The sequence below is a fragment of the Falco cherrug genome, chromosome 12 (assembly GCF_023634085.1).
Source record: "Falco cherrug isolate bFalChe1 chromosome 12, bFalChe1.pri, whole genome shotgun sequence".
Classification (NCBI taxonomy): Eukaryota; Metazoa; Chordata; class Aves; order Falconiformes; family Falconidae; genus Falco; species Falco cherrug.
Window position 1 is genome coordinate 15,824,553 of NC_073708.1, and position 72,089 is coordinate 15,896,641.

The 72,089-nt window shown below is 40.2% G+C and overlaps 1 protein-coding gene across 2 annotated transcripts; it reads right to left on the reverse strand.

Moving 5' to 3' along the window:
• Nucleotides 1-2,741: 2,741 nt before the first annotated feature.
• SLC44A3 (solute carrier family 44 member 3) lies at nt 2,742-43,412 on the reverse strand. Of its 2 annotated transcripts, none has more exons than XM_055725007.1 (16): nt 43,144-43,409; nt 42,799-42,906; nt 40,181-40,323; nt 39,442-39,578; nt 37,983-38,076; nt 36,363-36,532; nt 35,742-35,831; nt 34,947-35,071; nt 33,153-33,339; nt 25,109-25,274; nt 18,991-19,147; nt 16,403-16,486; nt 6,713-6,850; nt 6,002-6,238; nt 4,085-4,183; nt 2,742-2,998 (listed from the first exon to the last, which is right to left on the reverse strand). In XM_055725007.1, the coding sequence occupies exons 1-16, from the start codon at nt 43,168-43,170 to the stop codon at nt 2,993-2,995; spliced, it is 1,968 nt and encodes a 655-aa protein (XP_055580982.1). In that variant the 5' UTR covers nt 43,171-43,409; the 3' UTR covers nt 2,742-2,992. The 2 variants fall into 2 exon arrangements, with proteins under 2 accessions (XP_055580982.1, XP_055580981.1); XM_055725006.1 differs by lacking the exon at nt 2,742-2,998 and adding an exon at nt 3,011-3,920 and having other exon boundaries at nt 43,144-43,412.
• Between the last annotated feature and the right edge of the window lie 28,677 nt (nt 43,413-72,089).

A 72,089-nucleotide genomic window follows, 5' to 3' on the forward strand; every position in this document is an offset into this window, starting at 1 on the left:
ATCTTTGTGCTTTCATAGTTTGTGAGAAAGAAGGGTTTCTTTTTGAAAGCCTGAACCATGCCCTCCTGCTCCTTCTGAACCCAAAACCTGTTCTTTAAACTGCTCTCACACTTTAATTATATATGTACTTCAAGAGACGAAACAACACACGGACTGTTCTCAGTATGCCTGTTTTCTTTCATCCACAGAGTTATCCAGTGGAATCATAACTGAATTAGGTGAGAGTTTGAAGTAGACACCAAGGAAGACCAAATGCAATGTGCCTTGCTTCAAACAATAAGCTGCGATACCGAGCCATTTTCTGGTGTAGAGACATCAGTAGTCCCCATCTCCTATTTTTAAGGAATATAATTAGAAAAGTACCTTTCATTCCTCTGAATCCAATCTTCCATAGCTGCAGGAAAGAAGAGTCCGCACAGTGTTGGGCTGCTTTGCAGGGCAGACACCGAAATGCCAGAAGTGGCTTGGGCAAGAACACCAGTACCTGAACTAGCACTCACTCTGTATCTGTATGAGCTGTGCCTACATCCAACCCCGCCGCCGCCTTCCAACCTGCTTTGTAGTTTGCCTGGCCACAGTATCCTGCAGGAGAGGACAGCAATGAGAAACGAGCACTAAGTAGCATCAGCTTCTGTAGGTGTAGGTCACCTCTTCGTTCAGGTGATGACCCCTGCCACACAGGAGTGCTACAGCTGGAGGTTGTTGACACAATTGCTAGTGGAATGTATGTAAGGCTGGGAGGTCCTGAGTTGCACCTGAAAGCTATAAAGCTATCCTTTGTGTACAAAAGTTAATTAAAAGGTATATATTTGTAACTCTTCTGTAAACATATACGTGATTCTCAAAACGTATTGTCACAGTTGCAATTTCCGGACTATGGGCAGTACAGCAGTGCTTAAATGAAATGCAATCAAATACAGCTTAATTGGGATTTTGGTACCTTCCTTCTTTAAAAAGCAAACCAAAATGTTTAGTATGTCTAGAGTCCTTTCTCCACTCGGGAGCTACAGTGAAGGCAATGACGCTACATCATAATGGCAATGAATGGAATCACAGAATCATTGCGATTGGAAGGGACCTCTGGAGATCATCTAGGGGTTGTCTGAAAATGAGGATATACTTACATAAAAATTTCCCTCCCTTTCTTCCACCAGAGAGCTCCTGAGTCAAGGGCCAAAACATGCAGTGCGAGTATCAAATACAAACAGGAAAAACCCCAGTGTGCAACAAGAAAAGAATTTCTTTAACTTCCAAGTGAACCTACTATGCTTTAAAAACTTGTAAACATAATTTTTACACTGTGGAGACACCACTGCTTGGAAGCAATCTTAGTGGGACCTGTGGCAGAGGAAAAGTTTTGCCCCTCTGCAAGTAGCATATCAGCACATTTTCTCATGGTTAGAGCTACTGCTTACTTGGTGTGATCGTCAGCTCCCACAGCATCCCCAAACCAAACACCGTAAGCACCCAAGCGTAGTTTTAAATAATGAGAGGTAGCGAGTCACAGCCAGTAGGTGATCAGCTTCACCTACTAAACAGAAAGTAATTAATCTATTTCTTTCTCCGTCATCTATCCCATATTCCTCAACTTCTTCAAGTGGCTCATACTGAAATAGACAAAAGTTAATTAAATGAAGAATAAAAAGCTAGTATTTCTTGGCATTCCCGAGCAAATAACTAGTCTCAACAGTGGGAGATCAGATACAGTACTTGGCTGAAACAGATTTGTCATTCAGGCCATCAGTGAGCTTTTCTGCATGTCACTTCCAAGCTGTGACTAATCAAGGGTTTATCAATTTATTCATTATGGCAGCTTAGGAGTCACTTACCTGCAGTGACGTCCCACTTCCTATGCTGATGTGGACTTTACCAAAATCCCTGGTCAAAGTCATCTTCCCACCTCAAACAAAATGTTAAAGGAGCTTTTGAACAAAGAGAATAAAATCATGTGCCACTGAGTAAAATCTAAAACTACCTCATACTCAGAGTGAGGTGGAGCCCTTGCGAGTGTATTGTAACCGGGGTCCAGGCACAAAGTTTAAACAAGCCTCAAAACTGCTCACACGAAAATGCCGACAGACTTGTTTTCTTTAAAGATGTCTACACTTACCATGTCCCTCTGCTGACTAGAGCCTTAGAGTACTACATTCCTCCATAATATTTGGTTTCACATCCATGTTACTGCTAACATTTCTATAAAGTATTATTCATAACATCCTTTAATCTCATTTCTGTCCAGCTACTGCTCATTTGCTACTTCTTTGTCAAGCTTTAAATCCAGATACAAATTTTTCTGTGCTCTGTCTTTTCAATTGCAAAGGGAAAGTCGTTTATTTTTAAAAAAAGACTATTCCTCATCTGCCATTTGGAGATGAGCCAGTGGATAGTTTATGATACTAACTTGTAACCATTTTCAAAAGAACATAATTAAAAGACAGACACTTACCTCAAAACCATTAATTATCTTGACTCAGAGAATTTCTATCAATGGTAATTTCCATCAATGAGCTCAGTGCTGTTCCTTAATTGGTTGCACTGGCTGTTCAGATGTACAGAATACATCAGGAAACAGTAATCTCAGAGTGCCTCTGCAAATGTTTCTGCATTTACTGGTCCAGGGATGACTGGCCCAGTGTTCCCAGAGAAGCATGAAAAAGCCCCATATTAGCTGATACACCAAAAAGCTAAAAAGGACAGCTCAACAATCTTGTCGACTTTGTATTTTTACTCTGACAACATAGAAATTTACAAGGAGTTTGTTTATTAACTTTCAGACAATCAAAACAAGTATATTAATAAAAATCAGATGTGCTGACACACAAAATACTTTATTCATACAAACAAATTGTGTGTCATTTTATCAGTGCAGAAGGTACAACAGAGATTTAGAGAAGTAATACTTTCTCCTGGGGTATTGGGAACCTTTACTTTTTTTCTAGGACTGTTTTTGCTATTGCTGGTCTGCCTTCATACTTCCTGGTGCACTTCACATTCAAGCCTACAAAGAGAGAAAAAAGGAGTCAAATAATGTGTAGCACTAGTCCTGTTACTGCATTTAAATGCTGTAAGAGCAAACAGGGAAAATAATTAAGGTTCTCTTGTGTCTCAAATCCACAATCCTCTTGCAGGGAATAATCCCCCACATCCCCCCAGTTTCTGGGCTCAGCAAAAAATTCCTGAAGAATGCAATAACAGACCCAAACAATGAAAAAAACCCAAGCACAACTATCCCTCGCTGTAGCAATAAACTGAAGCAGTGCTCTGCCAATTAGCAGAACGCCCACAAGATTGCGTGACAGTTCACTAGAGCCTGGTACCTCTTGAAAGCAGACCAAGAAAAATCACAGACGTGTAAGCAGCAGCTCGGAGGGCACAAGACACGAGTAGCAGTGTCCAGCAAGCGTAGGAGCCAGAATAGCTGTTGCTGCAGAATCTCTTCGGCAGCCCTGGCCTGGCCCCCCCGTGCTGGGGGAAAATCTGCCCCATTGCTGAACTCGCTGGTGCAGCTTCTCAGGTTGGGCAATTTGCAATATTTTTTTCAGATGTCAGTGAGCATTTTCTCTCAGGACTTTCCCAAGCCTGGGTGTGGCACCTCAGCTTTTCTACCCCAGCATAAAACAGAGTAAATAAACATATACACTGATAGAAAAGAAAGAGAAAAAAAGAAAAAAGGGGTGAGGGGGGAAAGGGAAGGCCTCTAAGCTCTGATCTTGCAGCTCTGGAACCTCAGCAGCTCCAGCATGAAATCAAACAGCGACCACTCTTCTGACTTTGCTACAGTGGGCATGTGCAGGACTATCTGAATAATATTTATCTCCCACCCCCTTGCCTTTGTCCAATCCTTCTCTTCCTCTGCTGGGCACGCTGTGGAATGGGAAGAAGGATGAGAACACATCCATGTCGCATCAGCAGAGGGTTTCCTGAGGAGGGAAAGCAATAGAAGGAAAAACGGGATACTGGGTACAGCATATTGGTTGCTGTGCGACAACTGGAGATACAAGACAGCCTACGTCCATGCTTCCTGGGATGTAAAGGCAAACACATTAGCTGGCAGAGAAATACGTATCTCACATTCCAGTCTCACCATAGGTTGGAGCTCCATCCCATCTTCATTATCCTGGAAAGGTCTCATGCTTCTGTGTTTTTGCCCTTCTGTTAACTTGTTACTCTGACTCACAAAGGTCTACAAGCAAAAAACAGAGTGAGATCATTCGGGAATGCAAACCATTACGTAAATAAAAATACCTAGTAAAGGAAGATAATTAGCCCGGGGCTAAGAAACTGCAGCTGGTTCCTAGCTGGATGACACTGAGTGATACCAGGAGGGCCTCTGCAGAGGCAGCAAGGGCGATAACTGCAACTGAGCAGGGTGAACCAGGAATCTGTTACATCTCCTACTACAGGAATGAGGACTCGGCTGCCTGAAATCCCTCACCCAGCTCTCCGCCCACTGCCACATATTGTCCTGAGGGCCACGGAGCCTCCCTTCCACCCCCAGATGTTTGTAACCCAACAGTAACACAGACGTACCAAGTCAAATGCCTTCATGTGTTGGGAAACTCCAAGTTCTTGGCTATGTAAGCAAACTTACTCTTGATCATGCAACGAGGAGGAGTTTGGATATGCTAGCCCCGGTTTTTCCATACAAGGTTACACAGCCTGCCCTGCTTGGAAGACTTCTTACCCCTGTGGGAAATCCTCTCTTCACCCGAGGCCCTAGGGCATGGCTAATTACAAGAAACTAAGACCAGAGTTAAAAAGAAACTACCACAAATTTTGGAAGTGGAGAAAGGAAAGCCTGTTTCATGAAGGAGAATTGGCTTTAGACGTATTTTAGCATTTGGCAAAACAGAGGGAGAACAGAGGTCAAGGCTTCAGAGTTTTCCATTTAGTAACATATTCCTATTCGGGACATGTGCTTAAGTACTGTTTTGAATCAAAGCCAAAGAATATCTATCTGCTTTCTTCTGTACAAAGGGTTAAGCCTGTCTTTAGGCTGCCTTTTTGTTGGGTTTTGTTTTCAACAAAATTCTATGAACATTATAGGGAATCTAACAGCAGCATTAAAAAAAACCAACAAAGCAGTTCTTCTGATACTGTCCTGAAGAAACGCATCCAGAACATTCGTATCATATGAGCTATTCTGGCTGCTGAGTTTGTTTTTCATGATTCACTAAAATCTTCTTTGTTGCGTGGTTTATGAAGGAAAAGACTGAACTAGTAAAAATAGCACAAAAGGAAAAAAACATCTGCATCTTCAGATATTCTCTTAATATGAAAGGGATGGCGTATATATACACATATATATCAGTACAGCTATTAACTAAAGCTCTCCATCACTATTAGCTATATAATGATTCTCTATGGAAATGCTTGTAACACAATACAGTAACTATGAGGGTAAAGACACAGAATCAGTCCAGAGGCAGAAGAATTTAATCAAGAGCCAGAAGACAGTATTCTGGCAAAAGAATCTGTGTAAGTATGAAGCAGAACAACTTGGGTTTGCATGAAGTTTGTTCAGAACTACAGCATCCATAGGATGTGGATGGATCCCTGACCTGCTGCTGGCAACAAGAAGCTCCTTATTGTTTATCCTTGCTCGTCACTGTACAGCAGGTCACAACAAATATAAAAATCTAATCTTAGGGCACCCCATGGATCAATCTTTGCAGCTATCTCATCTATCAATTTATATTTTTAATTACCAACAATATATTGAACATATATCTAATAAAGCCTAAAAATTCAGCCATTACTGACAGGGCATGGTCTAAGAGAAAGCAGCAGGTCATAGCTAGCACACAGGAGTCAGAAGGAGCCATTTACTTCAGTTCATAAATTCACTTATGATTTGTATCCCTGAGCCCAGCCTGTTCCAAGGTGTTGGAAAGGAAATAGCATGGGCTGGGGGTTCAAACTTCTAGGTCTTGGGGAAAGAAAAAGTCCCCCAAAAGCTTAGAATGGCTCAGATATCTTTGCTGTTATTATTGGGGTTTACCAGCAGTTCCTGATCCACGAAGTATGGCTTCTCTGCAGAGCCATCATTTGTTTCCATATCAATAGCAAAGCAAAGGAACATGGCATCCGCTGTCACTTCAAACACAGACAGAAAGCTATGGGACATCACGTAGGCAAAAAATCCAACCAGCAACAGGGGGACTACCCAAGCCTGCAACTCCCGATGGTAGTTAAATGCCATTAATCCTCCAAAAACAGTAAAACATACAACAAACACCTGTAAAGGGCAGCGAGAGAGAAATGCAGCCTCATTAATCATGTAGAAATGTTTCTTAAAAAAAACAACCCCCCCCAAACCCTAAGGCAAATCCATTACAGCCGATATTTTAACAGCACATCTCGTCTGGGAGATAGCTATGCAGTTTCTGGCATCACACAGTTTCACACTTTGTGTTCAGTTCAATGAGTAAATTCTGTAGGGCAGAGGCAATCCTTTACTATGTATTTACCAAAGACTGACTGCAATGGGTACTGTCAAAGTGGCCAAGGACACTGCTGTAATACAACAAAATAACTCTGTAAAGACTATGAAAAGAATTAAATTCCTCAAACATTATCTTCTCTCCTGGACTCTGTTTACACCATTAACAACACTGAGTTTAACAGAGAGAAACCTTATTTGCTTTAGGTAGAAGAGAATTGAACCCTGTTTTTTCACTTCTTTCTTACAGAATACTCTTCTTACTCATACCTTTCCTAGAAATAGGATAAAATCTCCAAAACAGCTAATGGATGTAAGTTTAGCAGAATTCTTCGCCAAAATAAAGACAGCATCCTTTGCTGATGTACAAAAATTTGTCCCATTTATGGCTGTAGTTGTGTATGCATGCTGAAATGAAAGAAGATAATAATGCAGTGAGAAAGGAAAGACTCTTATAATCTTGATTTTACTTCAGCAAAATTCAAAGCCTTACATTCTATTCGGAAATATTGACTTCATGAATATAAAGAGTTATTTTGCATAATATGGCAATTTTAATTTAAGTGACTATAACAACTACGCTTCTAACTTCAAATGGGTTTTTTACATAATTTCCACCATTAGCAAATGCCAGAACAGTGACTAAATAAATTTCTGAACCCACCTTTACAGAATTTATTTTAAAACACCAAAGTTCTCCACCCTGATTTTTGTTAATGAATATGACACAATTACCAGAAAACACTTACTTACCTGGAGTCACGCTATACAAACTTACTTCCTTATTTTCTATGAATCTATCTCCAAGACTGCTGGCAAACTACGTAAGTAAGTAAGATTGTAAGAACAATCAAGTTATGTAATTATCAAGTCAATTAGGAGTTGATGATTAAAAAGCTTTTATACACGGCCTTTTCAAACTATTCCTATGCTACTGAAGTCAAGCTTTTGTCTATAGTCATAAAATAAACCCTTTAATGGATGATGACACCTATTGTGAAAATAAATGGAAAAGAGCAGCTAAAGGACCCTGGACTAGACCAGCGCATGTTATGTTACAAAAAAACCCCTCAGAATTTCAGGCAATAAGGGCACTCACATTTTTTTTGATGTACTGAGAATTTTAGACTATTTCTTTTTGTGGAAATTTGCTAAGACAGATGGGGAGGATGCAATATTTACCTTCATGGATTGGATTATTTTAGCACTTGTTGTGCATAACCTGACATATATGTCCCATTTATGGAACTTCTCAACAAGGTTTTTAAACTGTGTCCAAAAGATCAGCTATGAAAACCATCACTCAACACCTGAAATGTATGCTTTGTGCTTTACCAGCAAGTTTTCTGAGTAGTTTCCCTTTACTCAAAATATTAGAAAGTGGATTATGCCACAAAACAGTAGTCACGTCTGGTACGGTCAGTAAGAACCACGATATGCAAGGGATTACTGTTCTGAAGGAATTTATACACCCCAACATGTACTTGGTGCTTAGATTACTTTCTACTTCACCTGGAAGTGAAAAAAGCCCGTAACTGGTTTGCTGAAAGTGAATTATACTGGCCTACTGCAAAACAGCTCCTGCTGAAAAATCTGTGTTTTCTTACTTACAAATCAAAATATCAAATAGCCTCAGATATCTGAAGGCAGAGAAAATGTATTTCTGCAGAGTCGTTTTACCCCATAGCCATTTCTGTCACATACTGTTGTGTAGTAAAGCTATAGAGATCCTATCTTAAAACATTACAGAGAAAGAAAGAAATTAAATGCAAAGATCCTTTGTCTCTTTATTGTGGATATTATTTATTTTTTACATGACTATTTTTTTTTCTCTGATAACAAGCAAAAAAACCAAGAGTAGAAGTAAACAGTGACACTCTGTAAATACTGTACTTACGTAGTAGCAAACACATGCATAGATGGAAAAAGTATAAACACAGACCATGGATTTATTTTCTAAGAAAAATCAAAGACTCCACTGAACACTACAGAAACATGTAGAGTATCTGCATAAAATTCTATTTAAACAAGCAAATTTGCTTCATTCCTAAGCAGGAAAAAATGCTTTCTGTGATGACTTTCCTTTATTCTGACGCTGGCCCTTTCCCCCAGGAGAACAGCACCGGCAGAGGTGTACTCTTTGCCTCGGTCAGGTGTTGGCTACAATACCTTTGCCTACACTTCTGAAAAAGAAGCATCCTTGTCCCACCTGCCTCACTCAACCTGGCAGGTCTGCAAGGTGCCTGCAGCCATCCCGCGCCTGCCGTGGGGCAGCAGGAGAGCAGGCACGCCAGTAGGGCCAGTGCCAGCCTTGTGGCCACCATCTCCCCGGGGCACAGGTGTAGGGTAGACGGCCTCAAATCAAGCTCCCTCTCTGTCCTCCGCCTGTAGCTGTCACTGCATATTTCAAACGTGGATAGACCTATCTATAACATGCCAGAAGTTACATCTGTTTCATCACTCCCATTAACAGCCAGGAAAAGGAGACACAAAGTGGAAAGGGGTTTTCTAAGTTTGTTTCTGTCCCTTAAAAACTCAATTCACAGAGCAGATCCTGATCTGGTGAGGTCAGTATAAATTTTGCCAATAAACTAAACAGAGATTATGTACTCATTATAAATAGAAAAAAATGTCCTGTTTTAAAAATGAAAAAGAATGTTGAAAATGCATATGCACTTGCACAAACATTGTTTCCAAACTTAAAATAAATAACCATTTGTTTGGACTCTTGAATTAGCCACTTTGGTATCTGAGGAATGCACAATGAAAAGAATTTCTGATATTTATTAACTAGAACAGTTATCTTGGAAAGACTGAAAATAATGCTGGGCACCGAATAGTACCTGCATAGGGATTTGACATGTTACAAACCAGTTAATAAAGAATGGCTTTTATAACAGTTACAACTTCAACAAATCATGTAAGTATCAACTAGTCATAACATCCAAGCAAGAAAGGCAGCCAGGTAATAACCCAACCTTACAGAAGGAATGAGAGAGACACAAACAAATGAACTGGTGAAGGCTACAGAACTAGTCATTGGCCTAAGTGAAGCAAGAATGTTACTAGTACCAGCTAAGGACTCTGCCAAGTGATCTCTACCTTTCAGCAAAAAATACATTTCTAAGAAAAAAAAATAATATTTGGAGGGTTTCTTGTTCAGCCTAGACTGTGGCTCCATGCACTTCTCTCGTAATTCCCATGTTTCCCATACGGACCCCATACCCTGATCCCATCCAGCCACATAGAAATCTACACGCTCCAACTAAATACTAAAAATGCATGTCTAATATTTAAGCAGATTTATGCTTCCATGAAACTCAGAATGGCACAGAAATGAACTCAAGGGATTTCTCATCCTTATCCTAACACACAAGCGATTACCAGTATTTGCAAATAATTTTGGACTTTGGACTAAAAAGCTTAGATATCCCATTCATTTTGCAGTTGCAACAACCCAATCCCTTTCAAAGAGGAAACAGTTGTGAAGGCCAAGATGGTAGACCATGGTCAGTTAAGAACCTGCCATCATTTACAAACAGGTTACTTAAAGGTGTTTTTCTACAGAAAGTATTCTCTTTTCCCATGCACTAAAGCTTTAGTGGACTTGAAAACATTTAAGAAGGGCTGCAGGAATGATCCAGGTATGGAATGTCTTCTGTCTGGGGAACAACTGTATACACCAGGCTGTTCTGGCTGGAAAAGAGACGACTGAAGGAGGATGTGGTAAGAAGGCTACACAATCAGGATAAATGTGGAGAGGGTAGGTAGGGTTAGATGGCTCACTGTTTCTTCCAGAACAAGGACTAAGCAGAGGGAGGACCATAGGATGTAGCAGGAGCCAAATTTGAAAGCAGATGGTATTGCTTCTTACTGTAAGTCTGTAAGCTGTGAACTGCTGGACAAAGGATGCTTCAGCTCTTAAAAGGCTGCATGAGCTCAAGGGAGTCTGGGAAAGTTCAGGGAAAAGGAATCCACCGAGAGTGATCAAACACACAGAAAACATACTCAGCTCAGTACGTCCCTAGGCTGAAAACAGATTCAGAAACAGCACGGGGACAGGGAAATGCACACGCGTTCTACCTTAGCATTCACTCACAGCCACTGCTGGAGATGGGGCACAGCTAGACGGAGGCTCAGTCTGGCCCAGTATAGCTATTATGGTTTTTATCTTTGCTTAATGAATCGATGTTTTACAGTGGTGGTCTCTGCTATGGGGACAAGCAAGTAATAATGGCAGAGATAGCATACCGTTGGTCAGACAGCCTGAGGGAGAGGGGGTCAGGAACAGTCTTTATCCTTGCACCGGCAAGTTGGTACTGTAGAACCACCTTTGTGAAGAACACAGGCTTCCTCTGGCTTGGAGCCTGGGAACTAGACACTAGTTTCTCAGTGTCAGGATGAATAAATAAGGAATGTGAATGTTTACATATTTCCAAATACCACAGTATGCAAAAAAAACTATTTAAAGAATACATCCTTCTGTGCCTCACAACACAGAATGTCAAGGGTCTTGGAAAAATTGACCTGCTAGTTTCATGAGAAAGGCGCTGTGGCTCAGATCCAGGCCATAAGTTCCCCAATTGTTGAGAATAATTGCCACTTTGTGTAACAGCTGAATTCAGCCCTCCGTTCTAGGGCTTGCTTTAATAAAATGAGCTTGGGGAAGAGAGGATTGCCATAGCAACGGAACCTTCTTAAAAAAGAAGCAGGAGACACGCTGGTCTCACATCCCACTTGAGCTTTTTCTGCTCTGCTGGTGTTTTCATCCCGACGTGACCTTGTTGCTGCCATCTCTCTCGGGGCTGCCCGGGGTAGCTCCACCCAGTGCAATGCTGCGCAGCTCGGGCTGGACTCCGAAGGGTCTCAGCTTGCAAGTGTCACAGCTGCCACTGGAATTCCCTCAGAAAACAAAATCCAGTGGCAGCAAGAGTCAGTGACGTTTCTGTGGCTGCCGTACAGCAGTCAGCGGCCCGGTGAGAAAGCTGTATTGTGCCTCTCAAATAGTGGTGGGAAGTCAGAGCAACGTGGGCCTGCGAGGCGCCACTGAAGAGACGTGGACATGTAAGACTGGAAGGGACTTTCAGCCACTCTGGTCCCTGGCTATTCCAGATTAGCACATTATACAATTTCTTCTCTTAAGTGGAAAGCCCCCTCTTTAAACTACTTAGGGCTTTTCCCTCTCCCAGCCCTTACATTTGGAGCTATTCCAGACAGTTGTCCCTCTTGTCCTCAGGAGCCTTCTTCCAGCTTCCAGACATTTACTCGTGAACAGTTTACATCTACTGATTCTTCTTGCTGATCTTGTCTTAGGTCTTACCCCTCCCTGCTATTTCTCTTCTCGATACACTCACAGATGGATAACGGGCTTGCTCTTGGCCTTCACTTGTGAAAGCAGACACATCAGGATAATCCAGCCCCCCGCCGCGAGATAAGGCTGATCACCTAACCAGCAACTTGCACAACGCCGTTTATCCCCCTCTTCCTGGTGCAAGTATTTAATCTCACACATTCCAGGACTGAATCTGCCCTTTCTGCAGCCTTGTCAGCAGACAGCTATTTATTGTCCCGTGGTTGACAAACACACGGAGAGTATTCTCCTTCCCTACTTCCAACTGACAAGCAAACAGCTAATACAGAAACAGGGAGGGGGGTTATTCTTAGGCTAATTACCATCTGTAAGAAAACCTTCATTAGCCTCCTGGGTTTTCCCAAGCAGTCCAAGAAGCACAACTTTCCTTTATTTCCATTCCACTTTAAATTGCAGTCTGGACTTAGTGGAGAAAATCTTGTCCTTCGACCTTCCTTGCTTCCTACTCTGTGGGTCATCTGCTCCCTCCCTAGCTGTCACCCAGTGGGCAGGACCAACCCAACTTTTCCTCGGAGGGCAGCTGGGTGTCCTTTCCTGCAGCATCACACTGCTACGCCTGGGCTCCATTTCAGCTACAGGGGTTGGACCACAAGGATCCTGCTTTAAGTGCCCATTGCATCGTGATTACATCGTTACTGGAGGTGCTTACAGTGGCTTCTGCAGTTAATGTGACAATGTTCTAATTTAGGATTTCTGAAATCCCAACATTTTTTTTATTTTTTTTAAATGGGATAGGGGAGAGGCAAAAGGTATCAAAGCAAGAATTAGTCAGCCTTGTTCACCTCTATCCCCTATGCGATTCACCCTAATGGAGCAAGTAAAGACCTAAGAATTATTTCCTGTTATAACATACATAAAGCCTCTAGAGGGAAAGCAAAAATATGTAATTTCATTGAAGAGGAACATTTTAGCCAACTGTATTTTCAAATGATTGAAAATTTAGCTTAACATCTAGAATCAATTTTTCCAGTAACATTAAAATGCAGTATTGTTTTTGGGAAGAAAAAGAAGTACTTGATGGGTGAGGCACAGTGTGTTTGGCAGTGCAGAGGAGAACTGTGCTTACATTAGCATGCATTAATTTTGGTTTTATCTAGGTCACTTCTCCACAAGGCATTTAACCACAACCTCCTGATAGGCTTCCACCCAAAGCTTAAGAGACAACCAATGGCCATGGATATATGACCATTAGACAGACTTGCTTCTGTTTTTTCACGCTAGACAGTTGCTGGTTTTCAGTATCAGTGAAGGGTCTCAGTACCAGCACATGCAAACTAACACATCGCTGCCTTCAGTGACGGCGAGCCCAGGGCCCGCAAGGCTGCACGGCAGGAACTGCGCGGGTGGAAGCACAGACACCGCACACTGCTCAGCAGCTCCGTCAGACATCCACGAGGGGCTGTGGAGCGGTTGCTCGCCAGCTGGCTGAGGATGAACCCAAAGCAGACACAGAAAAGCAAAACTATCCTGAAATAGATATATTGTTTAAAAAACAGTCATTGCAACAAGGCTGTAAAGGGGGGAAAAAAGTGAGCGTTTTGATGTATCAAAAGTTAAGACTGCCACTACAATTTAAGAAAGCAGGAGACAGACAGACCTTGTAGGTCCCAAACCACATTAAATAAAAACACAGTATATTCTTTTTATGGAAGACAAATTTCAATCTCCCAGCTTTTACTTGGGATGATTGGATATGTTTATCTGGAACATACTGAAACCATCAGAGCCAGAAGATGAAAAATCTGTGGTAATTCTGACAAGTGTTGGCAAACAGAACTGTCAAGTAAGGATAATGACTTTATATTCACAAAGCACTTTTCATCCAGATAGAACCCAGAGTGCTTTACAATTGTTACTAATGGATTATACACACACATGAATCACTTTGCCCATGACTGAAATGGAACAGCTTAAGGAGTGAACTGTTTAACAGCACATAGCAACGCTACACCACAGTTTAGCACAGGATCCAGTTGCAAATCCAGGAGAAATTTAGGAAGGCAGAATGTAATCATCCACATGGCAATCTGCACAGGACGCTGGGTTTACATTATCCCTCTTCCAACAACTGCCACTGCAAATATGCCAACTGTCAGCATCTAGCACAGCGCTCTGTCACGGCGGGAAGATGCCAGGGTACCCTTTTTTCCCCATTTCAGTTAAGTTCCAGGAGAGCTGAATAAAATTTAGCTGAGCCTGCAAAGAATGAGTCACTTCAAGGATGCGTGAAACTACCAAACTCTGTGCTAAGTCCCACCTGAGAGATGGCACCACAGCCCGAAAAGTACTCTGGTAACGTAACAGAGCACTTAGTTGAAGCTGCATGGGAAGAACAAAGCTCGCGCTGTCACCAGCGTTACTTCCTCCAGCACCTGTTTCTCGTCTGCAAGTTTCCCAGAGGGAAAACAAGGGGCTCTGTTTAATCCTCATTAAACTTGTGAATGAAGGAGGAGAAGGAATTTAAGTCATCTAAGCAATATAACAAGAAGAATACAGCGCAGAAGTGATGGGGAAGGCTGCTTTTTTTTTTTCTTTTTTTTTTTTTTTTTTTTTTAAGAGTTTCAGGTAGCTATATGCTTGTTACTACAGTGGAAGTAATACCAGAATAAAGGCAAAAATATAGTAAGGAATGTTAACTCACACAATGAGCTTTGGACCAACTTTTTGTAAAAGCTGTCCCACATTTCAGTCATTTCAACTCACACAAAACTCAAAATTTGAACCAAAAAATACTTTCAAAAATGTTAGAAATGTAGGTATAAGCAATTTTTTAACCCCTCCCAAGTCCACATTTTAACATCCATGTGAAATGTCAAGGCTGTACCCAGCAGCTTTCACTGATCTCAGTAAGGGCTCTTAAGAGTTCAGTACTTCTGTTAATCAAGCCGTATGTTAAGCTGCTTAAAACTGCAAGCTTGTCTTTTTTTTTTTTTTTCTTTTTTCCCCTCTTTACATTTTGCTGCCGATACTACAAAATTGAAGACAATGCTTTTCAGCCTTAGCCAATTTTTTTTAAAGAAATAGGCTTGAATCCATTCTTTATAGAAAAAAAAATAATCATTAGATACATTAATTAGTCTGTGAAATTCAATAATCTAAGACCAATGTTAGCCCTTCATACAGATAAAATTTCTATTAAAATCTTAAAGTGTGTTCTTGCTTTTCTTCTCCTCTAACCCTCGCCCAAATTGCCCTGGACTTGGAGCACTTGGAACACCATCACCTTTGCCAAAAAGATGTTCAACCAGGCAATTATCTAACAGCAAACACACTATTATGACCATTAGGTTAAAAACCACAACTCATATAAAACCAGAAATTTGCCTACAATAGATCAGGAAACAGGAAATCTTCTAAGGGAACAAAAACTACAATACAGCCTTCTGAAACAAAAGGAAGAACGTTACAGTAATTAATTCTTCTTTTAACAAGCACATAGCATAAAACAGCTGGAGAAAGTAAACACTAGGATGCTGGATATCTCTTTGAAAGGCAGGAAGCCAAGAGGAAAAGGTGACTACAAATGGAAACCCTGGAGTCAAAACGAACTCTGAGACTCCTCACCAAGTCAGCGACCATAAGATCTACCTAAAAATGTAAGTCTGGAAAATTCATTGTCCAGAACCAGGGACTTCACTGCACAAGTATTTAATCCAGGCAGAAGTGAAAGACTTTCTCTTCATAGTTGTCCAAGATTAAGCTTAATTTATGCAGCTACTTTAAAGAAGAAGTCAGACCCTTTATCAGAATTGCCTTGTTTACTTCACTGCTACCCTCAGCAATGAGAACAAAGAACACAACAGTCAGAGTTAGGAATCAGCAGGAACATCTGATTCCCTTTCACATTAAGAATACCACAGTCACCAGAGATAACAAAAGGGGACTGACAAAAAGAAAAATTAACTATTTACAACGATGTATATAGAGCTGGAAAACATTTGGAGAAAGGGATCAGGAAGGAAAAAGCAGGAGTCAAGTATCTGAAAAACTGCTGCATGTCAGGAATCATCCATTTCTAATAAAACCACTTCTGAAACAAAACTGCTAACAAAACAAAGATGTCTTTCAAAGAAAGAGAGTATTATATCATCTGGCTTTTTCATCACAGATCATATTCCCAGATATATTGATAATGGAAATCAGCCAGGAGTTCAAGTTTCTTTATTCAGGACTTTATTCAGGTGGAAAATACTGTATCTAGTTTAATGACACATCTCCAGGCGGGTTTCTTTCTTCTTCATTGCTTCCTTCCACCTTGGACCCTCTGTATTTCAGTAGCCTGTCTGGCACAACAAAACCTTAAGTTGTCTTACCTACAGAAACAGCACATGACCCTCTGAAAGGGTTGTCTCAAGCTGTATTAAGTTTTCTAGAGTTTTGCACCGTGCATGTTTGTCAGCGCCCTGTTTCCCTGCAACAAGTTCCGTCTACACTTGAAACGTGTTCGTTTAGTTTAGGTGACCAGCAGGAAACTCTGGCTTGCATGCACTGGATGTTGCTTTAGTCGTGCTAAGCGGAGCTAGCATTCACACACGGTTTCTAGACTAGGTATGCAGACAGCTGAGTGAGAGAGAGATGATAGAGTGTACCTGGTTAAAGTATCTTAAGAAACTTTCCTGGCACCAAAACCAGCAGAAACAGCACTTGAACAGGCACTTTGCACATGCACTCTCCTGCAATAGAATGAAATGTTTGGTTACTGGACACAGAATTAGACCCAAACAGACTGCTATTTTAGAAAAACTTGTTTTTCAGGTGACTGACTCCTCTAATAAAACATTCACTTAGGCAGCAGATATTTCCTTTAGGATTACAGGAACTGTTTTTAATTCAGACCCTTCAGTATTAATGACTGATGAGCTGAGCATTTTTTTTTTTCTTCCTGTGGATGGAAGATTCTTCTCTGGGAAAAGAAAATAAGTGCTGCAAGCAGCTTTATGAGCTAACAGCTGCTTGGAGAACAAAACAGGCAGGCAAGTCAGTAACCCTTACAGTACTTTGCAGTGATCAGGGAGTACACTGACAGATTTTTAACTTTTTTGTTTATCAAAAAACATTCACAGTTCTGAAATGAATGGTACCCTAATGAACAAAAATAAAATGGGCAGAAGGAATTGTATGCACACGTGTGTGTATTGACTCAGAGCATACATTAATTTTTCAGGACAGGAGGAAGAAGCATGTATTAGAACAGACCATTAATCTATATTAATTATACACAAAAAACAGCAGCAAAGCTCAGTGTTTTTTCCACCCCCTCCCCCACCCCCATCACATTATAAGCTCAGAATTGTTCATCATATAAAGATTTTGCCAAGCAAGACAAGAAAAAGGCATCTTGGTAGCCATGGTAGCCTTCCAAATGTAATAACTGGATGTTTTCCTCAGCAAAAGGAAGTTCAGTTCAGTGATACTTGAGACTTTTTAACCTTCTTTTTCCAGAGGTCACAATGTTTTTGTTTTGTTTTGGAAAGCAGAGCTATATGAAAACCTCAGGTCCCCACAGCTACCACTGTTTGTGCAGAAACCACAAACCTCCCAACTTTTTTCCAAAGAAGTTCTTGAAAATATTCCAGGAATAATTCCTTTAAAATGGCAACTGTACATGCAAATTCCTGACAGCAAAGAAATACTTTTAATCTTGCCATGTATTGCTGGACAGATGATTTTACTAAAACTGTATCAATCTCAGTAAGTACTCTTTATTAAAAACCTAGAGCAAGGGACTTCAACTGCCATCTCTTCTCTGATTCTGCTTGAAGATAGCTGTGTACAACACATCTGTGAATTTACCTGCTGTTCACAGGAAACAGCAGCATTTTTTGCATGGGTAGCAAAGTCTGGGTGAGCTCTACACGGGTGCAGCATCACTTCTCCATCCTTTAGTATCACTACTCTGGCCCTTTGTGGAAGACAGCCTCAATGGAAAGGGGCCATAGCCTATCCTTTCTCCCATGGGAAGGAGCAAGTTTGCTTGGGGGGGGGGCTCCTTCAGCAGACAGGGGACATAAGGTGGCCAGAGCACTTTATAGCCTCTTTAGCAGCAGCTACGGCTATGGGCCACGTCACATCCTCAGCTGAATGCTCAGCAACTGGACCAAAAGGAGCTCGTAGTGCACTGCTATAGACACAATACTTCCTTTGCTAGTTAAATCTTTTACAGCTATTCGTATTGCAAAACAGTGTACCCAGCAAGACTGCTTATTCTGCCTCCTCTAGAGGTAGAAAACTATCTTCTGTCTAGCCCAGCTCATCTCATCTATCATCTTTAAAGAAAGTTCCTAGCTGACCCAACACACCGAGCTTTGTAACAAAGGCTTTCGCACAAAAGTGACATAAACCCAGACACTTACAGAGCTTTCAGGTAAGGGGCATTTATTTAAGCAATACCAAACTATACCCCATACTCATGCCTCATAGGTACCAGGGATGGGGAATATAAATACCCTGTTATAACTATACATAACATGCTTGAAGGCCAAGGTAAGCTCTAGAGGAAAGACCTGAATTTAAAAACTTTGCCTAACTATTCCTCTAAAATCAGAGCTGTGCAGTCATGACAGTCCTCTGTCCTTGCCAAAGTGCCAGAGCTAACTGCAGTGGTATGTTTTCAGCACAAGAGAAGAGATGCAGAGATGTATGAAAGATAGAAAGAAGGCAAGCAACAATCAAAATAGCCCAGCTATATTTTTTATATACCTTAAAAGATGTGGTTTGGATCCTACACAAATATCTGGAATAGTTCCTATTTCATACATACTTTCTATAAACTCCCATTACAAGGCAGACGACATATTTTCTGTATGATATTTTATATGCAAGAATTAATGTTCTTACCTTTGCTTTTTTAAGAGTTATGATGCAAAATTTTTAAATAGAGCATTCTGCCAAATTTTCCCTTTATTTTTAATAAAAACTTTTATATACAAACACTAAATAAAGGTAGGTTTTAATGTCATTTTTTTCTGCTTTTAAAGTTATCTGAGTTGACAGAAAAAAAGGAAGTACTGATATCTGAGTTGGGGGGGAAGCTTTCTTAATGAAGGAAGTGGTATAAAATATAAAATCTACATCATGTCATCCATCTTTAAGCAAGAAGTATATTCTTCACGCTATTTTTTCATGAATCTCACCTTCTAACTACTATTTTTATAGTGTTACAGAAGTATACACCTACCTTTTGTTTTAGGATACTATAAAGGTACAAGAGAATAATCCTTGGGATTCTCAGTATTGTGATTAGAAACGAGCCTTTTACAGCAGTTCCTAGATGATAGCAAAAAAGAACTGATATGGAAGACAGGACTGGGTGAGATGGTGGGCTATTTTTATTTCTAGAAAGAAAAAAAAATTTAAAAAAGTTTTTAGAAACTTATTTAAGAAGAAATACATTGTATCTTTTTCAGTATTTGGAAATTTAAAGAATTAAACTTGAACAACTCCAGTTTTCCTACCGAATTCATCTGAATGTTCACTTTAGTCCAGAGGAAAGCCGTCAAGTGTATAACTTATATTGGATTAATTCTCAAGCAATGACTGTTTTGATGTATCCAGTAATGGAAAAAGATCTAGAAAAAACCTTAAGTGAACAACATTTAAGAACACTTCTTTGAATACCTATTTCCAGTTTCTATCACTTTTCTTATTCTCCGCAATCTTCTATTTGACTGTTGTTTCTGCAAGATTTTAGTCTGAAAGAATGAATCCGCTATGTAGTAAAATTAAAACTAGAAAAAGTATCATATGCTCTCTACGTGTAAAATTGAAATCTACTATCTACTTTTATTGTTGTGATTTGGCTGAATTTCATTTAAATTTTGTTCACATAAGTACATTTTTTTTTTCACTGAGCAGGATTTGTTTAAAATAGAATACACAAAAAAGGAGTATCACACTATATATTTAAAATTATAATTCGGCCTAAAAACCTTGTAAATATACTGCACACTGACCTGTATTGTTTTGGAGAAATAATGTGTTTCCTAAAATTGAAAAGGAAAGACAAAAAATTGGCCTAAAAACAAGTTTTATTCTCTTAGTTCCTTTATAAAGGTCAGTTTAATGTCAATCATTTACAGAAAGTAGTATGACACAGCTCTCAAGAATTTATATAAAAACCAGGAAATGAACTTAAAAGCCACTCCCCCACCCTCTTCAAATGCTGGGGGAAAAAAATAATCAAATAGATTAACACTATAAATACCTTGAAAAAATGTTTCACAGCATTAAAAAAAAATACTGACCAGTCATAAATAGCCTTTCTATAAAGCAACTCTTCAGCAGCTGGCCCAACCCTGAAAAATTTGCCTTAGGCAACAGAACCAGCAGCAGTTTGACTAAATAGTTAAGTAAAGATCAGACCTTATAGCACAAATAAGATGTCCTATTTTCATAAGTGATTCCTTCAAAACCGCCGTTACCTTGAAAAATTAATAGCTTGCACAAGAAACTGAAAAAATAAAAAGGCAGTGATAAAAGTGACTGGTTGGGACTGAAAAGCTCTGCGACTATATTTTTATTAAGTCCTCACTTCAGCAAGGATTTAAATCATACATGCTATATCAAGATGGGTATCACAGTTCTGCAAGAATCCTGAAAGTATCGCCACAGTCCATTCAAAACACTAAATACTTTGCAGCCATGAAGTTGTATTTAAATATGTGAATATACCACATTATTTTAAGTAGGAAATTCCAGCAAATCATTTGCTGCATTTGTTATTTTTGGTCTTCCAACTAGGGGAACAGCTTGGGGGATAGTGGAATCTTATACTGAATAAGGTAGTTTGGGGTTTTTTAAGTCATCAGGTTTCTGTGATACTTCTGTATACATCACAACATAGATGAGTTATTCTATCCATGTAGCACCATTGTTTCCTTTTCCCTCGCACACTGCCTTACATATGACAGTCTTGTCAGATCTCAGAATATAAGAGATTAAGTTTCTGCAAGTTAAATGTTAACCAAAGGTGAGAAATACAGAAAGGACAAAGTTTACTGTTGTGTTAATAATCGACTTTCTACTGAAGAGAAAAATGAAGAAGGTTTTTGATACTTTTAATAGGACTGATTAATGAGTAGGAATGTCAAGTTTAGGTAAATTTCTCCACATTCGGATGCTTTTCCTAGCAAAGGAATTCTCACAAGAACAGGGTCTGACAAGGTTTCTTCCTTTGCTTCCAAACAGATTAGAAAAAGAACAAAGATTTTCCTTGTAATTCTGGCTCAGGGTAAGAAACATAGGAAAATGGCTAGCTAAACACAACAGATGATGCTTTTGACTCTAAACAAGCTGAAGATTGGCTCAATCATCCACACCCAATTACCCTTAAGGATGAAGTTTCACCGAGATTTGTACATTATATGGCTGCAATCCTGAAATTACTTTAGCCCAAGCATAGAGTCATGCATACGCATAAACTTTTGTGGGCAGTTCATACGGTGCAGCGAATTCTGTGTGCAGACTCCACTGCATGCACACAAGGTATTGGGGAAAAGCAGGACTCTGCCTGATAGAACTGGTTACAAGACTCAGCAGGGCCACAGCTTGCTTTTCCTCTTTGGTATTCCTCTTTTATGTTACCACCAAATTGCTTGATTTACATAGAACATTCCTATTCCAAAGTCCTGTGAACCTGTACTCAATACCACATCATTTCTTTAACAGTTTTCTTTCTTCAGTGCTGCCAATTGTCTTTATTTTCTTGTGAGCTCTGTGACACTTCCTTAACACTGAGTTTCTTGAATCAAATGATCACATATACTTCTCAGCTTTCATTTTAAAAATGCTTCTTTATGTAAAGAAAAAAAATGTAATTTTGGCACACCCAAAAGACTTAGACTTTTGAAAGAGGGAAAAAAGCATTTCTTTAAAAGCCTTTCCTTCTTTTCAGAGCTGTACTTATAGTTTTCTTCAGTCCTGCCTCATTTGTTTCAAAGACCACCTACAAAGAGATTTAGTGTAAAATACTTCAGAAGAGTTAAGGAATGGATCATATATTCCTCAAGTAAATAGGAATCGCAGCATTTAAACAAATATAATAAATTACAAGATTTGTAATAAAAGAGACATTATCAGACTAGCAGAGAACACACAGACTGTACCTCAAGCGCCCTTTTATCTGCTCTCAAAACCACAAGGGACAGGTCTGACTACATCCACGCTGGTGTCTCTTTCACATGTGTTAGGTCAAGTACATAAGTAGGGCAAAGGATACCCATAAATATTGCAGACATCTTCGAAAAGGGAAGAGAAATCCTTTAAAAATTTGCTCCTAGTCCATCTCTCAATGACTTTGGTGCAAATCCATAAACTTGGATTTTTGACTTACTGGGAGATGTATGTACTTCATCGCCCAGTGAATCTATCGGAAGTTGTAGTGCTGAACACCTTAGAGTCAAGGGGGAAACCTCAGTCCTGCAAATGCTTATATAATTCCTTAAATTCAACCCTGTGCAGTGACATACACACATTTGGGTTACTGAATAAGCTCAAACACAGACAGGACATGACACGGATGCCTGTGATGTGGATCAAGTTACCATACCACCTCCCTTTAATCCCAGAGAGGGAAGAAGCTGCCCAGCAATAGTAACAAAGAAGGTTTTTTAAAAGACTGAAACCTTTCCACAAGTCATAGAAAATAACCATTAAGCAAAAAAGTTCTATTTATTTCAATAAATTAATAAAATCTTTCATGTATTCACGTTTCATCTGAAATAAAAGGCGGCAAAATCCATTTTCAGTGGTGGTATGACAGGTCAAACATACGTCACCTTTAAAACTAATCCAGCTAACATGCCCCCCCTGCCCTCCCCATTTGCCGCTCCAGCGTGGCTGCTGGCTGTGCAGCACACTGCTGCGTGTGCTGTGAAAGGAGACTGCTGCAGGGAAGGCTGTGCCATTTCCCTGGAGCACTTACAAGCAAAGAAGAAAGCCTCTCTGTGAGGTATCATAAACAAACTCTTGTGACATGCCTTTATGATGCTGCCCCAGGGAATACATTAAAAACACAGAGCAGACAAGCTCAGAATTGCTGGAACAGCTTGAGATAACCCTTGCCCTTGATGGTGCGACTGCTCTTGCAGCTAACCGTCCTCTCCCCATTCCTGCACTGCCCTGTGTCCGCAGATCTGTGCTGACAGCCTAAGGGCCAGGAAAAGGGATTACCACTGCAGAAAAATTGCATTGCCCCTTCCAAGCACAACTCTCAACACAGCACATGTCACCTGGCAAGCAAGAGGAGGGCTTGACAGTAGATGTACAAAAAGATTTCAATACAATTGGGTGCAGGAACCTTCTGTACTCTGTGGCCGGTTCCTGCAGCAGTAAAAAATAGCTGGAAAGCGGAAGACTTAAGAGAGCAGTAAATGTTATCACAGTGGTTTCTACAGGTGCTTCCCTGCTCTGTGTGAAGAAGATATAGACAGTGTCTCTACCTTGGGGATTTAGATGGTGTATCGTACCAAAATGCCTTGCAGCATGCAACCCAGTAAGTCAGCAAAACTGCTTTTCTTTCCTGTGCTTTCTCAAGCAAGCCAATTTATACAAACCCTTAGTGCCTCAGGATTTAGCCACTAAAGCTGACTCAATTGCTAAAGCTTGAGGTAAAGCTTTTTTGAAAAAAATTTAAAATTTAAATAAATTTGCTTAGAAGAGCAGCCCACCACCCACAGAACAACAGCTAGGCTAGTTACTTGTGTTGAGAGCTTCAACAGGAAAAAGGAGATGACATAAGAAATGCAAGTTCCTCCCTTTTCAGGTCTTATCATGGCATGTAAACCAGTAGTGTGAGACTACATCGCTCTGCAGTTCTCAACCTTTTAAAAAGCAGTATTTTAAGTTTGACCTGCCCTTTTACTAGCACCAGTTCGGTGGCACGGCTGTTGGCTGCATAGAGAATCCTAGCAGAGACAGTCTCCTGATACAAGTGTTAAACACCGTCCTGCCTGGGTTTCTTGGAGGGGATGACAAAACATTGCTTAGCTCAACGGTGGCCACTGGCTGTTACCACGTCTGCCAGCTTTGCTGCTTTGGCTGCCGCGGGAAATCCAGGGGAAACAAGCAGGGCTGCTGTCTCTGCAGGGCAGAGGGGCACAGACCATTTGGAAACCTTGCAGCAGGAGGCCCTTCCATCAGCAGCTGAAACAGTCAGGGATACATTCTAGAGACCATCAACAGAAACCTGCTACCCCAGTTCTGGAGAAGCCCATAGCCTCCTTTCCTGGCCACCTGAGCCCGATGGTCCTGGGCAGCTGTGGCCTGTGCTCCAGGGTCCAGGGTCCCCAGGCCCTCTGCCACCAGGCTCCCTGACTCACTCTCACATCACCCTTCTCAAGGGCTAATTTTCCAACAAATTGAGATTATCACCATATTCCTTCAATACAAAATGAAGATATGCCTTAAAATGCCAGTGTTTTTCACAGATCAGAAAATCTCATCACTGGGCATAAAGAAACAGAACAATCAGCTGAAAGTATAAAATACTTATGAGGAAATTTTTTTTCAGGATACTACTCTCTTCACTGTGAAAAAACTCAACAATGTATTGTGAAATTTAAATCTTACCCTGCAATGGCAGGATAGCACTGCTTTAGTGCACGAAACCAATTTAATTTCATTTTACAATATAGCAAGTCTAAGAAACCAGTATACATCATGAAAGTAGATATTTTTCCTTCTTTCCCCCACATTTACGTTTCAGGCAATACAAAATTTGAGGAAGTTTGTTCACACATCTCTAAATTCTTAACAGTGGTGTTAAAGCATTTACAGTTAACTGAATATATCTGCACAGAATAAATAATTTTTAAAAAAACACAAAACAACAAAAAAGCCCGAGTAGCAAACTAGGCATTTTTGCAGTCAGAACAAATGGAAACCCAAAGCAGGGATGAACATGTAGGAAGAGGTCGAACTGCCTACGAATACACAAAATTACCAAGGAGCTATATATTGCATCTCCATTTGGAGCTAATGCAGTCTCCTGGAAAAGGGTCACATGCAGCCTGTGCCTTCCGAATGGCAGTTTCACCAGTCAGCTGAGCTCTAGTGTCTTGTATCAAGCTCAGTTTGGCCTGGTAACTCCAGAAGTGGGGGTGAGTCACATTAATATACACATTGTAAAATCTTACTCAAGATCATGCAGCAAGGAACATTATTTCATATTAAATTGGATTCCAAGATACTGACATAAACTGCAGTCTGTAGTCTATTCAAAACTATTTTGCCTAGAAAAAGACTAAAGTAAATGCTGGAGAATCCCCAAAACTGTACGGGGGCAGTTCTATACTCACCTGTTGAAGTAACAAGTAACCACTGCCCCAGCAACTGTCATTTGCTGACAGGCAAGAATGAATTCACTGGTCCAGATAAGGCCAACGAAATGATACCATGCCATGTAGCAAATTCCAGACAGAGCTCTGTATTCTACTTGTCCTCCTGAAGTAGTCTGTGCAGTACCTGGAGGTGGGATTACACCACTGTATTATTATAACACACCAGACAAAAGAAAAAACAACAAAAACAACACCACAACAAAATGAACTACATCTAAGTGCTTCTGTACTCTTTTCCTTTTCTTCAATAAAATTATATTAAAAAAAAAGAAATAGCACCTGAATTTATCTATTTAACAGAGTCAGAGACCCAAAATTTTGTAATTCAAATAGAATTTTGAAAAATGACATCTTACAAAAAGCAAAAGCTTGGCTTTAAATTGGGATTGAGACAGAGCTGCTAATAAAAGAACAGCTATGAATTAGTAAAGATTTCTGAGAAAATATTACTTAATGTTTCAGTAATCAAATGATTCAAAAGTAACTGAGGTCTTAATTTTCTTCATTCGAATTTGAAATAAGCTCATAGTCAGTTATGAAATGCTTTAGATTTTTTCTATAAGAAGCACAAGAGAAAGCAGAAAACTTAAGGACGCATAACGTACCATTGCAACAAAATAAAATTATTATTTTAATTACTATTACTAATTAGAAACATGGCAAATAGTTTGCTGCTCTCCATACTTTGCAATCTTCGTGCAAAATACTGGCACGTACAGGTAGCCTCTCAAAAAAAAAAAAAGAAAAGAAAAGACAAGACACCTGTATGGGAGTATATGGTCCAATGCTATGACTGTATTCAGGAACCCTTCTGTTAATAACAAATAATTCATTCCATATTCAGTAGGTGGCTTTTCACAAAAGGTGGGGGTAAATCAGATAACTTAGCAACCAGACCTTTGTCTATGCAATCCTATTTATGCCACTTGACTCTGAAGTCTATCAGGGGATAATGGCATTTGGACATTTGTTCCTAGGGAAAAGTCTCTAGGTGCATGAACTGCTATTTTTTTAGTTTACCAAGCCTTATCTATTAACCTTAAAGATAAACATGTTCACAGAGTAAAATGAACTCTGGAGGTGAGTAGTTTTTTATTCAAACTCCATGAAAGAAATAGAGATGGAATTGCCTATTACTGGTAGAAGAGCATTATAACTTAAGCTTTAATACTTCATGTATTCATTTGGTGGACTCGGCAGTGTTAGGTTAATGGCTGGACTTGATGATCTTAAAGGTCTTTTCCATACAAAATGATTCTATGTTCTCCCACAGGACAGCACTCCGCCTTCAAGTTCAAAACTACCACAGATACAATGTTATCTGTGAAATGGTTCACTTATTTCTCTCCTGTTTTTTTTTATAGCCACAGAGTTCATACTCAAGGATAGCTGAAAGTAAAAACAATAAAGATTTGCTTTCAGCAATACCATCAGGTTTAGACAAGCTTTGTAAGTCTTCAGAACCAAAGTCTGTTTGTCTGTAAATTATTAACAATATTCATCTACTCCATCGTAGCACTGCAGAATTATTTTAAAGTGTTTTGAAAGGATCAAAAAATGTTATGTGGGCACATAAACACAGACATGTATTCTAAATATTTTATTTTCTGAAACTTTATCAGTTTTAGCCAAACAGGCAAGCTCTTTGCAGTGCTGTATGGTTGGTCACCCACAGAAATATTGTTGCTTCCTTTATATTCAAATTTATTTTAAGCCTTTGAAAAACAAGATATTTGATAGTGTGAAAAAGCTACTACTCAGATCTCTTCTCACAAACTCTCGGCCACTCCTCCCCATCACATGCCTCCTTGGTTTTAAGCTTGGACACAAAAGCTTTTTTTGCCCTTTTTTTTTTTTTTTTAAGGGGAATATTTGAGGATGGATTCATTTCTTCACTAAACTAAACTAAACTATGCACTATACCATTCTGAATTCATGGGATTTTTCATCTCCCTTACTTCTTCCAGAGGTTCTAGACTGTCATTTTCCTGCAGCACTCACAACCAGCCAAATATGCTCATTAACTATAGCCTATAGCACTTACTGAGAGAACTTATGTAAATGATAGGTCAATGAGATATAAGAAGGTCTCCTACCTCTCCATTTTTATGCAAAGACATTATGCCATTTGGTAGCAGAATTAAGCACATTTTTCACCATACAATCCACCCGAACATTTCTTTTCCAAAAAAGGCATATTTCAGGCTTTGCCATTGTATCATTAAGGCTGACAAATGTACATATGGTAAACTAATTCTGCTTGCTTTTTACCAGCCTGCTGAAATAACCACCTGCAGTAACAACAGTAATGGCTTTGTCTTTCCTGGCCAATCTTACACATGTGCTTGTGCACAGTGCTGTGCTCTGCTGCATAGAAATCGGGCACACACACCTGTGAGTTCACCATTGATCACTTTGCTGTCTAGGTATGGTAAAACTCTTGTTGTTACTTCATGGAAATCTGCTTACCAATGTAAACTTTTGTGTTCAACTGATTCCCAGTTGTTTGGGCCTACCACGCAAGCGTAATTTTGTCAACAGAATTACACGCAATGCTATTTTTCATATGTCAGTCTTAGTAGCACAGGTAAACTTTAAAACTATCCTAGATACACTGTTGAGAAAAGTCGATGTCATTTTCTTCATCACTCCTCTGTGATCTATCTGTTCACAGAAGCTAAACTTTCTCAACAAAGCCTTGAAATATGGTTTAATTTGTCAACAGAATATTTTTCTCCAACTGCATAATCACAAATCTTGCTGGTATACACTCTTAGTGATAACATTAAGAAGTCAGTAAAGACCTGAAGTCCCTACAGCTGAATCACCGAATCCGAAAACCTCTGATCAGTACAAATGTTGATCTGCTGCAAATACTTCAAAAGAAGTTTTGTTAGCAAGGCAAACAGGCATAAGTGTTTGCAGCAGAATTCAGAAGTTTCTCCACCTGACCGCAGCCCAGTGCTGTGCCATTATGTCAGTCGGCACAGCAACACAGTGATACAAAAGGCAGTGTGCACACGCAGTTTCATTAGCTATATTTTGGTGCTTTTAGACTTATGTCAGATGCTCTTACTCAGCAACTGCTTCTGCAAGGTTTTGCTGATGCCTGGAGCAGTAGGCGGCTGTAAGGGACAAAAATTCCTGGCAAGTCTAGTCCAGCAATTTCCTTATCAGAAACAAAGAACCACTGACCAAAAAATACCGAGAGCCGGTTTATCAGTTCCTGTTAACATGAAAATATGATGTGCCCTTCCCACTGCAAAGTGAAGAAAAGTTCTGGCATCATACATTGAATCTTCAAGCTTCCTGCAACAGAATTTATTGTGTTATTTTTTCCATTAAGTGGTATTTACAGCTAAGCTAGCTGATTGTAACTGGAATGTCAAAGACCCTGCAGGAAGTACTTTTTTATTGCTGATTTTGCTGCTGCACAGCTTTATGTGGCATTTTTATTGCTCACTTGCCTGTAGGATGCACCTTCATTACATGAGAATCTCACACTGCCTTCTCATCCCACATTACATGCATAGTATTTATGCCATGTGGATTTCACAGCTCCTGCACACTGGGAAGCTGTGCCACATGGCAACCTCAGTTCTGCAGTGAGATATTGCACAAATTAGCAAACAATAAGACTCAATAACCCTAAGACATATCAGCTTTTCCAAAGCACAGCTGAATTCCATTCCTAGCCAGCTAATGGTTCTAACTGGTGCCATTGTTAGTGCTGTCTCAGGTCTGGTGGAGTCTTGGCATTGCTCCTAGTTTTCTAGGTCTGGAATTCACTCAGTCTCTGCTGCTCTTACGGATTCCGAATTACCAAGGTACTTAAGCAGGTGCCTACCTTAAAATGCCTAAGCAGTCCCACTGATTTTAATAGGATTATCCTTGTGTTTCAAGTTAGTCATGTGCATAAGTACCTTTCCAAGTGCGGGCTATAGTTTTCTACAGCTCCCAAGAAGTTAAGTCTTTTCTCAGAGTAACACTAACTTTTGGAGGGGATGTAAATAAGGTCGCATAATGATCAGGTGCACCACAGCTGAAGCAAGGATCAAGTGCTCCAGAGCTGTAAGATGCAGGGATGCTATAAATATTATATAACTAGTGAAGATTCAAGCAAAATGTTAAGAACAGGTGCAGCACAGCAGCAAGGCAATTTTACTTGCCTCTCTGTATTAGACAAAAGACTAGTGTCTTCGTAAACATTTCATTTTTTCAGCTTTCTTGGTATATTTGCATTTTAAATTTCTGCATATCCCCAGAAAATATATTTGTGAAAACAACAAGGCAAAGTGTCAAAAACCAAGAAAACCATCACCTATATTTTACACTGAATCCTGGATAGGCAGCTATTTGTCAATGGAGAAAACAAATTGCTCAAAGGGAACGTATCTTGGGAGACCTTCAGAGAAGTACTCTTAGCTGTTGCAAAAACCTCAAAACTCAAAATCAAAAGACACATCTTCCATTTACAGGGCAATTGCAGAAAACCTGTAGAAGACACAAAACACTTTTGCCAATGCGTTATTAACCATACAGTACTACAGGTACTTGTTTTTACAGGATGTGTAAGTGCTCACCATCCTAGAACAGCAAAACAATCCCCAGTGAGCCACCTTACTGTGAGCTGCTTTAACAGGCAGCATTTCAGAGGACTCTTATTTCGGTTGAAAATTTGAAATAAAAATCTAAAGAAATATTCTGAATACCAAATCTAGTGTACTGTTCATTTGGCCAAGTTTTGAACCACAAAATAAATCTGAGGCACAGTATGGACTGGAAATCCAAACAACTATCATACTTCTTGCTGACATCGACCTCCTATGTCACGTCGACAAATCTCAATCTGAGGGCCGGATAAAAGCTCCCCAGATCATTAAAAGGCTAAAATTGCCATTGTTGTCTTCAAACTCCTCTCAGCAGGAGTTACTCTGTAACCAGAGTGGCTGTAAACAACCAGCAGATTCGGAAGAAACTTTCTCACGCTCCTCCATCGGCACCTAGCGGGCACTGGTGCTCTGTCATGTACGTGGTACTGACAGAAACACCTCAGCCCCTGAACTTTGCTAACAAGTTTACACCTGTTGGGCAACAACTGCTACTATTTAACATAGACAGCCTAACAAAATCAGTAATTACAAGTTATTAAATTAATAGAACCGAGTTTTAACCGGAAAAATAATCGAATATGGAAAGTTGTACTTTTCTATCTGCATTCATGCTTAGCCCATAGCTTAGAATTGATTTGGATTATTTATTATCAAATGCACTTTCTCTTCTTAAACATTAGCATGTTAACTGTAACAGAAAAAGCTTACAAGGACTGATGACTATACTAAAAACATCCTGGCAGATCTCAGTCAAAACATATGTTTTACTAGAATCCTCATATGAGCAATATATTGACAGTTAAGTGCCTTTCCCTTCTTATGCTAAATCTGCAAAAAGTCAATTCTTTCAAATCTGAGAGCTTCCTAGAAACTTTGACATAGCTCTACTGTGCAGCAAGATTATGCTACCTTCTGTACTGTACTGTTTGTATCACTCACTGGAAACATCAGCACTCCTATTATGCTAAGGAAAAGACAAAAAATAAAATACCTCTGAGTTAAGAGACATGTGCTGTGCTATGAATGTAACAGCAGGTCATAAATGGTTTGAATCCTACGCTCCAAGCAGGCAGAAAAAAAAAAAAAAGTTGCATGGAAATGTCTAGCAGGAAACGGAATATAGTCAACGAAGGAAAATGGCACAACATGGAAAAAGCATAAAAAGCCTCTCCAAGGCATTTTTCATTGGGTTTTATTTCTCAGTGAATACATGTAGAATTTGCTCTCATATAATAATGCAAGTCACTACTCCTGTGAAGCTTGTAAAAGCATCCAGGAAATACCTGGCTAGCTCCCCATCCTGCACTCCTCATCAAGCTGTTTCTGTCATATGAACTAAAATATTTCTGCTCTTCTAATGATTGCTGAATTTCCAAAAGCTTTTGAATACAACAGTCTCAGCTGGCATTTTCTAAATTTAGGTCTAACATGGGCAAGCTTCACATCCTTATGCGTGCATATCAAGAGTACCAGTGAATTTTCCTGTGGGTAACAGGCCAGCTCAGCTTAACATCAAGGATACAATATTTCCTCTAACAGTTATTGTCAATTATATATTTAGAAAATCTGTGGGTCATAATTAATTTTATTTACCTGCTATTAGATTTACTATAGTTAATGTTTATGTTAAATTGCATCTGATCCAAGCAGGTGCATGAAATGAACAGCTGGTTGATAGCTCAGGAGATGCTTCTTTCTATAAAGAGCTGGTCTGAACCAGTGATAAGGTACCCCACAAGGCCAGTTTGAAATCACTGCTGCCTGGCTGGTATGTGCATAAATGAGATGAAGATTTTACAGAAAAGGTAACAACCACACAAAGCTGTGTCTAGCACATAATGCTGCCTCTGTAAAGGGAAAATCCAACCCACAGGAGCATGGAGAAGGAATATCCATGACACCTAAGGCAAACTGAACCTGCTTGACTATTTAGTCAGCCAGGAACAACTCACAAAGAGACTGCAGGTCGGACATTTGGCCTTGCTGGGTCTGACCCTTTTGCAGCAGAAGCAGGTTATCAACCAGACATAGTGCTTCAAGCAACCATTTCTGACAGACATGAGCTACTGGGGGAAAGGCAGCAGAGAGACCCCCTCACAAACCTACATGACTCTCCAGTGAAAGCTGGAGGGAAACACACCCTAGCCTAGCCTAAGCAATGGCTGAGTGATTTGCAATGCCAGCATGGACTCGGACAGATGGAATCTCATGTTACAAGTGAAGGGGGTCTTGTATAGGGCCAAAATTAACAGGGTAAGAATGAGATGGAAGCAGTTGTGATAGAAGAGGAGTAAGGTACCCGACCCATGGAGGTGGGAAATACTGCCAGTTTTGCCAATGGGCTCAGCTGCAGAAAGGCTGAAGGCTTTTCTGGCCTAATAGGGATCTGTAAGCCTGTACAGAGGAGCTACTGTAGCCACTGTCTCAAGGGATGGTGGAAACACAAAATAAAATAAAATGGGAAATACGGGAATGACAAACAACTGCCTCCATCCACATCAACTCTATGGCAGCTCCAACCCAAAGAACAACAACTGACCCTAGCAGTGGTCCTGGAAATTTAAAATTAAAAAAAAACCAAACCAATCTCCAAATCATAATGCTTCCTGGGTATAAAGGCTAATGTCTGCATGAGGAGTTATCCCCAGAACTACACAGAGTTGAGCTTCCCTTTGGTTGATGTTGCAGAGAAGAACTACTCCCTCCTTCCATTGGATGGTGTGGTGCTGGGCCAAGGGACAGTGTCCAAATTACCCCGCTTCAATCAGTGACAGATCTTATAGCGCTATATCCCTCAGTAATACCACTTCCATACACAAAATCTGTTCTTATAGATCTTTCACAGTGATAGACTGTTTCTACAGAGCACCTCACCTACAACAGCAAGAACCTCTGGATTAATCCAAATACTGTCATACCAGTCTAAATAATAGCAGTTGTCACCGAACTAGTGCTCAGAAACAACATTCTGCCTCCATGACAACTGGAGTCAGAGGAGATGAACATTCTTGTTTCATAACAACTGCACTAAAAGCTGTCTCTTCCCTTCTGTTACTTTCTTCATTTAAATACATCAAACACACACCATATCTACCACAATATAATCATAAATTAAATAACTGAGAAAGAACAACACTGAAGTCCAGTCCACATATAGGGGCAAAAATCTCTCTTCTATAGTGCTGTGACTCACAGAGCTATGGCAAAGTCAAAGACTCCAACAAATGGGGGGAAAAATAGATAAAGAAAGAAAAGAGTAACGCAGCTGTGTAATAATGCTAGCCCACAATTTGTACACTAACAGCAGGTGGTCCCAGACTTCAGAAGGGAACTTAGGAAACAGAAAGCATTCATCCAAAAACATGGAAAGTTTACTTAAAACTACTTACCTGCAGTTCCCAAGCTAAGTAGTACAGCAACCCAAAACACCCAGAATGCAATGAGAATCAGAAAGGTCCAGACTGGTTGGAACAGGAGGAAAGGAATTCTGCCAATGATTTTACCAACAATCCGAAAAAGCTGTACAGTGAACTGAAGCCTTTTTCTCAGTACAAGTATAAGGGAAAGCAGAACAACCTGTTAAAGGAAATAAAAAGATGAATTGGTGGGTTTTTTTCCTTAAGAAAAGTATCAATGTTGTCAAACGTGGGATCAGGGGGTGTGTAAAGATTTCACAAGGACACAACAGCAAGGTATTTTACACAAACTTACTGCACACTGGAAAAGCTTTCTGAGACACTGCCTATATTCTCAAAGAGCCTGTGGCTCTTAAAATCTGGTTTTCTAAAATCATTAATGCTGGGGTTTTTTAAACAAAATAGGTTTCAAAAACCTGTAATTCACCGGATGGAAGCAGTCTGTTTTGCTTTATAGCAAAAAAAAATGTACATTACACACTACATGTTGCTTTCACATGCCCTGTATGTCATGAACATTTACACTTTCTTCCTACTCAGGTCAGCTTGCCACTGTTCACAATGGTAGGAGGACCAGTCCTTTTCTGCAGAAAGGACAATAGCACAACCAAACTAATTTGAGAGCTGTGTATGTACGAAAGCCAAGCAGACATAAAATGAAGCCTCATTCAAACAAATTATCTTTTTCCTAAATTAAAAAAAAAAATCAACCAACAACAGCAAAACCCCAAGCCAAAACCTCCACAATGTCCCCAGTTCTTTGTATACAACAAGGAACCATGAACAGCAATTAAAAGAGAGGTTGGCATCTATATAGTAACAGATGCAACAAGTGACAGCTGCTTCACTAGTTTTCTTGCATGTTCTAGAAGGAAGCTACCAGCTTTGAAGAGAAGTGTAATCTGCAGCAGGAGATGTTCCCATAGTTCTGCAGTCAGTTGTACTGGAACACACGTGCATACAAATACCCCTTTTCTTACTCCTTTACTATCAACAGAAGTAAAAAAGTCATAACTTACAGAGGATATGAAAAAAAAAAGTGATCTGTGACACATACGTATTTGTCACTGTAAACTGACAGCCTGCTCATACCTGGTGAATTCCAGTCTATGGATCTTACTCTGCTCTAAGAAAACAGAAGAATAATAATTTTGACAGTATCTCATGAAATACAAATTGCCTGTACACTCACATTGAGCAATGACTCCTTTAACATCGCGATATCAGAGTGAAAAAAATAAAAATCACTTTAAAAGTTGCAAGCCACACTCAGATTTTCTGTTGGAAAACAAGATCAGTAAGAGAAAAGCAGAATTTAACCCCATAACCTGTGGCCTAGACACTGCTGGCTGTGCTTTACTACCCCTTCCACTGTCTAAAAGAGCTGCCACCCCTTTCTCCTGCTGACAGGGTAGGCTGAATCCACAGGTCTCACGTTCATATTGAGCCCATGCCCCTCTGTTCACTCAACATGGCTCTCCAGTTAGCTGGTGCAGAGAGCGGGGATGGAATAAAATCCTTGCATTTCTACACCACCAGTGCAAACACTGCTTGTACAGGTCTGAACTGTGGCACAGCCCTATGCTGACAAACAAATGCCACAATGAAGATCTAAAACTATTTAAATGACTGTAAGCAGATCTTATAATTTATTCTCATTTTCACATTTGAAAGGAACGAGGAATTATTTGTACGGTTGCAGAACCACTGTAGTTCAAGTTTTCAAGTTACAGCCTCTGCCATTGCTTAGGGTAAAATGCTACTTACGGTAACTATTGTTGAGAAGATAGCATATCCAAGTAGAAACTTGACATTTTCCTTTTCTGTTTCCAATTCAGTGCTGGGATCATTCCTGTAGTCGTAATAGAGCCACCAGAGAACACCTGAGACAACTGAGCAGACAGGAGCAGCGTGAGGGGGGGCAGTGCTCCCCCGGCTGTGGCACACTGCGGTTGGTAGGCTGTCACCTGCCCGGCCACCCTCGCCAGCCGCTCGCCCTCCCGTCTAGCCCCAGCTCAGCTCACAAATAGTGTCACGCAGCAGAGAGACAGTATCAATGATCACAGAGAAAATTCACATAATGGCCCGTTAATCTGAGGTAAAACCACAGCAGAAAGTTTGGTTTCCTTGCAGTTATTCTAAAGGTCAGGCATGTAATTTCATTGAGGAGACACAAAGCTAACTTTCATGGAACGACAAGCTTTAGCTGGACACATTCCTATAGTTCTCCCTTTCTAAAGCAGGCAATGGAAAACTTCACTAAACTTCCTTTGAAACAGCAGCATTTTCACAAACGCATTCATCTGCCAAAAGAAATGTTGTTTCCAGACATTTATAAAAACCCCAAAACCATCACCATCCCAACACTCAGCAGCTAGAACAGCACAGCCAGACCTTGGCACCAAAAAGCAAGCAGGGCTCAGCTTGGAAATGGCTCTGGTAAGCTTAAGGTTACTGGTGATGGCCATGGAGGAAAAGGATAGCTGTTTGTTACCGCCTCTCCTCCAGTTCAGTGAGATGATCTATGCAACTAAGTGTATGCTGAAAGATAAATATACTTACATAACAACCCAAATACAACCAGTGCAATCAAAATATGGACCAGAAGCGTCCGAATGAATCTGAAGGCTAAAACCAGTATAACAGTGAAGGCTGAAAAATACACAAAATTTTGAGTGTTACAACCCATTTAACTTTTATTTACTTTAAATATAAAGTTCTTGTGTAATTTGGTCTTTTATTTTTAAACAGTGGTCTCAAAAGCAGCAGCATTTAGTAAAGCTGGCAACATTTTTAACATTTAAAATGCACAGTTATCTGTGCGTAACTTACTAATAATGAACTTATAACTGAAATATTTCACCTTGGAAATCACTAGCTTTTCAATAATATTTTGTTAAAATGTTCATGCTGATGCCATTTTTTTTCAACAAAAATTTCTTACAGTCGCCTGAAATTAGGTATATGATCATATCAAGGAACACAGAATCTGATACTTCATAGAGCTGTATTTCACTGGTTTATTAAATGCCTTCTGACAAGACTCAATCGTTCTTTCTTAAAAACAACTCTGCCCAGAAAATATGAAAAAAAATCACTTTTAGATTAAAAATATAAATAGAAACATTTGAAATCTCATATTTTAATTGAATATTAATATTCACTTTTTATTTATAATCTTACCTAGCGCAAGGACAATCAGTCCTATCACAGTATCTCTTCCTGCCAATATTCCACTCAGAATTCGGTGAAAAACGTCCATTTCGTTAACCATACTTATTAAGACAGACGCGTATTTGGAATAGCATTCAGGATTTTGTGGAACACATCGATTAAATAATGGAAAAGATTTACTGGAAAGTTAAAAAAAAAAAAGTGGTAAAAAATATTAATTACTGATCAAACAGTTTCAAATCCACAGAGATCCATTCCACCATTCTCTTTCAAGGCCTCTGCAGCACCCTGCCAGCATGCTCAACACAGCTGTGCAGCCACAGCTGGCCAGTCTGAGCTGTAACCCAGCAGGCATCTTCCCGGCCCAGGAGGAGACCTTGCACATGGAGTCCGACACAACAGGGCACGGGGCTGGGATCGGTCTGTTGCAAATCATAGTTCTGTGTTTGATCTGCAAAACGACTCCTAGCAGCGTGTGCCTGTATCACTCTACCACAACATCCATTCAAGATCAGCCTAGGGGGAAAAATGAACTACTATCTCAATCACCATCAGCATGCAGCTCCTGTTCCCATTCTAGCCTGGCTTCACATGCTTTGCTCTCATCTGTTTATGCAAAACCTAAAATCATGCTAACGTAGCTGTAAGCTATGTTGTTGTAGAGAATTCTAGACCACAAACACTTTGCATTGCTCTTATGACATTTAAGCATCCTAAAAGCCACATCAAAACAACGTTTGTAAGGTACAATTAACACCACCACATATTTACATACAAAATTATTTGGCACTCCCAGCCAAGCTTCCTGAATATATTTATTGTCCCACTTCGGCAGTGCTGCGCTACAAGACAGACTTATTCATACCTAAAAAGGAGAGGTTTTTTCATCAACAGTTAAAAACTTCTCTGACTAGCTTTGCTTCTATTATGAAATCTTACTTTGCAAGATGAATAACTTTGCTGAGTTCCTTGCCAAACAGGAAAAATCCTAAAATGTCAAAGAAATAAGTAAAACACACAGTATTTTTTATCAATTTACTGCTGCTCACTTCAGTTTGTTTCTTTCCTCTGTTTTATCTTGTTCAGAGCAGATGACTTAGCTCAGCAAACACGGAGATTCCAATTCGTTGCTGTATTTTCATGACACAGTGGAATTTAAAATCGTGGGTTTAAGGATCTTGACTCAGAAATGCCAAATGTTAAAGGCAATGCCATCCGCAGACCTGGGCTTCAAGCCAGCTGGCTATGAAATTATTCTGATGGAAATTTCTGTGTTGAGGATAATAAGCAAGGCCCAAGACCACAGCTCCTCTTCCTTGGCATCAAGGGAGAGAGCAAAAGTCTGGGCAGGAAATTAGTTGCTCCTGAAATGGTGTTTATCTCCTGATTTGGAGACGAAAAATCTCTAGAGGGTAGAGGAATGCAGTCCTTGTTCATTTTGTGGGACAGGGCACTGGAGTGTCCACAGGCACATATGAGAACTCACGATGATACAGACACAAAAATAAATAAAGCAAAAACCATTCTGACTGTAAGGCATCAAGTCAAATACAAAACATATAAGGAACTAACAATCCTTAAAAAGCTGTTTGGGCTCACTGGTGTTGTAAAGTACCTAGTAATTCTTACCTTGGTGGAACTGGCAGTGTGGGACACAGCTCAGCTGCCTTTGGATTTACTGTGTAACTGGAAATGTTCAGGTTGTAAATACAAAGACAAGAACCTAAGAAGGGGAAAAAAACCATGGTAATGTTATTTACAGTTTTAGGGAAAACAAGTTATCAATCAAGTTTTATTTACACTTCTGCTTTGATTCCTTAGCAGGCCATATTCGTCTGATATTCCAGTGGCAATGTAAATAACAAATGGGTTAATTGAGTAAATCTAAAGCAACCTCTGTGGAATCTTTTGCTTTCTAGACTTAACTATAGGTACCATTTACGGATCTTGCTGGAGGGCGGGCACACTATTTGTTCCACAGTGCGATACTTCAGCTCTAACCCTTACTCATTAAGATAAGGTAACAGAAAAACCTAAAATGACAGAAGCTACAATAGAAGAACTAGGCCACTCATGATTTAGAGTAGAATACATATCTATACAGAAACTTAACATTTTCTGGGCTCTAGGCTAAATATTAACAGGTACTCTGCTAATAACATTCTGCTTCATTATACAATGCTTCTGGGAAAGAAAGGCTGGATACATTGAAGCCATTCAAAACACAATAGTTTTCTCTCCCTGGAAATAAACAAGCAGTTTTAGCGTGTAAATGGGATTTCATGCAATTATATTCAGTTACACTGAAAATACTTATATAATATCACAGGTGTTTACAGCTTTCTGTACATATTAAATGATGGCAAACTACCCCAAAATGAAATTAAAACAAATGTTGTAAATTTGAATGGCAATGCTTTCCAAACAAAAAACAAACAAAAAAGAATGGAATTCTGACCTCCATTAGAAATAGCCATTAATATTCATATGGTCTGCAGTTTAGGTATACCCTACGGAATAAGGGTTAGGCCACAGGTTATTTTATTTACATGTTGGACACAAATGAACTGGAGCTGCCTGTTCTGCACAATCACTACTTGACATCATATCCATCTTGAACAGCAGAATAAAATAAAAAAAAATTCTAGGTGGAATAGCAAACTTTGGGATCAGATGTCTAAAGGGGTAAAAGCACTTGTGTATCTCTGGAATTAATAACTCCACCATAATTTTAATTAAATTTAAAAGAACCAGTTGGACAAGTTTTGCAGATAGTGGATGACCTCTGTGCACCTACTGGCACCCGCATCAAACTACACTAGTTCATTCCCAGCAGCCAGTTTTCTGCTGCATAATCTCAGCTTTGAGCAGTAATTAATCAACAGTTTTTCAATTTGCATAAGAGGTTGTAACATTTCTAGAAACTATGGCTTTGAAATAAAGCAGAAACTAGACATTTTGCTTTCTCCTGCCACATATTGCTCAGGAAATTAATGGTAAGAGATTACTCCCTAGCATAGCAAACATAATAACAAAGTGAAAGCTACTCTACAGATACAGTAAGATATTCATATTCCCTGTTGCACACCATTATTCCTTGCAAAACTCTGGAGGTCTTCCAAAGAGTTGAGTTGCTCTTGTGGACAACTAGACACACACAAGGATAGTGAACTGATTCTGAGGCTCTGCATTTCCAGGCCGCATGAATTCAGAAAGAACACATACCTAGAAAGAAAAAAAGATCCTCTTTTCAAAAAACAAGCTTTCTGATTTTTATAGGTTTAAATTTTGAGCCTTCTTTCCGTCTTTCTAAAGTGTTACAAAGCAAATGAAACTGTTTTTCCACACAGAATGGGAAAAAATGGAGTTTGAATCAGAAGAAGCAATTTGAGAACATGCTACATTTTTACACTTCATTTTATGATCTTAAACGGGATCAGAAGCTGCCAAAGTGCGTGCCAAAGTGGGTGCCATTCTATAAGGACTAGTTCATGGGAGTCAACAGAATGACTGGGAACTTCAACATGAAACTTCCGTAGTACAAAGATTTGCCATATAAAATGACTGCTGGTTTGGCTGAAGGTTTAACACCCTGCTCATGAAGCATCCAGCATAAAGCATAACAACGTAGCACAGTTTCAAATTCTATCTTAACTTTTTAATTTAGTTTCACCATTTCACACCATTCTCACACTTTTTTTTTTTTTTTTGCCTTTCAATATAAGCAAGTAAATATACACATATGTATATGATGGGCAACTAGAAGATCTTTATCTTATTAAGTTCTCAAACACTTGATTTATTTAGACATTATCTGATATACTTACTTTTTATTAGTCATGTCCTGTCCAGAAAGGGGTGCCCCTTTTACAGGAGTGTTCTTCCTACCACATATGTTCCCGAAGCTGTCATATCCAAGCACAAGTCTTTCTGCAGCACCAGCCATCACAGCATAGCCAGTTATAAACATCTGTTAAAATATTTTTAAATGTGAGATCATGCTACAGTAGCTTTTCCTTTCAATAAATACTCCTTTTAACCCATGCATTTTTGTCTTGTGGATGCACAGATTTAAATCCAAAATCCACTCCTCCGCACAAGGCCAGAGCAAGTCATATGGACGAGTTTAGCCCTATTGCCTCCTTAGAGCTCGCCATTGTCTATTGTTCAAAGTATATTAAGCAGAGTACCACAGGAGAAGAAAGATATGGGTCCTGGTTAAAATAATAGGAGAGCATTAGTAAGTTGCCACATACTGCCTCTACCAAAGTTCACGTGTCACTAGGCAAGGTCACTCAAACGGTAATTTTTTGTATGTGCTCGCTACTTGTCATTTTTCAGGGTGCCCTTCAAGACACACCTGGGCAACATATCTGCTGAAATGTTGAGCTCTTGCAGCTGCTAGTGAATTTAATCAAGGTCTATTTTAAGCACATAAAGTATAATTAAAATCCAGGTACCTGAAATTTCAGGAAGATGCATTCTTCAAACGTGTGAAAAACCCGAGGGAGCCACACTGTGGACTTCGGTGACACTGCACTGATCTTTTAGATGCTCTGCTGCCAGATCCCTGAAAACCCCAGGGGCCACTAAGCACCTCCACTGGCCAAGGAGCAGCAACCTTAGTCAACATAAGACACCTAGCCTAGGAATACAGCTTAAATCCTGCCCATCTACCCCCTCGTGAGGGCCAAAAAGCCCCTTGAGGAAAACCTTTCCAAGTGCTAAGAAGCAGTAATTCTTCTGGGAAGCTGGCAAGTCCTGAGCACTCCTTTATCCAAAGGCTTATTTACAGCACTCGCACTCCAGCTCTTGAAGAACTCAGTGATTTAAATGTCTCGTCTGTCCCGTGGGGTGTAAACCACATTTCACACACACCAAGGGCGATACACTAAGCTTTATGGCTACATGCCAACTGCTGGCAGCAGCAAGTCTTCTCAGTCCCACATTAACCACTACTACTTTGCATGGATATTGTTGAGTATCAGCTGCGCTGGAGACAGACTGCACATAACAGCTCCAGCACAACTGCTTCTTACTTAAGGTTTAGAGCCTTTATTTATCATTCTACCTTTAACACTTGTGACTAAAGATGGGATCTGGGCAACAACTGAGTCTCATACACAAACATGTAAATATGTGCTCCCTCAGTCCCCAGTGTAGCATTATTTTCACTTACACGTTCGCAGTCTAACTACTTACATAATAATTATTTTTTTAATTTTGACTGCATGTTGATGCCATCTCAATACGGAGACATTTGTAGAGACTCTGCAATTAACACTGACATACTACTTGTGGATGTGATATCTGTTACAGTGACCAAATATTTTCAGATTCAGTTTATTTACATAGCAAGTATGTGTTAATAATTAAATTGTTCTCAAAAGAAAAAGGAGAAATAAGCTGGCATTGCAACTCAACCTGAAATATCCTTTCAGAAAAATTCTGGCATTCCTTCTAAAGATGGATGTTACGGGTTCATTGCCATCAGTATGTCAAATACTGTGTACATGTGAATTATTTTTTTTTAAATGCAGAATGCTGGATACAAGCCATAAATATTGTTAAGTAATAGACGACATTATGGCTGCTGGAGGGGTGTGTCTATACATGCCAGTGACATGCATTTCTACAGAGTTACTAATGTGGTTTCAATTTTTTTCACTGTGTGAACAAATCAGTGTCACCACATTTTTTAAAATCTTTTAAAAATAAGATCAAACAAAAGAAAACAAATACATGTATGCAATAAGCTATTTCACAGAAACTGAGCAATGAAAACAGTGAGAGAAAACAAATACAAATTCTAAATCCTCACCATCTGACAGGTTTAAATTTTGGCATTCTCTGCTGATCAAAGCACTAAGCATAAGGCAGTATGTAAAAAACCCTGTCCTGCAGTATTCAAAATGCGTGTATATTCTTCTGCATTAGCTCCCATCAGGAGTTATTCGGAATTGAATTGAAACCCGATTAATAGTGTATTCATGAGAATGCTGAGTAGCCTCAGATATATCATGAAAAAAAACATTCACACTTAAGAAATACAAAGCCTGTTGCCAAAAGCTTGCATGCTGTTCTCAGCACGGGAATGACAGTGACTTGACGTAACATCAGACATGTTGCAAGATAACAAGACTACGGTGAATGAGATAAGTAAAAATAAGATCTCAGTCAGAGCCTGGATTAATTTACACAAAAGTGAATTCTAAATAACCCTGCCCTGTGTATACATGGCATCTAAAGCATATGGGAAGAGCTTAGAAGTCTGTGTAAGCCACCGCAACAAATGCCACCACAAAGGTCAGCTCTGCCCCAGCGCAGTGCTGGGACCCCACCGCCTGTGCCAAGGGTCATTTCGGTTTAGATTTAGGGTGCCGCTGTGCAGCACCCCACCAACTCCGGATGTGACTCCTCTTTTCCAGAGAAAAAGCATGCTCACCAAACCAGCCCAGAAAAGGAAGAAGAGGAGCAGCCAGAGAGTGTCCGTGCACTTTCTGTAAACGGCTGGTCTCCACTCCCTCGGTTCGGAAACACCGCCTCCAGAATCCTAAACGAAACAAAGAAAGAGAAGGGGGAAACCCGAACTTCCTGTGCAGTTACTGCAGACGGCTGGGGCTCCTGAGCGCTCACACCCGAGCACTCAGCGCCGAGCACCTGGCAGCTCCCCGCCCGCAGCGGCGCGGCCCCTCCATAGCCAGGACCGCTGCCGCGCCCCGCACCGCCCCGCACCGCCCGCCGCCGGCCCCGCTTTCTCTCCCCGGCCCCGCTGCGGCCCCGCGCTCACCTGCTGCCGGCCCCCGCGCCGCTCCATGCTCCCGCCCGCCGGGCAGGGCCGGGCCGCGCCGCCGGGCTGCGTGGGGGCGGCAGGCGGGCCTGGGGCGCAGCCGGCTCGGCGGCCGCGGCGGGGCGACGCTCGCTGGGGCACGGCACCGGCACCCGCCGAGCGCGCCGTGGGGCCGGGCCCGCCCGGGAGGAGCGGCCCGGCCGGGCGGCGGCAGCTCCGGCAGCTCCTCCTGCCGCTGTGGCCGGGCACTGCCGGCCGCGTCCCGAGCGCTCCCCCCGGGGCCGCACGGCGGGCGGGCCCCGGCCCCGCTGCCTTTGCGGGAGGAAACGGGATTGCGCTCCCGACGGCCAGGCGCCGGCCGGGCCAGGGGACGGTGGGACTCGGCTGCCCTGCGGCCGGGCGCTCACCTTCCCCGGGCCGTCGGGCCCGCTGCCTCCCGGGGCCGGGACGCGCCCGAGCGGCGGCCCCGCCGCTCCCGGGGCCCGCGCCGCGCTGAGGGGTCCCGGCCCGGCGGCAGGACCCTCCTTCCCGCGGGGCAGGGCTGGGGGCCGCGCCGGGGAAAGCCAGCTGGTCCTTCACAGCCGCACGTTTGCAAACGGGCCCCGGCCAGAGCGGGCTGGGGGGCGGCGGGGGCACCTTGCACGGTTAATGACTGTATTTGTGGGGATAAGTGCCGACCTGTTACTGCCGGCACGAAACGCGGGCTGGTACCGGTGCCCGCTTGGCTGCGTTACCAACAGGCAGCGCAGAACCTTCTCAGCGGGTTGTCTGCACAGTCACCTCACAGTGACACCTGCGTTAGACCACAATTACCTCCCATCCAGCCCCGTACGAGCTTTGCAGGCACAGGAATAGCCACACCGAATTAGATCAGGGCTTGTAACTTGAGTGACTGATGAATGCGTAAATCATTACCCACTTTTTAATAACCTGTTTTCTCAGTGCTGTCCCTGTTGTCTTTTTATTTATACGTACTAAGATCAGCCCAATAATAAAGAAGAAATAAGTATTGAAAAAAATATTAAAAGCACGTTTTTGTTCCCTTCCTGACAGTTAATGGAAAAAATGTCCTCTTCAAGAAGTAATACAACATCTGCAACTGCAATAAAGTTGAATAATTAAAGCTATTTTGCAAAGCTGTTTAAGAACTTGTCCATCTGGTACAAGAGACACAGCATTAGGCTGGTTTTGCTTAGGAGAAAAGAACTTATTCCAATTCTCAAGTGAAAATGCAGGATGAAACTTTGGTGACAAACTTGCATAGGTGGAAGTAAATTAGTAATATCAGAAACTGGGATTCTGGGATAAAAAGAATTAATCTCTGCCCCAGCGCATTTCAGAGTCCCTCTAAGCTAACCGGAAATAAATACATTTTCCAAAAACATTAACTTGTGAAATGTTTCTGAAACTGACTTTTAAACTGCTTTAACAGAGTTCAGTACAATTCTGATTTAAATTTACATGCCACACCATGCGCACACACACACCTGCCAAGAAGTGTTTCTGAGAAAATATGACAGGAAAGATTTCTAAAATCTCTGTGTCTTACAAAGGATTTGTTAAACCATTCAGTTTCCAGCCAACTCACAGTTCTTGTCTTTATCAGCATTGTGACTTTTAAAGCTCGTTATTCATCAATATGTAGAGAGTTTTCATGTGTGTAAAAATTAGAATAAAATTCTGAAATTTACTATGTTGCAAAAGTAATTTTGTGTTTATAGAATCTAGAGAAAATAACTGTCCCTTCATTTGTGTGACCGCATTTTAAAAATATGTGAAAATAGTAATTTTCCCTTGAAATACAAATGTGACATTTCATGTGAAACTTACCTTTTTTCCATAAAAGTTCAGTATTTTGATTATATCAAGAAAAATAACCCAAATTATTAATAACTTTTAACCTAGACACAAAGAGTAACCTCATTATCTGATTAAGAAAAATAATTTCAGAAGAACAATGCCAATGATGAAGGTTGATATTAGAATTTGCTGGCTTGCTGTCATCACATGTTAATATTAGCATTCATTGCTGATCTGGCCCTTTTTGAGTGATTGTCCTTAAGCTTTGTGTTACATCCTTATTGTGAATAAAGGAAAACAGAAAGGGGAACAAATATTTTTAATAAAACCCAGATTTCAAGCAACTGAAGTTCATGAAAAAACACTGGAATCAGCAGCGAGGCCTGCTTTTACCGAGGAATATCAATTATAATTCTTGTATTGCTTTAATTAGCTGAGGAAAAGTTATCTTATACTTGATAGCAAATAACTCGGGATTAGAACAGAATATTTTATATATTTTAAATTTAAAATATAAATATTTTAATCGTAGTAATTTTATTTCTGAATTTCAAACATGTTCAAATAAAACATTTACTCCCTTTAGTAACAGATGAGTAATTTTACCGTGTGTCACTAGGTGGTGATCTGCTTCCACCATTTCGAGTGGGGAGCAGCACGGTCCGCCAGTACTCACAAATGAGGCTTTTCATGTTGCAGTTGAAGGAAATACCAGGAAGCAAGGCTCAGATCGGATAAGGGATTTAAACACCCGCATCCAAAAGGTAATACCGAAAGCTCTTGCTTGTTATCGGTCCGATCCTGCAAGTGCCCGCATTGCCAAAATTGATTTTAAACTTTCTGTCTTACCACTTTCACAGGAAGGAGCCTGGTTCTGCAGCTGAGTAGTTCAAGCACTCAGTGGGGAGCAGGGAGTTTTGGAGTTGACATTTTGTAGGGCTGATCCAGTTTAACCTGAAATAGAAATGAGACCAAATGAGTTCTGGAAAAAGAGCATTGGATCACAGAACTGTTCCTTTTATAAGAACACTAAGAACTTGGCCAGAGCGGTTTGCACTGGTTTGTGCTCGCTCTCTGGTGAGAAGCCCAGGTTGGAGCCTTTGCTCTCAGTCCCCTGGTCCACATGCACAAGATGCTGACTTTATAATATGCTTCATCTAAGTCTTCTACCCAACTACAGCCAATTTCCTGGGAGATCAGTGTGATGAGGGTTCACATTCACTTCACTGCTCTCTCGAGTATGTAATGTTTCTTGTAAAGGCAAAATATATTTAAAATCTTGGGGTACCCAGGAACTCAGTGATTTAATTGCGAATCGAGACAGTAACCACTCAACCGGCTTGGTGTGTTGTGGTGGGGTGACCATGGGAAGGGAGATTAACATTTACATTTTCAAGACTACTTCTAGTTTTTAAGAGCTTTTTTTACATTTTACCCATCTTCAGACACATATATCAGCATCAGCAACAGAAATACTGCAGCACTGAAAACTCATGGGCATTTTTCTCCAGTTTTGATTCTTTGTTTTTCACAAAGTCACCCAGAATATATAGAAGAAAGTCAGACTCAAGCTTTCTGACTGCAAGCCTCTGCTTTAATCACAAAGTTCTTACTCTTTCTTATGAGTATGTTTATTCATGGAGGATGAATCCCGGTGCTGCCTGTGCCTAAGGCTTGACTTTTTTACCAAGAGACTTACCTGGTTAAAACTGGGGCAGGAATGTGGGTTAGGAAAGGAAGGTCTTAAATGAAAGCATGACAACTCCTTGCTAGACTGGTTAAGTGAGATGACTACCCCTATCTGTATCCCCTTCTGGGTCAGACAAGAAACAGAGACCAATTGCTTTAATAGCAGGACACAGAAATTGAGAAAGTCAACTTAAAAGCAAACATTTTCTGCCTAATTAGAGAAGGTGCAGCTAAGCACACAATTTCCATTACTTCAAATGATCTTGCTTATGTACAGTAGCTTAGCAAGTAGGCACTGTTCTCCATATGTAGCTATGTTACTTGGAATATCTTGAATTGAACACCCAGAAACTGAGCATAATTCTGCTTATTACATTCAAGCTGCTAGTCAGGTTTTCTGACAATTTGCACTCTGAGACCTGGTGTTTATGACCTTGCCTCGCTTGAACAATTCAGTCTGAAATTTCTCATGGCAGGTGCTGAGGAATTTTGGACAACTTCCGTACAAATTATTTAGTCATTTCTAAGAATGAAATTAGAGAAGCAGATATTACGGTATCCCCTTTTTAGGTAGTAGTAAAGAAATTCTCACACATTACTTGGATCAGAGATTTTAATGGACAAGGATGAAAAAGCGCTTTCTATTTTTTCTCATGTCTGAGAAACTTCATCGACAGTTGCCTAAATCACTTTGACAAATCACAGTGTATGCTCAGTCAACTCGCTGAGCTTCATAGCTAAGGAATCTGAAGACTGTATCTGCACGGTGTACTCCTGAGCCTGCCTGAGACAGTTTGGGATACCCTGAAATGCACTTCTGACCTACCTTATACTTTCACTGGTTTGCCTGTGCCTCAGTGATTGTCCTGACGCTGACCAGGCACAATGGGCAAAGAAGGATCCTGAGATGAACATAAAGGAAAAGAAAAGAAGAAACAGCTGTTAAACAGCTTCTTGGAGTTGATGGGGAATACCTTGTTAACAAGGAAAGCAGGGCCTAGGAGCTCTCTGAGAAGGATTGGGGGATTCATAAGGGTCAGTATCAGGAAGTATCATTAAAGCATTTAACTTAATGCTGTACACAGTGGGCCATCACGCCTTTGTTGAGCCACAGTAACTGTGACTGACCAAAAGCCAGGTCTGGCTCAGCAACAACACTAGAAACAGAAGTCTTAAAGGAAAATGGAAAAGTATGACAGTGGGGGAATGGCAGCCAGTGAGAGGAGGCGGACAGAGGACTGGCTGGCAAGGGACAGCATGCAGGATTGGAACAAAGGGTAGGACTGGGTGTGAATGAGACTGAGAGCCAGGAGGACGTGGCTGGGAAAAGGAGGATGAAGACTGAACAAAGAAGAAACCTGAGAGCTGAGGGAGGTTAGGATTGATACAGGGAGGCATGAAAGCCATGTGAGGATTACACAAGCAAAAGTGCAAGTCCTAAAGCAGGGGTCCTCAAACTTCTTAACCAGGGGGCCGGCGTGCAGATGAAGTGGCAGGCAGTCATCTGCAGCTGCTTGGTTTCCCCCCCAGCCCCCAGCGGGGGGGGGGGGGGGGGGGGGAGGTCGAGGGGGGCAGGGGGGGGGGTTCTGTAAATACCGGGAGGCGGATTGAGGACCCTGGGGGGCCATATCCAGCCTGCAGGCCATAGTTTGAGGACCCCTGTCCTAAAGGCATATAAAAGATTAAGACTGTGGGGAATGAACAAAGAAATCTGGGTCTGCTACCACTCCCTTTCACAGCTGGAGAATCACCTGTCCTCTGCTGCCAGATAATACCCACAATGCTGACTTGAAAGTGCCCTGTCACACTCTGGCCTGACTTACGACTCAGATCACAGTACCAGGTTTCTGATGAACCTGCTAGTACTGTTGTCACTCCACTAGATCAGCTGGTAGATGTCTGTCCTATATATCTGGGAATCCAATCCTTTTGATGACGTGAGTTAGTGTCTTTATGATGTCCATGTTAGATTTCTGCTTGCTCGTCTAGAAAATACAGCTGGAATTTTAACTGCTCTGCTGTCCATAGATACTTACTTCTAAGTTCCAGTGAACATTAATCCCATCTTCTTCTGGATATCTCCAATGCATTGAGAAGCTCTATTTTTTATTTCAGAATATTGATTATTAAGTAGATTTTCCAGGAATCTAGAAAAATAGAGCGTGCACATCTTAACAGCCCAGCTATACAGTTTTAACTTACTACTGCTAACGACCACCCTCCCGTGATTTACCAACCATATGAATCATTCAAGAAAGGAGTTTAATGCTGAAAGTTAATTTGTTTCACTTTCCACATAAGCAGGCAGAGATCTGCACAAAGAGCCCTTTCATCTCTGTCAATATGCAAACTGGAGTACAGTCTGACCCTAGGAAAGTGCTTGGAGTGTGTTTGCTGAGCTGAACCTGATAATAAACTTCAGAGCTGACTCACTTCAAGGTATTAGAACAGCAAGAGGATCAGTGTTTCAGGATCACATGGTACTTTCTATACCAAACCAGACAAGAAAAAGCACTAGAGCTGTAGCTTTGTGGGATGTCAGAATTACAGCATCCTTAGTGCTGTGACTGGCAAATGGCATGGGTAGCACAAGATGAAAGAGCTTGAACTGGAACTACTTCTGTTTGGGACCGTGAATGTCCCTCTCCAGTCCAAAGAGTAGACATGCCAGTACATCTGAGTTCATTAATACAGAGAACAGAGAAGTAATTGTATTGCTCTTCACAACATCCCCAATAAAAGCCAGGGAAGGGAATTGCTTGTGTTTCAGAGAAACTAAAAAGTGAAAGACGTGGATTTGTAAGGCTGGAGAAGGGTGGCTTGTTCTGTAAATTATGTAAATGGAAGGAAGTGTGGAAGACATTCTTGAGAGCAGCGAAAAAACGAGAATAACCTAGGATAAACCCAAATCAAACAGGCAGCTAGCAAAAGGCATCAGCCTGGACACGCAGCGACTGTAGAAATATCTGTGACCTACACAGTCAGATCTGGTTCTGAATGAAAAGGATGAGAGGGTTTTCATTAATTGGGTGGGTGGAGACCAGGACAGTGCGGTTTTTATCAACACTGAGATATGGAACGCATTGACTGCAAGGACTAGAAGCAAGTCTTGTGCCAGCACAAGATCCTTCGCTGATAGTTTAGCTCTTGTAAGGACAATCCACATTAATGGATTCAGCTACTGAATGTTTCCCAAGGAAAAATAACCGTGTCACATCCAGACAGACAGCTTGGAACCGAGGGCTTGAGGCGAGGCCCTCTCAGAGCCGCCGCGGCTGCCGCAGGGTCCCCCACACGGTGTCACTCTCGGGCAGCTCCGCCAGCGCGGGCGGCTCGGGGCTCGGGTGGCCGGAGGGGGGGGGGGGGGAGGGAGGGAGAGAGAGAGAGAGAGAGAGATTGAGAGATCCCTCTGTACACAGGGTCTTCCAAGTGGTTTCAGTGCAATTTCGCAGTTGCTTTTAGTTCTGGACTTTCTGGGCACTGCTTTTCACTGACCCCTCTAGTGACTACTGAAGGCTGATTTCATGGATTTATTGTGTCTAGACTTTTATTGTACGGAGGTTTAGAAACATGTACAATTCTACCTGTATTTTATAGCTGTCTTTTTGAAACAAAACCTGTTACTGTAGTGAGACTTGGACAGCAGCATGTATTTTCCTCTTTTTTCTTCTTACAGATAACACAGGCTTTATACAGAGAAGGCATCAGACCATCTACTCTATTCAAACCTAAAGCTCCCACTCAACCATAAGCAGCCAGCAGAGAATCTACTCAAGTTCTTAGCTATTTGTAGGCTTCATTTCATTCACTGCCCAGTGTGGCCTATTTCTGCAATTACTATATATAAGAATAATCATTACTTTAGTCAGGAGTTCTAGGATAAGGCTTTTCATATGTAATGATGTGTTTCTGCATAATTTTATAAAACTGGACAGGATCCAAAGTTCCACTGCAATGCACATTAAAAAGTCTCAAAGATCTTCATTGCTTGAAAAGAGAATATTGAACATTCTGCTCTATTCAGCCTCTTAAGAGCACAAGGAAAGGTTTTTGACCGATTGCAGAAGCAAATCTGTTTGCTTAGTACCAATAGGGTCCTCTGCCAAAGAATCGACAATCCGCTCTATAAACACTGGCATCCAAATAGCAAGTTTAAAAAAACTCTATGTGGCTAGTCATGTTGACTCAGATATTGGCCCACAAGTTGTCTATGATTTATCTGACCTATTCTTTATACGTTTTGTTTACCTTCATGTTTTTATAAAGACTTCTCAAAAATTATCTGCTTCATGAAAGTTTCACCTTAATTACTCATGAGAAGAAAATCAACAGTGAATGGAATGAAGCCATGAAACCAGCCGTCAGTGGCGGTGTTACAGAATATGCAATAGCATGCGTGACATAAATGATTTACTCATCTTCATTAAAGTTACACTGAATCAGCGCCAAGGCCACATACGAGAAACTCTCCCAGATGAGTAGCTCTAATTCATAGGATTTCTGTAGTCATCCTTGTAGACACAGCTATTTACAGGATAAGGACTCATCCAATAGCTGAACTATTTCCTGGTCCAGTTCTGCAAACCCTAATTGAATGTAGAATAGCTAGAGAAATAACTCCAATTAAGAATCCCTAGGATCCATCATTATATGCTACTGTTTCAGAGAGAGGAACGCTGAAATCTGAAGTGTTTTCCGTGACATTTTAATTTCCCTGTTACCCAGAACAATACAGAATATTGTTAGATGTTATATATCAGACTCTCCTGTAAGATCTTATCTTGCACATATGCATGAAGTTCAGCTGGTTAAAGCAGCTGGATCCTAAAACCAGAAGCCTCACAGCTCCATGTCATTGCTAGCCCTACCCTGTTCCAGGCCTCTGTTCATTTGCCTCCCTGTACTTCAGGTATCAACATACAGTTTCGTATAATTTTTAATCACTTTGTGACAATGTTTCCATTGATCATTTAAAGTGAAAGAAGAAACCGTTTTTCTTTGATAGCAGTAAGATCAACATCTGCTAATTTTGCAGTATTGTCACTAGAGTTAATTGTGTTCCATTTCTAAGATCAGATCTAAACCCCACATTCTTCTGAGACTTTTTTTCAAGTAATAACACTGCGTCTGTAATAACAACTCATCACTCTGGTCATAATACTTACTACAGAATCTGAATGCAGCTTATAAGCAATGTTATTTTGTCAAATGTTTTTGTGGTGTTAGGTAAAATTGTAGTAGACATTGAGACCAATGTAAAGAAAAATGTATATAAATGTCTAGATATTGTTGCAGTATTGATTTATTTTTAACTTTGCACATAAACCAAGGAGTGTTACTCATCTGTTGTGATTAAACAACAGAAAAACAGTATTCCTGGTCCATCACATTATCAGGAAAGTTATGGAATAGCTACTGTACTTCGATAATGTTCATGCCATAAAAAAGAGTTATCATTCTACTAGCTGTTCCTACAAGAGCTACATTTATCTTAGTAACTGTGTATCATTACAGTGAAGTAAACTATTGGGTAATGTATGATGCAAAACCCCTTGATGGAAGTAAAAATATCTTATTTGAGGAGTTATTTCAGGAAACAACATTTTGCAGCAACCACTGCATGTTTAATAATGGAAAGATATTTTGAAAAGAGGATGTTGACCCCCTTTCTAATGACTAAAATTTGAAGTAGTCTGAGCAATGGCAGTATAATAGTTTCCTGTTCACGTAATAGGTTTGCAACATATTATTGCTGATAACTCTAACTAGTGAAGTGTGTATCACCCAAAAGATGTGCATGTGTCTGGGAATTCTCATGGTCCTTCCTGTCTACCAGTAAGGTGTATTTCTACAAATGAGACAAAACTAACATCTATGGACTAATCAAGCAAAATGACTCAGACAGTTTGCCACTCTTCATCCTGTTCACCTGTGAACTTTACACTGTATTTAAATAGTCAATTACGTAGCTAGTAGTAATTCAGCTTTCTGTCAACACTTGGCTCAGAAAATAAATAACATGCCATAACAAAGATTATTTTAAATTTTATTCTGTTTTGTGCATGTAACTATTATAGGAAAGTCAGAGGCAAAGGTGATTCTGCTCTGTTTCAGGCTTTTCTTTGCACCCCTAGAGATCTGTAGATCAGGTAGTAGTCTAGCTGCTATCACTGAAAGTGGGGTATTTTGGAACATACTAGCACATACCAGCAACTTGCACTCATAGTGTGCCCCCCATACAATTATTTGTTTGCAGTACTTTGTTTTCTCATTCTTGCAGGAAAAGATTCCATATGATTTGGGTTATAGGTAGTTTCAGTAGTTTCTCCCTTCTTCTGTGCCTCACTGACAGCTGTCAAGCATCCTCACCTCCGCATGCATCGGTCTTGCCTCTTGCTTGGTCAACTGGAAGCAGCTGTGTTCATCTGCTCTCATAAAGCATTCTCTATCTAGCAAGCTATCTGTGCCACAAATGGCTTTGTTTATTATATTAATCTGATTATGGCCTGCTATGGACCATACTCAGTGTAAGGAGAAAAATATATATATTGCATATAAATTATAATTTTGATACTATTCATGTAACAAGATTGTTGAAGTTCTGAAAGTAGCAGCCAGTATACATCGGTTTTCCTATTTCCAGCTGATTTATTTTAAAAATTCCAAATGTTTGATTTTGTACTAGGAAAACAGGCATCAAACTCAAACATATTTATTTTAGATAATGTAATCTGAATAAAAACATTCAACTGTGACATGTTTTCCCCAGGAATCAGCTATTTGCAAAGAAGCTTCAACATTCACATCACTGGGAGCCACAGCTGGAGCTAAATTTCTTTGAATTTCTTCAAAAATCTTTAATAAAACTGATAGTTTTACATGCCATCTCTTGACAGAACAATGCAATTCCCATTCTCACTAAGACACAGTCCCAGAGAAGTTGATATTGCATGCATATCTGATGCTTTGACCAGGACACTACCTATAACCCAAAGAATTTCAGTATGTGTGATATGCATTACTTATCACTCTTCTTCTAAGCAGGTTATGAAACACATGCTGGGGTCCAAAGTAACAGTGTTTCAGCCATTGTTTAACAATGCATGTGATGGATGTAGCCTGACAAATGGCACCTGGTCAGATCTGTGGGAAGCAGCTTCCAGTTTTTTATATATGTTAACAAGCTGTACTCCATGTTTACATTCCTGTTACTGTGGAATACCCTAAAGCATTTGCTTAAAATTAGGAGCATGAAGAAACTTATTTTCCAAACATGGTAAGCTACAGGGTGGACAAGACAGTGTGTTTCTTTGTACCTTATTTTTAAAGCTTTTTTGTTAATATGTTTGTTAATCAAGCAACTAGTCACGTCTTTCATGCTGCAGCTTGCTTTTCAGGCTTTTCCGTGAGAACACAATGCTGATACTTTAGTATTGTAGAACAACTCAGATTACTGGAACTATCTGTAAGTTTTAAAACTGGAAGGAAGTTCCTTATTGCTTATACTCATGTTTGTTGCAAGTTTTTATAATTTAGAAATCCTCATGTACAAATCTCACTTCCTTCCCTCTGATCAGTGACGTAGCTTTTTAATACTGGCTGAAGAGTTTTATTTTTCATGCAGTTGTCCATTCTTCTTTAGATTCAGTTAATATATACCATGTGGCAAACAGTGCTAGGTATAATACAGAAAATTTGGTGGGATATAGAAAACAAAACAATGGCTGCAAGGTCAGAAGCAAAAGCTTCTGCAACAGAAAAGTTAAGGGGAGGCGAAGAGAGAAGATGTGCCTCGGGACAATGTGATATTCAGCACTTGGGTCATCAGGGAGGAAAACAGGCATTCTGAGTGCAGACAGCAAACTTTCTCAGACAACCTCTTGCTATTTTTTCTTTGTTTTTACTTATAATACAGACAGAATGAATTCATAAATCTCATGAGTCTCACTTCTAGTCATTATTTCATTGGCAAAATATAGAAACAGACCAAAGCCTGTCTGTCTATTCAGAAAGATCATAAAATATTTAACAAAAGAACAGTAATGTTTGGGGACAAAACCAAAAGCAGACAATCAATATGATTCTCATCTATCATTGCTCATTGAGGTAAAGGAGAAAGTAAGATGTGGAGGAAGATACATTGGTTGCTCATATTTGCTGTCCTTCCTGACATCTCAACAAATCAATTCTGCAGCTGTCTTATGCCTGATTGTCTCCAGAGATGGAAACACCTTTGTCAGATTTTCCCAGTTTTCTGGGGTTTGTCCACAATGATTCAGGGACTTTGAGTTAGGCACGCAGTTATTTACCAATACCATTCAGTCTTTGCTGGGCTCAGAGTACAGACTGTATAATAAATAGCTTTTGAGATACTCCCCATCTGTAACAGTAGTTACTGTGTATAAATTATCCTCCTAAAATGGAGGATTGAATAATGATTTATTTGACTGATCCAGCCTTTCCTTCTGTTTATGAAATCCCAGTGACTGGTGGGGGTTTTTTATTTTTGACTTATTGAATCAATACTCCCCCCCCCCCCCCCGAGTTCCAGCCAGAGCTCTCTGTTCAGCCAGGCCAGTCTTCTCCCCCGCTGGCTCATCTTTTGGCACATGGGGACAGCCTGCTCCTGTGCCTTTAAGACTGCCTTCCTGAAGAATGTCCAGCTTTCCTGGACCCCTTGGCCCTTCAGAACTCTCTCCCAAGGGGCTCTGTGTCCACCAGGCTCTTAAATAGGCCAGTCAGCCTTCCAGAAGTCCCACGCAGCGGTTCTGCTGACCTTCCCTCCTTGCTTCTCCAAGAATCATCTCACGATCACTATGCCCAAGATGTTCTCTGGCCACCACATCACCCAGGGGTCCTTCCCTGTTTGCAAACAGCAGGCCCAGCGGGGCAGCTCCCCTGGCTGGCTCACTGACCAGCTGCGTCAGGAGGTCTCTTCCACACACCCCAGGAACCTCCTAGGCTGGTTCCTGTACACTGTCTTGTATTTCCAGTGGACATCTGGTACGTTGAAGTCCTCCATGAGAAGAAGGGCTAACGATTGTGAGACTTCTCCCAGCTGCTTGCAGAATGTTTCACCTGCTTCTTCATCATGGTTGGGTGGTCTATAAGGCTCCCACCAGGATATCTGCCTTGTTGGCCATCCTCCTGATCCTTGCCTGTAAACACTCAACCCTATCGTCAAGCTCTAGGCAGTCAAAACACTCCCTGACATACAAAGCCACCCGCTGCCTCTCCTGCCTTGCCTATCCCTTCTGAAGGGTTTGTAGCCACCCTCTGCAGCACCCTAGTCGTGAGAGTCATCCCACCATGTTTCTGTGACGGCGATTATGTCCCAGTCTTCCTGCTGCATGGTGGCCTCCAGCTCCTCCTGTTTGTTGCCCATGCCTTGGACACTGGCATAGATGCCCTTCAGCTGTGCTATTGATCTCACCTCCCTCACTGGCACGCTGCCCCCAGGCTCGTCTCTGACTTGGTTCTGTTCCCTTCCCCCTCTGAATCTAGTTTAAAGCTCTCCCGATGAGCCCTGCTAGCTCCTGACCTAGAATCCTTTTCCCCCTTTGGGACAGGTGAACCCCATCTGTTGCCAGCAGGGTGCCATGTAAACTGACCCATGATCAAAAAACCCAAATTCATATACTCAGCTTGCCGATAATGAAATGCATATGCATTATTTGCCTTGTGCTTTTTAAAATCTGATTGGTATATGGGTAGAGGCACAAACTAATATGTAGTTGTCAATGTATTGCATATAGTTAGTAATGCTAAGGAGGTAATTGCCTGAATTATCTGTTTAAACAGTGATGACAAAATAATATCAGAGCCTGGCATATAAAACTATATTAATAGTTTTAAACTACAGTTATGTAGCTGATAGCTAAAACTATATTAAAACTAATCATTGATGCCTAACCTATATTGACTCAGGACTACCCACTCTCCAGCACCTTTTCCAGGGATATATATGCCTGTTGACAAGTATGCCATGACCATACGTTTAACCTGAAAGTAATGGTACTGTGAGGATACAGGTGGCCAGATACTTACAGTTTCAGGGCATTCCTGAAACCCAGAGCAGCAAACCAGCTGGTAACCACAGGTACACACTACATGGCCATGTTCACCTAGCATTATTTTGTAAAAAACTGAAAAATAAATTGTTAGGTCACAATCTTGCAAACCTTCAGTATGAATATGAACATCTGAAACAGCAGTAACTAGGGGTGGGTATATAAGCAGACAATACAAAACTATCCATCTATGTTTTGATTCATAGAAATAAGCGGGTCAGGCTCAATGAGAGGTGGGCAGATACATTACTTAGTTTCATTCTTCTGAAAGGAAGCAATATAATGAGGACAGAAATAGAACATGCCATGTTTTCTTTTGTGTTTTACTTCATCCCTTTTAGCCACCAAATTTGGGAAAGGGAAAACAAATGAAAAGTGGATAAAGAAAAATGGGTGATAAACACTGACTCACCCCTATTCACAGCCCCATCAGACGGGCTTAAACAATTCAGGTGGTCTGAATTGGGGTAGCCTGATTGTTACAGCCTGTTGAAGGGACAGAAAAGCTGGAACCACCAGGCTGGAATTTTTACAAGAGTTACAACTGACTGAAAGCAGCTGCAGTAACAAATGAAGTGGACAAATATACTCAGTAAAGTCTAATAAAAATAAACTTTCTATGCATACTTCAGACTGAACTCTAGACTGGCAGTTATAAGCCTGTTACCCAGGGACACTGCAGGTCAGCAAGACATCAGAAGGTAACAGGCAAAATTACTGCAAAAAGATTATTCTCTGACCACCTCACGTATGCACAGCAGCGTGCACAATAGGCAGGGCTGAGCCAGTGCTTCCTAGCAAACACAGACTGTCCACAGCTCCCTCAGGCCCAGAAGTCACATTATGTCTGTATCCTCTGTATTTTTGATTAGTATATGTAGAACAGCTAAGCTGTAATACTGTAAAGCAGTAACACTGTGCTTACCCAAGCAGTAAATTCTTTACTTATCTTCTCTTAAAATACCAAATAATAAATAGTGGGTTACATAATGGCTTTTCCTTGACACAGTCAAGCACCCACCTTACCAGAAAAGGCTGCAAATACCAATCTAGACTAAATTCTATGCTCATCCATACAATGATGGGGCACAGTACAAAGACGAATGTTTTCACTGCTGCAAGGGTCCTTCTGAGACAGAGAAGGAATCCCAGAATATGTTTCAGGGCTTGACTTTGCCTCTCTGGAAGGGAGCAGATAACCATTCCTCATGCTGCATCTCCCCCAAACCATAGTGCTTTGAAAATGTAAGGTCTGGTCCAAAGTCCAGTAACTTTGGATACACCAACAGAACGTACATGTCACAAACTGTATAAAGTGAATTTGCCATGCTACCTGCTCTGCTCTAAGGCTTTAAGAGGATGCCAAGAAGAACAGACAAGAACAAACCCTCTGTCTTGAAAACTGACATATACTATGGTCCATGTCTGGTGTCAATGACATCACAGAAGCAAAAATTTTAATTGGTGAAATGGTCCCTTCCTTCATCACCAGAAAGCCAACACTTCCTCTGAAGCTGAGTCTGGACCAGCTTTGACCAAGTGATCCGATCAGGGTTCCAGCACTTTCCTGGAGTATCTGTTTGATAGCCAGAAGATTGTTCTGTCATTATCCTGCAGATTATTCCTGGTCCCTAGAATTACCCTGGTAATCCTTTTCTTTCCCATTCTATTATTTACTGTTACAATGCTGTTCCATTCCCAGAACTGTCAGCAAGCACCTTACTCCCTCTCTCAGTTTTTGACTGATTTCGGAAACAATGTAAAAATGTCTACAGTGAATTGGGCTGAAAGACTGTAAATAATTGTCCTGGTTTCGGTTGGGATAGAGTTAATTTTATTCTTAGTAGCTGGTGCAGTCCTGTGGTTTGGATTTGATGTGAGAATAAAGTTGATAACAGGCTGATGTGTTTAGTTGTTGCTAGGTAATGTTTACGCTAAGTCAAGGACTTTTCATTTTCTCGGGCCCTGCCAGCGAGAGGGCTGGAGGGGACACAGCCAGGGCAGCTGACCTGAACTAGCCAAAGGGACATTGCATACCATAGAACGTGACACTCAGTATATACAGCTGGGGGAGTTGGCTGGAGCCTCCTGATCCATGCTGGGGGACTGGCTGGGCATCCGTCAGCAGGTAATGAGTAGTTGTACTCCTGGGGTTCACTTGTATCCCTTGGGGTTTTTGTTTCCCTTTTGGATTTTATTCCTTTCCCCTTCTCTCCCCTTTTCATTACAATTGTTGTTGTTGTTATTATTTCATTTTAATTATTAAATTGCTCTTATCTCAGTCCTCAAGTTTTACCTTTTTCCCCCGATTCTCCTCCCCATCCGGGGTGGGGAGGGAGGGAGCGAGCGGCTGCATGGTGCTTAGTGGCTGGCTGGGGTTAAACCGTGACAATAATGCCGTAAGGAGCTATGCAGTGTCTTCAAGGCTTTTAAACACAACAGAAATATTTACTTAACCATCATGTCTAAAGTATATCCTTTAGGAAACAATTGCTCCCAACAGCCCTCCCTGTTCTTATTTAACATTAAAACAAAACAAAGTAAAACCATAAAACTGGAAACAAGAGATGTCTTTAACTCTCCTTCATTTACACTCTACAGAGTGCAGCCTTGTGCAATTTAACACAATGTTTATTCCTCTGGAAAATTCATAACTGCCAAAAATAACAACTTGGTGAATGACGATTAGCAGTAAATACAAAATGTTTATATTATGTTATATATGTAGCCCTTAAAAAGTCATAACAAAATTGAGTCATTGCCTTGACTAACTTAATCAGGCATAAATGTGTCAGACGGAGGAGGTGGTGCAGTGGAAAAGATAGAACAACAAACATAAGATGCGACCTCTTTTCAGGCATACACCAAGGATGATCACAATTGTTACCTGCTTTGTCATTAGCAGAATTGTTATCTGAACGCACTATGAGAAGGGAAGCTTGAGGAGCTGTGTGTAAATAATGCTGGCTTCTGAAAAGCTGCATTTCTTCAGCAAGGACAAAACCACTTTTCCCAACTAACAAGACATTTTTGTAAATCAGTCCTGATGGTACTTGGTTCACTGCAGATACTGAAGACAACTCAATGGTATCCTAGCATTGGAGCCAGTGCTATTATCTGCAGGATTCAAGTGATGAAATTTGCAAAGGACAATCCCTTTTGACATACTTGTGTGATGCATTTTAAGAAATCTAGTTTTACTGGATAATGCAGAGAATGGGGACATGAAACTTCTCAAACACCATCTCCCTGAAGACAGTGAAGGGAATACTGTTTTATTCGGAATCAACTTTAAACGTAAGCGAACGAATATTAAATGTTTTGATTCATGAATATTTCAGTGTGGCTTTTTTCCGACTGAAGGTGACAAAATATGGTATTTTGGCATTCAGAACTGTGAAAATGTTAATATTTCACTTGTGATTAAAATAAAAGAATTGTTTTAATGACAGCATTCTGACTATTGCATTACTGGGTGAGTTGACATGGATCTACTTTGTTTTAATAAGACTGCAGTGAAAGTATTTTAAGAGTCAAACATTCATTAAATACTTCTGCTATTACAAAAATATTCTCAATGCACTAAAGAAATTCTATAAGTTAAAACTTTCACTTCAGACATGTTTCTGTAAAATAAAAAGATATTATTTACTCTCTCTCAAAGTCTGTGTACTCTGAAACTTCACTGAAATCCCTCTCTGTCAAATGAGACTCAGAGTTTGAAGGAACTGTGGATTTGCATTTGAGATTAAGACTCTAACTGTAGCTATTTATTAGGAAGGATCCAGACACCACTGGAATTGTATTTCAGACCCTAATAATCGATTTGACAATCCTCAATAGTGATTTAAAGTAACATAAGGACACATCACAACAAGATGAGAAGACAAAACTGTTTGTTTTTCTGGTATATGTCAAAGTCAGGGACCCTATTGCCAGAAATAAAATGGTTTTGTTTTCTTCTGATGATCCAAAACGTATGTGCTTAGATAGTATTTGAGAACTCTCTTGGTTATAATGTCAAATCTGAAACTAGAAAGGACTTCACACTTCAGGAAGGAAGGGAGGAAAACCATAAAATTTACTTAACGCCATAATGACAAGAAGAAATTCAGAGAGGCAAATCTCTTTTATTTTAGGAATAATGATAACCACAGTTATCAGCGGACTCAATCTAAGGCTAAGAAGGTCAGGCCATAAAGAGTACAATGTAGAAAACAATCATGTGAAGTCAGCTACAGAAGGTAAAGAGTGAGCCCCAACAGGTCAGTGCAGAGACCTGCCATGCTGGGAACCATCTGAGAGTCATGACACTAGAAATCTTGTCCTGTAGCTCATTTCATGCCTATCCGGCAGAGCAACCTTTAGATTACTTCACCTAGTAAAGCATAACCCCAGTGTTCAGCTAAAGAGAATAAGCCACCAGTTAGCAAGGTTTGGGCAGCATCTGTGGTCAATTTTATATATGCCACCAAGCAGTCATGACACAGGACAGGGGGACTGAGCTCAGAGTTTGCGGAGAGGGAGAAGACAGGAGACAGAGAGTCTGGAGTACTGGGATGAGGTGTGGTGCCAGTAGGAGTGCAGCACAGAGCTTCAGGGCCCTGGGCTGAGGAAGGTGGTAGGACAGGCAGGGCAGCACTGAGGAGCTGTGGCCCCAGCAGTGTTTTGGAGGCAGAGCAGACATGGTGTATTAAAGCTTAGGGGCTGGGAGGACGATGGGAACCAGGTGTGGTGAGAAGGCAGATAGCAGGGCAGGGTTCCAGGAGCAAGGCAGGCATGTAGGAGTGAGACCTGGGGCAAGGGAGGACCATGAGAATGAACCTTAAGCATAATGAAGAGGTGCAGCTCATGGCACCACTTCAGAAGTGGGGCAGGCACAGGGCTGTGGGGCTTGGGGCTGAGGAGGGCCACCAGGATGGGCCAGAAATATAGCAAGTCCCTGGCACGGCTACAGAGAAGACAGTCCCCAGCAGTGCATCTGAAGCGTGGGCACATGCTGAGGCTCAGGGTCTTGAAGGACAGCTGCCAGGCCCAACAGATGCTAATGACTTGGGCCAGGACAGGCACAGGTGTGAGGACCAGGGTGCTGTGAGAACAAGCAGCAGCACAGCTGAGAGGCTACAGAATGCCTAAACACCCAGACCTTGGCTCTGTGCCAAGACAATGATAAAGAGGAAGGAGAAAGAAAAAGATCACAGAGCAAGCGGCAATGTGCTCTGTCCTCTGGCCCTCCCCTGGAAACACTTGGCAAAAAATGGGATGGGTTGCGGTCTTAAGTGATTTGTGTCAAGTGGCAACACTTATGAGGGGTCAAAAGCTCCACTGCACAAGGCAAGAAACTTTAGCCTGATGCTATATTTTCCTTTGTGGCAAAGCTGATTGAACAGTTTGCCATTCTCTCCTTTTCCCCTTCTTCTGCTACTTAGCAGAAGGGTTACCTTTAATATCTGCTCTTCCATAAGAAAAAAAAAAAAAAAAATCACATTTCCAAATTATTTTAAGCTTCAGAAGTGAAGAAGCTGATGTTATTTTTATTGCTGTTATTATTTTGACATTTTCTCCAAAATTGGTCCTTTCCCCAATTAAAAAAAAAGAAACATGAACAACCTACTCCGTGTAGCCAACTAAAACTGAACATCTAAATTCCCCAGAGAAAGAGCTGACTCCTATGTATGAAACTTGCTGAGTAATGCCACCCCTTAAAAAAAAAAAAACCAAAACACTCTGCTCTAACTCTTACAAACTATTTGCTACTTTTTTAGACCACATCCTCTAGAAACAGAAGATCTTACCACTCCATGTTGCATAACGTCTGTGGCCGTCGTGCTTTTTATCGGCTTTATTGGCACTTAATAAGTATACAAATATTTTCCAGTTCTTTCGCTTGTTATGTCTCTGTATGGTTATACTAAACGCTGTGTCAGAAATTGCTATGAATAGGACACTGTTACATTCCTTAGCACTGAGCAATACTCTTTCTTTAAAAAGAAGAGGTATGATTTGAAATTCAGCTTTTTTCCTGTGTGGTGCTATGATGTACATACATATATTTACACAAACATATATGTAGGTGACATGCATATGTACACATACATGCATAGCAATACATATACATACTGCTATATACATGACACAAAATACTGTATTTTTGAATGTTACTGTTCATATGTCCTATAATATAAATACAATATCTTGAATAGTAAGATTGTACAACCAACTTGCATTACAAACACATTTTAGAGTTTAATGCCTACTGGTAACTGGACAGAAATAAATACCAAAATATTTAATTTTGTGTCATAGAAAAGAAAACCCAATACAGAAAATCACAGCAAAAATCAAAAGGAAGGAGCTGCTTTCTATCTACCTTACTCGAAGCTTACCATATTTTAATTCCTCATTCCTTGTGAACCCTAAATTACTATCAAAGTTGATAAAGCACAGTAAAATGAAAGTTGGCATTTTAAAAACCTATTCACACAGATTTGTGAATGAATATTGATGTGGCTATGACACTTATCTTTAGAACACTAAAATGGAGAGATGAAAGTTTGTCTACCTCTGAGACGGATCTTAGTGTAACAATTAGAATTTGTACACTCAGGTCATCTTCCAGGTCTTATCTCTTTTGCTGGTTAAACATTTCCATGACTAAAGATGTCCAGAAACACACAGTGAGATGTGGAAGCTATAATAGTATGCTATTGAGTACATAACCTCGAAACACCCTGGAGGTGGATATATAAAAATATGAAATGAATTCTCTGATATTTATCACAAATTGCAGTGAAATCTGCGCTAGTAGAATATTAAACAGCAACTAAAGCTGGGATATGTTCAGCTGTGACAATAAGAGAATACACTTTTCTTTTTTAATAAGGTACCTTTTGAAGTCACATAACCTTTAGCCACTGTCTCTTACACAGATGGAATCTATGTGAGATAAACGTTATCTAATCTCTGCATCAACCTATATTTGTTGATTTCAATCCCTTTGCCAAAGGCTTTTCTCCACTGACCCAGAAGTTTTGCTTATTATGCACATTATGCCATTTCCTTTGATTTGTCACTACAGTCAATCAAATACTATTATTATTTCATGGGACATGCATTTTACAAAACTGTGAGAAAAGGTCATGGCTTTCACAACTGCATTTAAGCAGAGCAAATATTGAAATATCCTATGAGAAAATATAAAGATATCTATGTTTATAAACATAAACAAGTGCACCGTAGTTGTCAGCAGAACTAACAGATAAAAGTTTGCAGGTAGCTTTGGCCAAGCCACTTAACTCTATGTGACCCCGTTTCCTCATCTGAGAATGAAGGACAGTATCATCTAAACTTCCACCTTCCTTTTACAATCTTTCGGAGATGAAAAAAAAGATATTGTTGTTAGTATAATTACTTTGGTTTGCTTTCTCCAAAATAGCTTGAAATATAAGAATAAACATAAACACATATTCCTTGTTAGTGAGCCTGGTAGTAGGGAAAGAATGTTAAACATGCTTATGTCTCGTAGCTTCCTACTATGCACCACCACAAAGAAGTAGCACTTTCTGGAACACGATGATCAGTAATCATTACAGTGCTGAACTATTTGAAGATAATTAGTTTGGGCTCAGCAGCAGGGAGTTCAAAAAGTTAAAATTTGGGTTTGGTTTTAAGTGCACAATAAGCATTTAACTATCTTTGAACGTACCAAGATTTCAAAGATGCGATACTGACTTCATGAAAAGTGATTATCCTCCCCAAGGCATTTCTGACTGTCGTATCTTCTTACACTTGCAGGTGTAATAATATGTAAACGTAAAAAAATAATGTAAGCACAGTACTTCTCAAGGAATTTCAGTGCTTTTGGTTTTGATGCGGGTCAGAAGTCATAAGTCTCTGGTTTAGGAGGCTGTTTAATCCCTTTTTGTCGCATATGCAAATTTGGTATGAGATGGTACAACTAAAAAAAAATACTGTGATGAATAAGATTTTCACCTTTGGGAACTTTATTAAAATCTGGCTTGGATCACATACACAAGCAATTTTAAGTTTAACAAAGAAAGAATATTTGTGATTAGCAAATAATATAATGCATAACTTATCAGTGCCCAGAATATGCAAAGAATAACACATAGAATACTAGATGAGAGAGCAACTACCACGCACTTGGTTTGGCCAACAGCACTACAAATGCAGTCAGACATTTCACACAGTCATGGCATATTAATATTGTGATTGTAATTTTTCCATTTACTCCTCTTCTAAGCTACTAAATTTTTAAGCTATGTAGCTTAGTAATGATAGGGTAACATGTGCATCTGTTTGCCTAATGATGTAAACCACAAAGAATGAATGGCATTTATTATTTTTGTTAATTTCTGAGCATTATTTCAGGTAGCATTTGAGGCTACCTACATGCTAGACATCCTAAAAAGCAGCCAGGCTCCAGAATGTCTATCTCTGTGCAGTATTGTGACATCCAAAATCATCCAGCATGTTTCTACTGACACAAATTTTATAGATTCAGAGAACTCTCAACTCTGACATTAGAGAAAGCTTAGTTTTGTTGATTTTGAAGGCACAAATCCATTTTCATGGGCTTTTTGCATAGTGTTTGTTGATGGGAATTATATTGACTTTTCCCAAAATTACATCTGTTAGGGATAAACATTTATCCACATGTTTAGCTTACACTTCGATAGCGCTGCTTACATATTGTTTTAAACATAAGAGCATGTTTATAACTAAACCGTGCATCCAGACTCTCTGAACATGAGTCTGTGCTCACAAATGGGCTGTGGGTGAATTTGCTGGCATTGAGAAGAGACCACTTGTGTTCCTTCTATCCTGTCATGCAGACCTATTAGTAGTGTGGGTAAGCTAAACGTGGACATGGCTATGCCTGCTCAGCCCAGGTCTCCCACTGTACATCCCGTAATACCGTGATATCATATCACATGACAGCCAGGTTGCTATACTGTCCCATGAGTTAACGTTTCACATCAAAGTGCCTTATCAGAAACACAGGTTACCAAGCCTGTCTTAAGCAATGTGGATATGTAGAACACATCAGGGTCTTAGCTTGCTTGGTCTTGGGACACACATTTCATTTAGCAGCAAAATGATAGACTACATACTAAAAGAATGTTAGAGGGTTGCTTCATACATGTTTCCAAGTAAATAACTAGAAAGAAGAGATCATTCTGCATAAACACTTTGCAACATTTTCAATAGATTTTGTTTCCAAATTTATTATTTCCTAATACTCTTGGAGGATCAGAAATTCAGTATTTAATGTCTTCCTGCAGGGTCTTGGAACAGACTGCTGCAGTGGGAGGCCTCTGGCAGAGTTCCGAGTACACAGGAATTAGACATTAAGAGCAAAGTTCCTTTGAGTTTGAAAAAAAATTCAGCCATTACAGTTGACTAAAACAAACACATCTGTCTTTCTTCGTTCCCAGCATGTTTACTTATTTGAGACAGAAGACGGTCATCAGCCTGTTGGTGGGGCTTGGTTTCCTGAGGCAGCTTTGTGCTCCCCACTGCTAGCTATTGCTTTTTCAGTTTCTGATTGATGAGCTTTAGAAGTCCCCTCACTACCATCTAAATGCTACTTCTCACTTAACATCTGCACGTGACCCCACTACTCTGCAACCATGAAACTGTGGTCTTCATTAATTTTCATTCGTTTAAGTTACATGTGCAAATCCTTTGGTATTTTCCAAAGGTGGGGAAAAAACTTTTTCAAAAAGTAACAAATAATAAAAATAAAGAAATATCAAGACTTAGTGGCTTATAAAGACACCAGAAACTGTGCAGACTACTTCTTCCAGTATAGAAGACTGCCTGTCTTCCAGTACAGTGTTTTCAACACACTCTGAGAAAACAATTTTTGGTTGTTTTTTCCCCGGCAGTAACCAGTGGTCAGAAGTAGACAGGACAAGAGAAAGAAAGAAATTGTGCTGATGCAAAACACAGATGCTAAGAAAAAACTTGTTGTAGGCTACATTGATAGAAAAATGTCGGTAAAAATCAATGAAGGCTCATCAGAAAAGACACAAGCATAAAACGTCAGAAACCAGCCCATTTTTTTCTGCATTAGAGTTTAATCAGTACACCTACCTATTTCCAAGTTCATATTTCATTGGAATATTTTAAGAAGTTGAAAAAGTATATCACTGGATGCCAAACCCCTCATTTTTCAAGTTTCTAGTAGTACACTATCTTCTCATTACTTACCTGGTTTCTGTTTGCAATAAAGCTACAATAAATCTGCACATTCCTGGTATTGACCTACTCATAATTGTGGTTGAGCTAACAATGGTTAAGAAAACTCAGTGAAGCTGGGTTTCTAAGAAAATAAAAAGCTGAAGTGTTGGCCCTATAGCTAGTAGTAGTAGTAACCAAATTGCTTTGTTCAGCTTTCTTTTAACCAGACACTTACAGTACATATTAGTAGAAACAAATTCTACCATAATAATTTCTCTGGCATTAAGTTTTTCCTTTTACCACTGTGGGAAAAGAAGCATATTCAGCTGGCTTCCCTGCTGGCCCCTCAAGTCTGTCTATTCAATGCAAGGGAGTCATTAGTTGCCTTTTTTTTTGTGTGTGTGTGCTAGGGAATAGAAAAAAATAATTAAATGTCTCATCTGTGGCTTAACATCTATGCCAAGAAGATGACTGGAAAGTTTCTTAAATTAAAAGTCACATTCTACAGGAAGAAAATCCTTCAGTATCGAAAAATATCTGGTGTTAGCTTTTTGGTAGTTGTACACTTTCAATTCACAGACTAGCTAGATCATTTCCAGAGATTAAAATACTATTAGTTTTTAAATTTAGTATTTGTCACCACATGGCTCAGTTCTCAAGTGCTTTATATTTCTCTGCTCCAAGAATCTGTAAAAGATTGATATCAAAGTGGGAGGCTGTGGAAAAGGAAGAACATCTGACTCACACAATTAGAAACTGTGGCCAAACCACTCTGCAAGGAGGAGGTGCAACATCCTGGGAAAATTGAGAACTAGCTGTTGGAAACAAGAAATGCCAACTGTGTTCAATAGGTCTATGTGAATCTGTGTATTTGCTGTACTACTCTAAACACGTACTCAGCTACACATTTAAAACTGATGTGACAGAAACTGATACAAGTAACAACTTAAACCAATTAAAATAATGCAAACTTACTAGGGTCTCTCTGTGTTTGAAAAAATTTATATATTAAAATTATGTTGAAATCTGTAATAGTAACAATCTTGGAAAATTTAATGGAAAAATACTGTCCTTCTGAGCCTCACTTGTTAACCACTAGCCAGTATCCTGCTGAAAACAGTGCCGAGACAGCAGGGAGGTGTCTGTAGCACAAGAGAACTTAAGGGAAGGGGGAAGCTTTAGAGTGCAGTGTAATATGGAAGCTCTGGGGAAATATCTTGGGAAGATTGGGAAGAAGACTGCTCCCACATACCCTCTGCAGCTGGCTGACATTCTCGGGTATTGAGACAGATTTTTGCCCACGGTCAGAGAACCTTGTGTTTTATACATGCTGTTCACAGATGGTTGATCAGCTTCCTTTATTCTGAGGCTTCCCGAGGATGAAAATCCCCACCAGTGGCAGGACAGGGAATTTAAATAACCACAGTATGTTCTTTGGGCTTTTCACCACTTGAATGGCTGTATGGAAAGAAGCCCAACAAAATACTGGAGCTCTTCCGGGAATATGATCAGAGGGTCTATTTGCTTTTTTGTCTTTGATAGTACACGCAGCATCCAAATCTAATGTTTACTCAACATCTTGGGTTGATGAAACCTTAGAAGGCTTCAGGAAGGCATAACAGTGTATAACCACACCTGATATGACACAGGCAAACTGTGTAGGTCCGGGAATTCACAGTGCCTCACCGCATGTTCTGGGCCCTGACAGACTTAGAATCTCCTCTTTATGCTACACAATATCCTGACAATATTTTAGAAATTGCTCTGATTCACAAGCAGGGGATACACCATGGTGATCTCCACCAACCACTTAAAGGGCAGAGCTCTTGCATATGTGCAAACTGCCCAAGAGACTTCGTGACAACTTGGCTAAATGTCAAGTCAGGCATGAATAGACAAAAAACATGAGGTAAAGCCTGACGAATTAAACTGTCTTTCATCAAGAATTAAGATAAGCCCTCTTTAGGTAAGGTAAGATCTTCACTGGAATCTCCTGTTCAATCAGGCAACAGAGGACATTTTTGGGATGCTTTCAATGATCACAAAACCATTAGCTAGTTTACTAAGAACAGAAAAGTAACACTACAACGTAGGAAAGACCTGTACAGATGCACGTGGTAAGGCAGAAAGCCAATTACATAGCAGTCGAGATTTTGCTCTGTAGTTGGGTGCTTCTGAATGGCGTTATTACTCCTCTGGGATTTTGGTTGCTATTCAGTGGCTGACATAATTACTGATTTGCTCTGTGTGTGTAATGCAGTCACTACAAACTCACTGATAAAGAGACTTGTACATAGCTCTTTCAAGAGATGCACGTGATTTCTTTGCTATAGCTAAAAGTTGCATTATTTCTTGTATTTTTCTTAGCATTGCTTTTCAATTTACTGAAGCTGAACTGTGGAGTTCAGTGCTACACTGTGAACTTTATCCTTATTCCAATGAATACGTAATAGAATTGGGTTCTCTGATCGTATTTTGCTTGGACTAGCGCTTACAGGCCAGGAACAGCATCAGTATGAAACCTTGGCATACTTTTGCTAAGGGTTGTGCACTTTTGTTCAGTGTATTTTTTTGCAAACTGCTAGATGATGATGATTAGAGTCATAAAAACATCTCCACCATTTCATGTAATTAAAAGAAAAGAAATGCAGGTTTGTGTAATATTTCTGTGTTATAGAAATCCACCTACAGGTGATATTACTTGCATTTAAGATCGTTGTCTGTCTAATAGAGCTCCTGAAATATTCTAGAGGGCTTAGGGCAGAAGATTGTGGTCTTTCCCTTGCAAAATGGGTTACAGAAAGTGGAGGTCCTTTTCAACCCTTCAAAGGAAGGAACAAAAAGCAAACTCTCTCATTTCTGCCCTTTTCCATCTCCTCCTTTTAGCCACAGAATTATACCCCTGCTAAAATACAACCTCCATCCTGTTGTTCTGATTTGTTTCACTATACAAAAATGCAGGAATTTTACTATAATACCTGCCTACATCTCAACTATATAACATCTGACCAGTGGCTTTTTTAGTAATATACCATGTAACTGAACTTTGATTATTAATAAGAAAGATAGATACAGGAGTGTTGATAAAGGAGAGGCAAGAAGTTACCTTTTTAATAAAGTCTTTGCCTAGCTGTATGGCTAGTTTTAATGATTCAGTCCTGAACTGAGAATTTACTCTTGCAGATAAAAAACCTGAACATCTTAATAAAATATTAGCTATATGCTGGTAGCCTGTAGATAACTCCAGACCCAGCTATTTCCCAAGCAACTGAAGCTTTTCTGCATCTTTTGCTCCTTTCCTGTAGTTCCTCAAGGAATTTTGACAACACTCCGAGTGTGGCTCATCTGCTTGATGTGTGGCAATTTCTGGAATTCCCATATGTGCTCAGAGCCACCCATCATGTAACGCCTGATGGTATGGGAAAAAAGCAGAGCTTCGAAAAAGGTATTTTGAAATCAAGTTTAGTCACTACATTTGTGGCTATGGATTCATATCAACAGCAGCTCTATCATGAGGCACAAGAACCCCTCATTAGCTCTTCTTTCTAATATTACTATGTTGGGAATGAAGTGCTAAAAATTCAGAACAGAAACTCACTACTAAATCTCTTCAGTCCAACAGTCATTAAGCTATTTCACTGCAGAAGACTATTCCAAATTTTTGTTAAAAAGCACTACTAGCACAACTCTATACCCAGTCCAACTAATTTTACAAGAAGAGTTTTTTTCTGAAATAGGCTGAATTACAATAGGAAATAAATTGTACAGGAAACAATCAACTTTCCTAGCTTTCTTAACACCTGGGGTTTTATACTAATCTTTCTTTATTACAGTAGTTCAGTTAAACCCTCTCCATGCTCTATTCAATTATTTTTTCTTTATGTTTTACTGATTTTTAACAGCCTTCCATAAATACAAGGAAAAAAAAATATCATACTGATGGAACAAAGAGTCAGGATCAGGCAAAATAGCAAGTAAAGACTTCACTAGAATTGGATTGATATTAACTACTAAATGAATATGAATTATACAAGGTGAACACATGATACAGTACAAAACCCTGTCAGCAACCAGCTCGCTATTTCAAATGAAGATGCTGTCATTTTGGCAAAGTTTGATAAGTGTATAAATACCTATGAAAGTAAATTCAGTGACATGAATCATGGGAATAAATGAAATAAACACTGAGCTTTTACTGAACATAGGATTCTAATAGTGCTTGACTACCAGAACAATATAGTGTCCCAGCTGACACTATCTCTGGATATTGCTACACTTCTGTTTCTCAAAAGTGTTTGAAACCCTTATCACTGCTCACTGAAGCCAAATAAAATTGACAGCTGGAGGAACTGTTCCATTTTGTCAGTTTTAGGCAACAATTTTTTATTGTCTTAAAATAAAGAATATAAAAGTGAATGTATTTAATTGTGAGCACAAAGAAAAGGTGCGGTCAAAAGACTGAAGGTCTGTTACTTGTAATTCATCTCTGTTGGTGCAATAATCATCCTGCTGTTGGGGTCTAACACCTAGGCTGTATCTAATATTGGCTGAGAAGAGTATTTGGAGAAAATACACCTTGCATGTTTTATAATAAGACCGGAGTTTTAGTGTGACATTGAGATATCTGTGAATTTCTCTTGCTGTAGTTCTAAAAACTTGAACAGAGAAGACATACTCCAGATTAATCTGTAGTGCTTGGAAAAAGCTCAGTCATATCTGGCATGACATGTTAACCAGAGTAAATAACGAAAAGCATTGAAAATGGAGAAACACAGTCCTAGTAAAAATAAACCAAATTTCAAGTAACCAAGACAAACAATGGAAAAAAAATATTAAAAACTAGGAAAACATAAGAAAGCAGCACTACAGTAAATTGAATGGCACAAGCAAAAATTTTAGAAGTAGAAATATGTGATTTCTGCTCAGACTGATCTGTTTTGAGCTACCACATGTAACCCTGAGGAGCTGCTCAACATGATTATTTCACCAAATGAAAGTGCAGAACTTCACTTAACAGTGATATTTTGATTACTAATAGTGATATTTGTGTGTGTTTTTCTCATACCAAAAGCAAAGAACAAAAAAGTATGGAATGTTGTATCTTTAGGAAGTAACTTTTATGTTTTGACCTCTTTAAAGTTCTTAATCCTTCAGAACGCTGGAATTCTCATCTCCAACTAA

Coding starts and splice junctions, on each gene's coding strand:
- SLC44A3 (XM_055725006.1), bottom strand. CDS start 43,170: ATGGAGCGGCGCGGGGGCCGGCAGCAG. Junction 42,907..43,143: donor GGCGCGGGGGCCGGCAGCAG/GTGAGCGCGGGG, acceptor TGTTTCGTTTAG/GATTCTGGAGGCGGTGTTTC. Junction 6,851..16,402: donor TCTTAAGATACTTTAACCAG/GTACACTCTATC, acceptor CTTTCATTTCAG/CATGCATACACAACTACAGC.